This window comes from Callospermophilus lateralis, chromosome 4 (genome assembly GCF_048772815.1).
Source record: "Callospermophilus lateralis isolate mCalLat2 chromosome 4, mCalLat2.hap1, whole genome shotgun sequence".
NCBI classification, from domain to species: Eukaryota; Metazoa; Chordata; class Mammalia; order Rodentia; family Sciuridae; genus Callospermophilus; species Callospermophilus lateralis.
In genome coordinates, this window is record NC_135308.1 from 156,606,225 (window position 1) to 156,675,820 (window position 69,596).

The 69,596-nt window shown below is 50.4% G+C and overlaps 3 protein-coding genes across 7 annotated transcripts in view; all 3 read right to left on the reverse strand.

The window, feature by feature from the left end:
- Window positions 1–4,918, reverse strand: part of Txn2 (thioredoxin 2) — a 10,107-nt gene extending 5,189 nt beyond the window's left edge. Inside the window, exons 1-3 of one of the 3 annotated variants that reach the window (XM_076853272.2) lie at window positions 4,830–4,918; window positions 3,763–4,025; window positions 1,816–1,939 (exon numbers count right to left, since the gene is read on the reverse strand). In XM_076853272.2, the coding sequence (XP_076709387.1) occupies window positions 1,816–1,939; window positions 3,763–4,025 (387 nt within the window). In that variant the 5' untranslated portion in view covers window positions 4,830–4,918. Of the gene's footprint in view, window positions 1–1,815; window positions 1,940–3,762; window positions 4,026–4,309; window positions 4,620–4,778 lie in introns of those variants that run through there. The other 2 variants (XM_076853274.2, XM_076853273.2) reach the window with 2 other exon arrangements.
- A 17,789-nt stretch (window positions 4,919–22,707) lies between these two features.
- Window positions 22,708–42,604, reverse strand: Foxred2 (FAD dependent oxidoreductase domain containing 2). 3 transcript variants are annotated; one of them, XM_076855124.2, is made up of 8 exons: window positions 41,680–42,604; window positions 39,624–39,875; window positions 38,731–39,000; window positions 37,351–37,517; window positions 31,496–31,661; window positions 29,651–29,892; window positions 28,538–28,703; window positions 22,708–25,980 (listed from the first exon to the last, which is right to left on the reverse strand). In XM_076855124.2, exons 1-8 carry the CDS (start codon window positions 42,204–42,206, stop codon window positions 25,743–25,745), a joined length of 2,028 nt encoding a protein of 675 aa, XP_076711239.1. In that variant the 5' UTR covers window positions 42,207–42,604; the 3' UTR covers window positions 22,708–25,742. The 3 variants fall into 3 exon arrangements, with proteins under 3 accessions (XP_076711239.1, XP_076711238.1, XP_076711240.1); XM_076855123.2 differs by having other exon boundaries at window positions 28,538–28,708; XM_076855125.1 differs by lacking the exon at window positions 22,708–25,980 and having other exon boundaries at window positions 28,477–28,703.
- Window positions 42,605–44,992: 2,388 nt separating this feature from the next.
- Window positions 44,993–59,070, reverse strand: Eif3d (eukaryotic translation initiation factor 3 subunit D). Its single transcript, XM_077109326.1, has 15 exons — window positions 58,938–59,070; window positions 56,668–56,797; window positions 56,344–56,389; window positions 55,335–55,471; window positions 54,651–54,736; window positions 54,083–54,155; window positions 50,991–51,103; window positions 50,290–50,422; window positions 49,335–49,482; window positions 48,524–48,654; window positions 47,797–47,882; window positions 47,557–47,686; window positions 46,070–46,212; window positions 45,602–45,885; window positions 44,993–45,130 (listed from the first exon to the last, which is right to left on the reverse strand). Exons 2-15 carry the CDS (start codon window positions 56,788–56,790, stop codon window positions 45,117–45,119), a joined length of 1,647 nt encoding a protein of 548 aa, XP_076965441.1. The 5' UTR covers window positions 56,791–56,797; window positions 58,938–59,070; the 3' UTR covers window positions 44,993–45,116.
- Between the last annotated feature and the right edge of the window lie 10,526 nt (window positions 59,071–69,596).

The window sequence follows — 69,596 nt, forward strand, 5'->3', positions numbered from 1 at the left end:
TGGACAAGTAAGGAAAAGCCAGGGTGTTCAAAGGGTCAGACAAAGGTCCCATTTGGTTTAGCAATCAGGGAGAGCCTTTGAAAAAACAGCCTCTCCTCCCTCCCCTAGACCTCGTACGCAGCGCTGTTGCCAGGTCCCAAGGTCAGCCTTGCAAGTAGCCAGCTGTGGCTGCCATGAGGCTTCTGGCAGGGCCAGCCTCAACTCCTTTGGGTGGCTGCCCCTATTCCTGCCCAGCCAGGGACAGTGTCCCGGTTCTCACCCTGCCCCACCCCCACGTGTGTCCTCCCACAGGGCGTGGTGGAGGACGAGCACCTCTGCTTTGGCTGGTCCTATGGGAGCTGAGCCTGGGTTTCTGGACTCTGGGAAGAGGCCCCTCGTCCAGCCACCTGTTCCTCAGAGGAGGGAGGGCGGGGAGGCTCCTTCTGGCCAGATCATGTCTTTCAAGAAAACCAGGAATGGGGATATTCATGTGAACACCTCTGAATTTTAAATATCAGTCACCGGCTTCCTATTTCTTTAGAACACTTTAGGAGCCAGACCAAATGTGTCTGTGAGCCAGAGTTGGCCCTGAGGTTGCCAGGTGCCACCTTGCCTCTGTAACAGGCCATCATCAGCAGGCTGTCCAAAGACCACCCCCTCAATTTGGTTTGTCAATTGCCTGTCCTCCTGCTCCTTGCTTGACCCTTCACCGCGGCCACTCAGCCTCAGAGAACCTCGCCCCTTCTCTAGCCACAGAGGTCTCCAAGGCTCAGAGGATGCCCTACCTCCCTGGGTTCTCCCCGTGGCCTGTGAGCAACTCAGGGCCTTTGTGTTTGATGTCTTCTCCGCCTGGTGGCTCTTTAGAGGCTTTCCCCTTCACTCCTGGGCCCACTGGGTCTCTGCTCAGTCTCGGCTTCCCAGCCAGGCCTTCCCCAGCCTGCCCTTTTAAACAGGAAACCCCCTCTCCCCTTGCTCGGCACTTCCATCCCCTCTTCCTGATTTACTTCTCTCCACAGCCCTCAAAACAGACTGAGTATCCCTTATCCTTAGGAACTGAAATGTTTCAGATTTCAGATTTTTGGGGGGTATTAGAATATTTACACAGACTTTACTGGCTGAGTGCCCCTAATCCAAAAATCCCAGATCTGAAATGCCTCAAAATCAGAAACTTTCTAAGCACTAACATGACACTGCACCTATACCTAGAACAGGCCAGTGAGCTCTGCCCACAGGCCACTGCTGCCTGGCTGTGTAAACAGTCTCTGGGGACGCGGTCACACTCCTTCCCCTGACCACCATGACTACTGACTGTGGCTGCCGTAGAGACCACTGCCCTGCAAAGCCTCAAACGCCTCCCGCTGGTTCTTCAGAGAACGGGTCAAAGACTCCTGATTTAACACGCGGAAGGCAGGAGCCTAAGTGGGCTCACAACCATGTCCACGAGTGGGCTCATGACCACTTCCACGGCACCAAGCAGGGGAGCCCGGTGCCCGAGGCACTCCCCATAAACACTGTGTCAGCGAGCAGCTCCGACTCCGCGTCTTCCTGCTCACTGTTCCCCATGCCCTTCCTTCTCAGCTCAGAGGGTCTGATGTGGAGAGTTCCCTGCCTGCCCTCCCCAGGACAGAGTCCCTCCTCCTCCTCTCGGGCGACACTGGCGTGCTTTATTCAGTCTCTCCCAACAGACCAAGAGCTTCTGGGAACCAGGATCCTCTTATCTGCCAGAATCACCCTGCTCGGCACACAGCAGGGTGCACGAGGACTGTAGCCTGCGAACACGGAAGGACAGATGGATCCCCACACTGGCTGCCCAGTGGCAACCCCACCAACCCCTACCTCATACTCAATGGCGAGGTCCGTGTGGTCATCAATGTCCACCTTGGCCATCACCACCTTCCCGTGCTGCTTGGCCACCATCTTCTCTAACCGTGGCCCTAAGATCTTGCAGGGGCCACACCACCTTGGAAGGCAAGAAAGGAAATTCACAAAGTGGTCCATATTTTAAAAAAGGAAAAAGAAAGGACACACCCTTCAGTCACAAGAATGTTACCACTCCATTCTTGGGCTCCCTAGAACCTCCCCTTGGCCCACCTGGAGCCTACAGGCTTAAAACTAAGGGAAGGAACCAGTAACTGCACGGCTGTGCCAGCACCTTCTCAGCTTAGTCCCTAAGATAAACCAGTGTCCAAAGAAACTGAGGCCCATGACAGTGAAGGCTGTGCAGATGACAGAGCCAGTGAGAAGCACAGCCAGGATTATAACCCGAGGTTGTTTCCAAAGTGTTTCCTTTCATTCCCAAGTGACCTCTGGTCTCTGAGCATCCCCAAGTCAACTGCCATTACTACCCTGATCACAGCGTACAGGTGATCCCCTCTTGGTGGGGGTTAGGAAGGGCGTGAAGAAGCTCTTTCAGGACAAATGCTGTGCTATCATCTCTGTGTACGTGGACCAAGGACAGTGCCTGGCACTGATTACATACATTTGCACCCCTCTTCCTTGTTGAAGAAAAGATTATCATTGATCACTTCAGAAACCCTCTCACTAGACCAGGAGGTAAGAATAACTCCACATGCCCCCACTGACAACAACTAATTTATTCTTAGCCTTTAAAACCCTTCCATTCAGAGATTCTAATCAATGAAGCTGCAACACTGAAAAGACCCAGTCTGCAAGACCTTATCTCCGATTACAAGAAAAGGAGTACAAGGACAGCACGTGGTTGCCCAAGGAGACATGGTGAATCAGAACAAGAACCAGAGAAAACCAGACATGCCCAGAAAAACCTCACATCTTTAATTATTAATTTTTTTTGGTACTGGGGATTGAACTCAGGGGCACTTGACCACTGAGCCACATTCCAGGCCCTATGTTATATTTTATTTAGAGACAGGGTTTCACTGAGTTGCTTAGCGTTGCTCAGGCTTGCTTTGAACTCATGATCCTCCTGCCTCAGTCTCCAAAGCTGCTGGGATTACAGGTGTGTGCCACTGTGCCTGGCCTAAACCTCCCAACTTCTGATTCAGAGAGCATCCGTTCGTCTCAGGATTCATTTTTCTATTTTGATACCAGGGACTGAACCCGGGGCACTATATGACTGAGCCACATCCCCAGCCTTTTTTTTTTAATTTGAGATAGAGTCTTGCTAAGTTGCTTAGGGCCTTGCTAAATTGCTGAGGTTGGCTTTGAATCTGTGAGCCTCCTGCCTCAGTCTCCCAGGATACTGGAATTACATGTGTATACCACTGTGCTGGACCGCCTCCCAGGATTCTGAGAGGTCTAACTTTTTTTTTAAGCTAGGATCTAGCCAGGTCCCAATGATGTGGAAATGAAAGCCAGGCTAAAAATCAGGCCACAGGCATTTATATCTCTCTAAAACACACTCCTCCTACATGCCTGGGCACTGCTATGGTGGCACTGATAACTTTTGTCTGTCCTACCCACAGTTTTAGTGGTGAGATATCAAAGTGAAGTCAACTTATCTGTAGGGCCAAGCACTGGTATACACTGAAAGCCAGGTGATGCTATGTTCATATGTTTTTCTGACTCTGGTCCCAGCTGAAGATGAGCTTTTCAGGCAGTGGATACAGAATTTAAGTCTTTCCCAGCACTGTTTACCACTGTCTCCTACCAGATTGGACGCTCTGTAACAGCAAGGACTGTGTACCAGTATTTACAATGAGTCTAAGTGTAAGAAGCCTTGAACATGGACCTGGGACATAGCAAGCACTCAATAAATACTTGAACGGGTAAGACCCTGGTTGCACTGACCCCCCTTGTACTCACTGTGCATGAAAATCCACAACCACTGGTGTCTCACTGTTAACAACTCGGTCTTGAAAGTCAGGTCCATCCTGGACATTAAAGGTTGTCCAACAGACTCTGGTGGTATATATTGTCCGGGCTGGGCTGGGTGTTACTGTCAGGCCACCAGAACAGCATTTGGGGGTCTGCAAGGCCTTGGAGGTGAGGGGTGCCCACCGACCCTGGGGGAGCTTCCTGGAGATGACAGAGGCCAGGAACCTCCTCAGGAGAAGTCGCTGAGCCATCTGTAAGGGAAAAAGGCAGGATGATCTGGGGGCACACAACAGGAAGTCCACACACTAAGAAGATAAAGGGATCTGGGAATACTCGGGGGTGGGGGGTTAGAAAAATACAGAAGTGGATGCAGAAATGCAAGCAAATATTTAAGATTTCTGGGGTAGAAGTGAGGAATGAAAATCGAAAGATAGAAAGCAAACCAGAACAGGAAAACGAAGTTGACAACCAAAAAGAAATCAAGATTTAGGTGGAATCAGAAGGACGAGAGGGGGGAACTTCATTTGCAGAGCACCTGCTGAGGTCAAGTGCACCACTGGTCCTCCCGGATCAACTCTGAGGCAGCTGCCACTTGGTCCTGCCCGTTTTCCAGATACGGAATCCAACCCGGGTGGGTTACTTGACATACCCCAAACAACTCAACCGTTAAATGACAGTCCACGTCGGAACTCACGCCGACCGTAAAGTTCTTTATCCATTGCTTGCTCTTTTAAAAAAGCATTTGAATGGAAAATTAAGGGAAAAAGGCAAGGTCGAAGGACTGACAAGAAGCCCAACTATCCGGAGGAGGAACTAGGAAACACAGGTGCAGGAGTGCACCGGGAACCAAGACAGAAGGAACGGCGTGGAGGGAACCCGAAAGGAGGGACTGTGTGGAGGAAACTGGGAAAATCGGACGCCGCCAGGGAACTCCCTTTCCGGAGGACCAGGTCTCCCCGTCCGGGACCTCCACCCGCTCTCCACCATCCTGCGCAGGAGCGCACCTGAGGCGGTCTCTGCCGTGACACTACCTCGAGCCACCCCCGGGCACCTACCTCCCGGCAGCGCGAGCGGAGGGATGCACAGCCCTACCCCGCCTGTCAAGGGCACGCCTGTCGTCACTTCCTCAGGGGTGGGCCTTTCTAGCGTCACTTCCGGGAACCGCAACCAGGACGCTGTGTCTCTGCAACTTGAGGGATGGCTCGGATTTTCCGCCAATAGGGATGGCAGAAAAAGGGGCGGAGCCTCAATTAGGAACCGGAAGAGCCCGGCGGACCCGGGTTGGGGACCGGAAAAAGAGGCGGAAGGAGGCGGGGCTAGCGAGGGAGAAAAGGGCGGGAGAAAGGCGTGGTTGTGAAGTTACAAGCTCTTGGTTTCTACTGATTCAGCCGTCTTCCAGAGGCTCCTAGAAGGGCAAAAATATTCGTTTCTCTCCATTTTACAAAAGCCAAGCTTCTCAAAGTGTAGTGTCTTTAAAGAAAATAGACTCCCTACCCGGAGAGGCCACCCTGTGGCCCTCAGGTCATCCACAGCTGTATGACCTCGTGGTTGTGGGCAGGTCACTCTGCCTGTGAGGTTTTCAGTTTCCTGTTATGTGACATGAGGGCCAGGGCTTGACTACTTCCAGGTCCTTAAGCTTGTCTCTTTGGAGCTTTTGGGGGAAACAAGCCCTGGTTGGGCTCCAGGTAAAATACAGTGACCTGTGAATCTGCTTGGGCGAGGGGCCTTCCTTTTACACTCATTGCCACTGTCACTTGCAGTGGATGTCTAGGCACCTGTGTGTCCCAGCTGGTATCGTGGCTACTGCTTGTTTTCTCTGCAGTCTGTACCTTGTATTCCAGTCATTTACCGCCTCTTAAAAGAGTTACGTGAATATATTGATGCCTATTTCCTTTTCCGGTCTTTGCTTAATTTGAAATGCTTTTTTCTCTCTGCATTTAGTAGAACCCCCGCCCTCTTCATCTCTGGACAGCATTGCTTCCTTCTCTCTGCTGCTTTGTTGATAATTCTTTGTAACACATTGCAGCATCTGTCTCTTTCACCAGATTCTGTTCTTCCCGAGAGTAGAGATTTGTGACTGTTACTGACTTGCATATGGCCAGTGCCAATCTGGTCAAGTTACTACCCCTTGTTAGGTGCAGGACAGGCTGAATAAGTTGTCTGCAGGGCATGCCAAACAAAGTTAGCTGCAGGATGACCTGGCCACGCAAACCCTCGGTCTGGTTCTTTATCACCTGTTTGCTTCAAGCCCAAACCCCCAAGCCCCGTTCAAGGCTGAACACTCAACTCGCCGCTCAAGGCTGAACACTTAACCCTCCTTGTGCCAACAAGGCAGCTTGCAGACCCAGAGACCCCATTAGATTTGGGCTATAAAAACTCCCTCCTGCCAGGCCCCCTCTCTCTCTTGCTCTCTTGCTCTTGCTTTCTCTCTCTTGTGCTCTCTTTCTGTCTCTCTCTCTTGCTTTTGCTCTCTCCCTCTCCATCTCTCCTCTTTCTCCCCCCCTTTCTTTCTCTCTCTCTCTTTTTCTCCTCTTTTGCACTGCTGCAGTAAAGCTCTCTTGGTTGCTCTGAGTGTTGTGGTCACTTTCCTTTCACCCCTGAAGGCTTTGTTTTCCATTATGTGACAGGAGGGCGGGGCTTAACTCACAGAGGATGTTCAATAGATGCTTACTAAACTGAGTGTCTTTGGACATCTCAGGAGTGGTTTATAGTCAGAGAAGTTATGTGACTTGTCCAAGTTGAGAAGCAAGTCAGTTGGCAAGACCCATTGTCTACGTCCATTTCAACCTATACGTCAAGTGTCATCACCTAGTTCCAGAGTTTGCTGAAATGTCTCTCCTGCCCCTGCATTTGCAGTTGTTACTCACTGTGGCTGGAATGCTTTTTTTATTTTTAAAAAATTTGTCCTAATTAGTTATACATGACAGTAAAATGCATTTTGACGTATTTTTCTACTCTCCATTTGAGAGACTGCCACTAGATAACAGATGAGGTATCCTACCTGGCAGCACTTTCCTGGGCTGCCTTGAGGGCGGGGTAGGTATCCTCTGTTTCCTCAGTCACCACTGTCAACACTCTATACTGCCATTGTCTGCTTACTGCTCACCCTCACTCTGCTGTCAGCCCACAGGTCCGCCTCTCTCTCCATTGCTTACTTTGGGGATTATCACACTCTGGGAGGGCTCAGGGATTATTTGTTCCCATGAACAGAGATCAGTGACCCAAATCAAGCCTGACTCTGAAGCCCGTTTTCCCAGAACATTACATGGCTCCATTGTCTCCTTCCAATGTTCCCGTCATTGTTTTGTCATCTTCCAGCTCATCTTGGCTCCATCGTGCTATTACTTGTCCTCTGTCCAATTGGCAGGCTCAGGGCACTGTCAGGGCTCTTCTTCCGGGGTGGGAAGGGAATCCCTGGAACAGGTCCACTTGCCTTGGCCACCGGCTGCCATGTCAGCCTTCCACTTAAAAAAAGTCCTTGTCCACTGCAGGTAGAGACTAGGTCAGGTCTGGGCAGTCATGGCCTGTCCACCCTGTCTGACCTTAGCCTTGGCCCTCACCCAGACTGAGAGCCATGGTGGGGCTCCCAGCTCCCCTGCTCCTCCTGAGGTCAGCCTCCCTCGCTGCAGCTGTTCCTGATCATGCCGGATGCCATCTGGCAGGGGTGCTCCTACCCTGCCCATTTTCATATTTGCTTTTCTGTTTCTCCAGCACTTTCTGTTCCATAGCCACTTATCAAACCTATTCAGCACTTTCACAGCGATTTCTAGAGAGTCAAATTCCTTGCTTAACACTCTGAATTCCAAAGCAGTGAAGCCCCACGCTGTTTACCCATGTTCTGTACTCCTTTTCCTCAGTTGGCCTCAGGCTTCTCATCTGAGAAACAGGAAGGATAGTGCCTCCCTACAGAGGGGTGGTGAGTCTGTGGGGAGGGCAGAGTACAGGGGCAGGCATGTTGTCAGTGCCTGTTGGTAGAGTCTCCTCCCCTCCTCCAGGGAGACAGTGGAGAAGGCTGTGCCCTCAGAAGCCTTCCAGGGTTCCTCAGCTACATGGTAGCTTCTCTGTCAGGCCAGAGCTGACCTGGCCTGAGTGTGGTTGTCACAAGGCAGACTCAGGGCGCAGGTCTGAAGCATCCAGAGGGAGCTGGGGCTGGAGCCTGGACTAAGCTTATTGCTTGTCAGATTGTGAGTTGGGAACCATCAAGGGGTCTATGAGATCAATTTAGTGGGTTGTGATCAGCTGACCTTAGCCTCTGCCCTCACCCAGGCCGAGAGCTATGGTGGGAATGGAAATCTCTGAGTGTGCAGTGATTTAAGTCCTGCTTGGTGAAACACTGGTTGCTTTTTATGTCTGTGTGTCCGTATGACCCAGGTTGTGATGTAAAATGCTCTTACTGTGGGTAAGATTTGAAAGCTCCTGATACATTGAAGAGTCACCAAACCACCAAGCACCATTCTAGGCTCACTACAGGTGTGAACTCATTGAACCCTAACCTGGGTTAGAACAGCTTCGGGTGAGGAGCTGAGGCACATGGAGGTCCAGTAGCTTGTCCAGGTCACCCAGAGTAGATGGCATAATCTTAAAGGTGCCATACTGCTTCTAGAAGGATGGTCTTGGCTCTAGACTGCTGCCTGGCCTCCCAGCACCCCCAAACCAGCCAGCCACTGTAGCCACAGGAGGACAGTTTGAGGCTCAAACCCAGGAGAGCGCTGGCTGGCAGCGGCCATAAGCAGAGGCACCACATGATGGCGGTGTGGTCCCCAGCCTCCTGTGGGACAGTGACAGCTCAGTCAGCCTGGGTGGGGGAGGCAACCTGAGAGAAAACGCAGAGAATGTGACAGTCCATTCCTAAAGTGTCCCCAGAGGATCCCTGTTTTCAGTTTTTGATGGTAATTTTGTGATATTTTTGTGCTGCTGCAGAACAATTAGAATGTGTTTTAAGTTTCACAATCCAAGAAACTGGTTTCACATTCGGTTGTGATTCCTGTTCTATCACGTTTCCAGATATTGCACAACTTCCCCCCCCCCCGAATGCCATGGCTGTGATGGAGGGGGGCAGGCTGCTGCACTCCTTGCCCACCCCCAGTGGACCCCTGCAGGCTGGGGCTAATTTGGGGTCCTGCCCTCTGTGGCACAAGGCTCTCACGCGGTCCTGCCGGGTCAGGAAGGGTGGCTCAGGTTCACTGAACTCTAATCTGCATTTACTCGAGTGCGGGGTCCTCCAGGCTGCTTCTCAGGTACTGATTCAAGACCTAGGCTTGGAAGCAGGGCTTCAGGCATGTTGGAGCTCAGGTCGCTGAACACGTGATCTTTGGAGATGGCCCTGCGTGGAAATCCTGGCTCGGCCACTTACTAGCAGTTTGATGTAACCTGTCTAAGGCTGAGTTTCCTGGTGTGTGTGGGGGGCTGGCCCTGTGAGCCTCATGACCTGTTTACAGATGAGCGCACTGCAGAGAGGTCCAGTGGCCCACCCAGGGCACGTGGCCAGTTGGAGACAGATGAGGGCTCACATCCAGATCTTCTCACCACCCGGCCTGTGTTTTGCTGGCTGATCTGCAAGGATGCTGTGGGACTAGGTCTGGGGATATTTGCTGTTTATATTTGATATTTTTGCTCAAAGGCCACTGGCAGAAGCAGCAATGAAGTACAGGGAATAAAAGTGACTTTTAGCTTCCAGAGCTTTTACTCCCTTATTGTAAAATTGGACTGAGGCTAATGCCAATGTCCTGGGGCTACTGTGAAGGACTAAGGGGGATGATGCCCATAAAGAGCTTGGGTAGGGGCCCCAAGAGGCCAATGATATGGTTTATCGGGGTGCACTGTGCGTGGTCAGATGCTCTCTGTCGCACGGTGCTGGGTGGTGTGTTCCATGAGGATCAGCTAGGGCCAGGGAGTTGGTACAGGTGAGATCTGGCCTTCTGAGATCTGTACTGATTTTTCTGTCTGGTTGTCTATCAGTTGTTGAGAGAGGGATGCTAAAATCTGCTGTGATTGTGCGTTTATCTGTTTCTCCTTTAAGTCTGTCAACTTCTGCTTCCTCACTTAAGTCCTGTTTTTAGTTCCTACACATTTAATAATATTTTGTCTTCCTGATGTGTCAGTCCTTTCACCATCACAAAATATTGCTCTTTTATCTTATATGACATTTATTTATTTAGGTACTGGGGATTAAACCCAGGGGTACTTTACTGCTGAACTCCATCCCTAGTCCTTTTTAAAATATTTTATTTTGAGACAAGAGTATTGCAGAGTTGTTTAGAACCTCACTAAGTTGCTGAGGCTGGCCTTGAACTGGGATCTTCTGCCTTAGCCCCCAAGTCACCGGGACCGAGGCATGTGCCACAGGCCCAGCTGTACCTGATCTCTGTAGAGCCTCTCCAGCTCCTGTGACTGCTGCCTGGCTGGTGTGTCTTCCTCAGTCCTGTGCCATGAGCCTGTCTGTGTCTTTCTGTATAACGTTCTTCTCTTCACATACATCTACTTCGCTCTTGCCTTTTCACACATTGGGACAATCTGATTTATTTATTTATGATTTTATTTATGATTTTATTTTACTTTTTGCCATTGCAGGGGATCAACCCAGGGCCTGGTGGGTGCTCGGCCAGTGCCCCGCCCCCAGCCCTGCCCCCAGCTCACTCTGTTCCTTTCACTTGCAGTGTGTCATTCACGCATGACACATCTGGATCTAGTCTACTATGGTATTATTTGTTTTCTGTTTGTCTCCTGTGCTTTTTGTTCTTTCTTTCCAAATTTATTTTTTCTTAACTTTTTATAGTTATGCATGGACACAATATCTTCATTTTACTTATTTATTTTTATGTGGTGCTGAGGATCGAACCCAGTGCCTCACGCAGGAGAGGCAAATGCTCTGCCACTGAGCCACAACCCCAGCCCTCTCCAAATTTCTTTTGGGTTAATTGAATATTTTTTAGAATTTATATTTATCTATTGGAATTTTTTTTTAAAAGAGAGAGTGAGAGAGGAGAGAGAGAGAGAGAGAGAGAATTTTAATATTTATTTTTTAGTTATCGGCGGACACAACATCTTTGTTTGTACGTGGTGCTGAGAATCGAACCCGGGCCGCATGCATGCCAGGCGAGCGCGCTACCACTTGAGCCACATCCCCAGCCCTTCTATTGGAATTTTTAGCTGTACCTTTTTGCTTTTTTTTAAAAAAATTTTTTAGTTGTAGGTGGACATAATACCTTGATTTGTTTTTATGTGGTGCCGAGGATTGAACCCAGTGCCTCATGCACTCTACGCAAGTGCCCTACCACTGAGCCACAACCCCAGCCCCTGCCCCCCCTTTTGCTTTTTTTTTTTTTTAGTGGTTACTCTAGGGACTGCAATGTATATCCTTAAACCAGGTATGGTGGTGCAAACCTGAAATCCCAGTGATTTAGGAGGCTGAGGCAGGAGCCTGGGCAACTTGAGAGACCCTATCTCCAAATTAAAAAAAAAAAAAAAAAGGCTGTATCAGAAAAAATCCTGAACTTTCCGTCGTCCATTTAGAGTTAACGTGGTACACATGGACTTGTCTGGGTCTCGGGTCTCTGCGGGAGGAGGGAGGGAGACGGTTGGGGAGAGGTCTTCCTTGGTCTGTGGCCTCCCCTCAGGTTTCCTTGTGTGCGTTTTGCTTGAGCTCACTGAGATTCTTGAATCTAAGTTTGTTTTTTAATCAAACGTGGGAAGCCTTAAGACATTATTTCCTTGAGAAATAGTTTTCTGTTGTGTCACGTTCCACAACTAAAACGCTCAGGGTCCTCTGGTGAACTGGGCTGCACGAAATAACCACACAAGACAGAAACACCTTTTTCTTTGGGTTCTGTGACGGCTCCTCTGACCTTAGGGTCCGTGGAAAGAGAGAGCGCCCACACACGCTGAGCCCTTTTATTGGGAAGAAGCCATTCAAATGAGGCAAGGGGTTAGGTTTTGCGGGGGGGTGTTGAGTCTAGCTTTGTGATGTCTGCTGTCAGCAGGTGACTGACATCTAGGAAGGCCACACCCAAAGGCAGAACAAGAGAAGGGGACACACAAAGGGTGTTTCCATGGAACATTCTATCCCAAACAGGGCAAAAGGTTAGGATGACAAAAGAATAGGTGAGTGTAGCTCAACCCCAGGGTGTGCCTGCTCAGAAGACTGGCCTTGCTGTCCGAGGGGTCGGGGACCAAGTCATGAGTCATGGCACTACAGGAACCAGACTACAGTGATCTTTCAGATCCTCGTGGTGCATCAGGACTGGAGGATGTGGTAACTCAATGTGGCTCCCCACACTGTTTCATTACCTCTGTTCTCTCTTTCTGGTCCTCCAGTGAGACACATATTAGATTTCTTAATATTGTCCTGCTGAGCTGGGCACAACCATGCACACCAGCAATCCCAGTGATTTGGAGGCTGAGGCAGGAGGATCACAAGTTCAAAGCCAGCCTCAACAATTTAGCCTTTAGCAACTTAGCAAGACCCTGCCTCTAAATAAAAATCAATAGAAATATAAAAAGGACTGGGGATGTGGTTCAGTGGTTAACTCCCACTGGGTTCGATCCCTGGTAACAAAACAAAACAACCCAATTAATATTGTCTCACAGATCACCGGGGCTTTTTGATCTCCCTCTTCTTTTATCCTGGGTTCTTTAGATTGGATAATTCTTATTAATTTATCTTCCAATCCATTGACACTTTCTTCTGTCATCTCTAAGGTGCTGCTAAACCTCTCTAGTGAATTTTTAATTTCAGATATTGCATTTTTTTTCAGTTTTAGAATTTCCATTTGGTTCTTTTTTAAAATATTTTTTTAGTTGTAGTTGGACATAATACCTTTATTTTATTTATTTTTATGTGGTGCTGAGGATCGAACGAACCCAGCATTTCCCACATGCTAGGTGAGCATTCTACCCCTGAGCCCCCAGCCCCTCCATTTGGTTCTTTTTACTTTTTTTTTTTTAATTTGTTTTTAGTTGTTGATGAACCTTTATTTTATTTTATATCTGGTGCTGAGAATCAAACTCAGTGCCTCACACATGCCAGGCAAGTGCTCTACCACTGAGCCACAACCCCAGCCCGAAATAACTGTTTTTAAACCCTTGTTTGCTATACCTAGTGTCGGGGTCAATTCCATGTCAGTCTTTATCAGTCACCTTTCCTCTTGAGTGTGTGTTGAGTATGAGTTGGAATTTGCTGGTATTTTTTTTTTTCTGTGTCTAATAATTTTGGAGTGTGTCTTGGACATTGTCATTGCAGATACCCCAAAGAGTATTGATTTTTTGTTTGTTTGTTTAGTGGACAGTGATCTTGGATGAATGGTTCAATTCAAATGTCTTTCTTCTTTGTGATACAGAGGGCTGAACCCTGTCTGTCTCTTCAGCCCTCACTGACTTGCTTGTGGTCTTCTCCACCATCCATAGTCCAGGTGTCTGTCAGAGATTTGCATCATGTGTATAAGAACAAGTTGCAGTTCCTTTCATGTGGCTTCTTTTAGAAGAAAGAACTCTCCCCTAGGTTCTGCCAACTATTGCTACTCTCCATTTGCCTTTAGGTAATTTTATCATTTGTCTGTCTGTCTATATATCCACCTACCTACCTACCTACCTACCTCTGTCTTATGCAGAATTGTTATTTGTGGAGAAGGTTTGGGTTTTTTTTTTTTTTTAATATTTTGTTTGTTAGTTGTAGTTGGACATAATTCCTTTATTTTATTTTTATGTGGTGCTGAGGATGGAACCCAGGGCCTCGCCTGTGCTAGGCGAGTGCTCTACCACTGAGCCTCAGCCCCAGAACAGAAGGTTTGATGTGATAGAGGAGACTCCACATTATCAAAAGCAAAAGCAGCCAGGAGCTGTGACTCACATCTGTAATCCCAGCCGCTTGGGAGGCTAATGCAGGAGGGTTGTAAGTTCAAGGCCAGTCTCAGCAATTTAGTGAGGCCCTAAGCAACTTAATGAGATCCTGTCTCAAAATAAAAAATCCAAAAAACAGGCTGGGGATGTGGGTCAGTGGTTGAGTGCCTCTGGGTTTAATTCCTGGTACCAAATAAATAAATAAATAGAAGCAGAAACAGAAGTACTTATAAATATCTGCCATTATTATGAGTGTATTTTAAGTATTTTCTGAGTAGTCTGGGAATCCAGCACATGGAGGGTACACTCATTTTTTTTCTGTGAGATGGTAACTCCCTGTTTCAGTGCTATAAGAAGCAGAAGTTGGGAACAAGTTTCTGGTCCTTTATTTACTTTCTGTTCCTGTACATGGGCATGATCTCTGCTTCTTTACCTAGTTTCCTGAAACTCACAACAGTCTTAAAGCTCAAAGTTGTTTCTTTCTTGGAAATTAGTGAACTGTTTTTTTGGTACTGTGGATTGGACTCAGGGCACTCGACCACGTTCCCAGCCCCTTTTGTATTTTATTTAGAGACAGGGTCTCACTGAGTCGCTTAGTGCCTTGCTTTTGCTGAGGCTGGCTTTGATCCTCTTGCCTCAGCCTCCCAAGCCACTGGGATTACAGGCATGCGTCACCGTGCCCGCTTGGTGAACTGCCTTGGTGTCTGGATAAATAGTGATTTGTCTTTGTGATGAGCTGTCCTCAGGTTTCCCAACAGGATCCAGGCTGAAGCCAGCCTCTCCATTGGGTGCTTGGAATGCTGGCCCCTTTTTTATTTTTATTTTTTATTTTTTGTACCAGGGTTTGAACCCAGGAACACTTAACCACTGAGCCACATCCCCAGTTTTTGAACAGGCTAAGTTGCTGAGGCTGGCTTTGAACTTGTGATCCTCCTGCCTTAGCCTCTGGAGCCGTAGGGATCACAAGCATGTCACCATGCCCGGCTACTGTAAACTTCTTCATCTGTAAGATGACAAAGCCCTCAGATTTAAGCCACTCTCAGTCAGGTGTTCTGTTACCGAGAGTCAGGGCATCCTCTGGGGACTTCCTTCAGTAAGTACCCACCATGTGCCACAGATTTGTGCATATTTAATGTTCACAACTGTGTAACCAGGAAAAACGAGTCGCTAAGTGACGCAGTGAGACCCTGTCTCTAAATAAAATACAAAATAGGGCTGGGAATGGGGCTCAGTGGTCTAGCACCCCTGAATTCAAACCCTGGTAATCCCACCCACCCCCACAAAAAAAAATGTCTGAAGCAGTTGGTTCCAGGGCAGCCAGTCCAGCGTTCAGTGATGCTGAGACTCCAGGTCACCCCGTCTGTGACGTGTTGTTGCTCCCCCTCACCCCATGTCTCAAGATGGCTTTCGCAGGCACAAGCATCAGATTCTCCCGTGAGTTCCCCATACATGGGAGTGGATTCCCCGCCTATATTCTCCTGTCTTCTCAAAATCAAGCAGGACAATTTTTCCTGAGACTTCTCTTCCTTTCCACGGATGGACCGAGTGTTTCAGCCACTTCTAAACCAACATCTGGCCAAGTGGCTCAGTTAGACTGATCAGGGTTGGCCCTCAGGCGGTGGCCCCTCTGCCTTGGGCTCCTCTGGCCACACACACTCTGAACACAATCAGGATGCAGCTAACAAGGAAGGAATGGGCGTGGCTACCGGGTGGGGGCCGCTCTTAGCTTAGCTAGAAACGCTGGGCATTTGAGGAGGCGAGACACAAACCACAGCTCTGCACAGCCAGGGAGTGGTTCAGGACACGGGAGGTCAGAGAGGAGCAGCAGGGCAGACCTTCAGGGGGAGATTTTGCAGTGGAGACCCTTGTCTCCCAGAGTGCAGGCCATTCCAGAAAGCCTCTCCGGCCGCCTTTGCCATTTCAGCCCGCTGTGGGATGGATGTCCACTTGTCAACTTCCAAGCTTTTCCTTTAAAGGACGGGTCAGGGCAGGTGTGGTGGCGCATGCCTTTAATCCCAGTGACTCAGGAGGCTGAGGCAGGAGGATTACAAGTTTGAGGTCATGATCAGCATCTTGGCAAGACCCTGTCTCAAAATAAAAGTGCCGACCAGCTCAGTGGTAGAGTGTCCCTGGGCTCAATCCCCAGTACTGAGGAAAAAAAAATAGTGTCAACAAACCTTTTCTAGAAAGACCAGGTGGTAAATGTGTTGGGCTCACAGGCTATACAGTCTCTGTTGTTGCTGCTCAGCCTGCTCTTATAATGCAAAAGCAAACAATGTGTGAATGACCAGCTGTGACTCCGTTCCACTGAAACTCCTGGCACAGGCAGAGGACGGATTTGGCAGTAGTTGGCCAGCCTCCGATTTAAAAGAATGAAGCACAACATCCCCTTTCTCCTGGCTGGAATGTGGATGTGTTGGCTGGAACTGGGGCAACTACTTTGGACCACAAGGTTGTGGTAGAACAATAACCGAGGAATTTGAGTGTGTGACACTATGAGTCCACCCTGCCCTCTCCAGACTGCTCATGCCCAGATGTGCGGAAGACTCTGCTTAGATCTTGTATGAGCCGCTGTTAGTTAGCTCGGCTCTGGCAATAGTAGCCGTATTAATATGTCACTATCTTATTTCACAAGACCAAAGTATCTTCAAGTACAAATTGTACCAGGTTGACAGTGGCAAACATCTGTAGTTCCAGCTACTCAGGAGGCTAAGGCAAGAGCATCACATGAACCCAGGAGTTGGAGGCCAGCCTGGGTGACATCGTGGGAACCTGCCTCTTAAAACAGAAAGGAAAGAAGGAGGAAGGAGGTAAAGAGTGAGGAGGGGAGGAAGGAAGGAAGGAAGTGAGAAAGTGTAAATTGCCCCATTATTTCATATATTATTAATAATATAATACAAAATAATATAAAACCCTGCTGCTGTTCCTCACCTCCAGGTCACTGTTCCGTATTCTGTGTTGTGCTGACAGGGACAGGATCTATGAGCCACCGGCCTTGCCTGCCCGTTCTCTGCGAGGAGCTGCTAACGGTGGCCTTTTACAGGAGCCTGGAGGGTGGGCGGCGAAGGGACCTTGTCTCCGCTGTGCTTCCTGCTCTCATCCCTGTCAGGAGCCGTGGGCCCTCGCAGGCAGTGAGCCCAAAGAGCAGGTTCGTCCCAGCCCTTGGGAGGTGCCAGCCCAGCCCAGCCATGGCCCCGACCCAGGTCTGGCTCCTACCCACTCAGGACCCTCTCCAAACACTGAGGTTCTCAATAGCCCCAGTGTCGTCCCTTGGGTCCCCGGGCCCTTGGCGTCTGTCGCTATGAGTCGCCTCGGCTCCCCTTTGCCTTCTCGTTCTGTAATACTTGAATAGCAAGTTTCCCTGTATTAAGTTCACTAATTTGAAATGTATTTTCTTACTGAACCCTGAATAATAAAATAATAAGAAATAATTATTACATTAGGAGACAACTTATTTATAATTTTAATTTTATGCTTTTTGAACAAGTTCTTTTTTGGCTTATTTAGATAAACACTCTATATGCCTTATGCATATACAGGAAATGAAATCAAAGTTAAGTTTTTTTGTTTGTTTTTGTTTCAGTACTAGGGGAGCTTACACACTGAGCCACATCCCCAGTCCTTTTTTTATATTTAGAGACAGGGTCTTACTGAGTTGCTTAGGGCCTTGCTAAGTTGCTAAGATCCCCCTGCCTCAGCCTCCTAAGCCACTGGGATTACAGGTGTGTGCCACTGCGCTCTGCTCAAAGTTAAGCTTGATAACTCATTGAGAATCCAACTGTCCAGAATCATTTTTTGATTCATGGATACCAGCATCCATGTTTTTCTCCCAACAAAATAATATCCATCATGCTGTCCTTCAAGAGTGCCAGTGATGTAATATTCTTTATTTTTTCAGTTGTAGATGGACACCTTTATTTATTAATTTTTATGTGGGACTCAGGTTCGAACCCAGTTCCTCATACATATGGGGCAAGTGTTCTGCCACTGAGCCACAATCCCGCCCCTGTAATATTCTTTTAAAGGATGTTCCATTACTGGTCCCAAATGTTTTTAGGTTACTGACACCTCTTTCGAAAGTTTTGACGTTGGAGTTTTCTTCATCTTACCCAAAGTGCCAGCAGACAGTTCTTAGCAGTGACCAGGAGTCCTGTTCATTCCCACAGGACCCTTGATGGTTTGTTGATGGGGACATCACGGCTTCAGTTGACCCTGGGCCTCTAGGAGCAGAACTCCATCATCATGGCCGCTCGGATGATTGTGCTGCTAAGAGGCGTCTTTTCAGAGATGGAAAAAGTACAGTAAAAGACACATTCTAAAACCCAGGGACTGTGGCATGTAGGGGAACCAGGGCATGGCAACTCTGCCATCCCTCAGCATCCTGCGCCTCCTCCTTCTTCCTGCGGACTTACTGCTTCTTGTTTGTTTGTTTTTTTTTGTACAGGGATTGAACCCAGGGATCCCAACCACTGAGCCGTATCCCCAGCCTTTTTTATATTTTTATTTAGAGACAGGGTCTTGCTAAGTTGCTGAGGCTGACCTTGAATTTGTGATCCTCTTGCCTCAGCCTGCAGAGCCACTGGGATTACAAGAGTTTGCCATTGCACCTGGCTTACCACTTGTTTAATGTTGTCTCATTTACTGGACTAGAAGCTCCATGAGGGAAAGGATTCTGATTCTTTTTTTTTTAGTTTTCAGTGGACATAATATCTTTATTTTATTTTTATGTGGTGCTGAGGATCGAACCCGTGCCTTGCAGGTGCTAGGCAAGTGCTCTACCACTTGAGCCACAACCCCAGCCCATGATTCTTCTCTTCTCTCCGACAGCCTCCGGGGTGCCGGCATGACAATTCACTGTCACTTTCAGCCTCTTGTGAGTGGGAGCTCTGTTGCCCACTAATGTGGGCCTAGCCCTGTGCCTGAACATAGTTGGCAATCAGCAAATGTTGTTGAATGGGTGCGTGCATACGTGTATGTGTGCGCGAGACAGAGAGAGAGAGAGAGAGAGAGAGAGAGAGAGAGAGAGAGAGAGAGACAGAGAGAAGTGAGAGGCAGCTTGAGTTCACGCTGTGCAGGAGGAAAGCACCTTGTTACGTGTCAGGACAAACTCAGCCCAGCCCAGGAGAAGGGGCTTCCTAGCTCACACAACTGGCTTTTGTTGGCATAGCCTTGCCAGGTTACTGGCTCCAATCCTGTGGCAGAGCTCGGAGGGACTTTCTGTGCCTTGCTTTATTTCCTTGGCATGTTGGCATCATCCTATGCAGTGGGCAAGATGACTCCTGCCAGCCACAAGGAGACAAGATTTGAGTTTACAATAAAAAAAGAGGAGTGTCCTCTCTCGCCTGGTTTCCTCTGATCCACGAACGTGTGCTGAGCAGCTCAGTTTCACCTGCGTGGAATCCCTCTTAGGTGCAGGGTGCTGATCTCCGTGAGGTCCCTGTTCCTCTTGCTGCTCACGTGTGTGTGTAGCTGGCAGGCCACCTGGGATTTACTCTTAATTTCAGGTGACCACGGCATGAGCTGAGTCCAGCCCGCTCCTCCTTTTACCTGCACACGCGTCTTTTCCTCTCCCTTTTCTTTTGTTTTTCTCCGTGTAGGTACATTAACGATGCGACACTATCTGTGGCCTTCAGTGTACCTTCACAGGTGTGCTCTGCCATTTTCTTTGGAATGCATGTCATTATTAACAGTTGCTAACACGGATGTTATATCTGCTTTTACAAACTTCCCTTCCCTGCAGCCACCTTTGTGTTCTGCCCCATGTCCTTGTTAGCTCTAATCTGTTCTGAGGTCTATGGGGGTGTGATCAAGCCCCCTAACAAGGTGGCTTGGAACAGCAGCAATCACTTATGTAGCCCATGCGTCTGGAGTTGGGCAGGGCTGGGTCATTACAGCCCATCTCTGCTCCGTGTGAGGTTGATGAGGGGGGTTGGGGGCTGGGGGTCCTCTTTCCAAGATGGCTCACTTTCTGGCTGGTGCAGGCAGCTCTGCCAGGGGCTTCAGTTCTGCTCTCCAGAGCCTCTCCACAGGCCTTCCTCCCAGCACGGTGGCTGGGTTCCATGACAGGTGGCAGGATCTGCCAATCTCTTCCAGCCTGCACCCAGAAAATGCCACAGCCACACTTTGCCTTTTTCTTTTGGTCCAAACAATCCCAGAGCCAGCCCTGGTTCCAGGGAAGGAGATGGAGACCGCACATCTTGAGAGCTGATTTTGGGGCTGACTTTAATCTACCAGAGTGCCTCATAGCGGGCACTTCTGGGCATCTCTTCTTTTCCCAACAGATTTGTTTGATCTTAAACCCTTCGGTGTAAGGAGGTCATCACGTACATTTCTTTTTCTTTTGGGGATCAAACCCAGGGTCTCACATACTCTAGGCAAGAACTAGCAACTGAGCTACACCCCCAGCATTTTTGAAGTTTTATTTTGAGATAAATCTTGCTGAGTTGCCCAGGCTGGCCTCTAACTTGTGATCTTCCTGTCTTGGCCTCCTGAGTGGCCAGGATTATGGATATGTACCACTGCACCTGGTTATCACTCCCAGCTGCAAGAAGACAAGATTTGAGTTTACAGTAAGAGAAGAGGAGTGTCCTCTCCTGCCTAATGTCCTTTGATCCATAATGTAGTCATTTTTTTTTTTTTTTTTTTGGTACTGGGTATTAAACCCAGGGGTGCTTTATCACTGAGTTACATTCCCAGCCCTTTTTATTTTTTTATGTTGAGAACTGGGTCTTGCTAAATTTCTGAGGATCTCGAAAAGTTGCTGAGGCTGGTGGCCTCAAACTTGAAGTCCTCCTGCCTTAGCTTCCCCAGTTGCTGGGATTACAAGCATGCTTCACTGCACCTGGCTGCCATTGTTTTATTTCTATACAACACTGAGAGATTACAACACACTGAATGTTTTGTTTTCCCCCCCCTATGGTGCTGGAATTGAACCCAGGGCCTTGTGCATGTGAGGCAAGCACTCTACCAACTGGGCTGTATCCCCAGCCCCACACTGAATGTTTAGATATGTCTTTGTCGACTTTTTCTTATAGTGGGGCTTTCCTGCACCCAGTTATTTTTTTGGTGATTTGGACAACTTGAGAGACTGGGTCTGAGATGGTAACATCTTCAATAGGATGAGAAAACCCATGATACTTGGAAGATTGTGCAGTGAGCACCAAGCTTGGGGCTTCTCCAGAAGAGCTGGCTTCTCAGGCTTGTTGATGCAGAGTGGAGAAAGGAGCGAGACGGGAGAGCCTGCTGTCCCTTTCTTCTCTGCTTAGGTACATCTGTTCGTGCTATTTTTTATTTCGGGCTCCGTGGATTGGTTGTGTGATGCATTTGGATAAAATACTTGGGCTGGAGCATCTCACATTTGCCCATCAACTTCACTTTGTAGCAGATTTATATTCCGTCTGGGATGCCAGATTGAATTAAATGCTTTTTTAAAGTCTGCAGTCTGACAAAAATCTTTATCCAGTCAGCACTTTCACCATATTTAAAAAATAAGCATCTGTGGTGAAATGATGCTGTCATGGCTTATTTTTGAGGGAAGGATCCAATTTGGGGCTGATGGAGCTGGCTGCAGAGCGGACAGTGTTGAGGCCGACACCCAGACTCCAGGGCTCCCCTCCCACCCCAGGTCATCCCTCCCTGCTTCTGTCGGGATCTCTGGGTGGACAGAGTAGATGAATTCTCTCTCCTTGCTGTGGTTTTGGTGCTGGGGAGGGAACCCAGGGCCTCATGCATGCTAAGCTGCACCCCACCTCTAATTCTCCTTCTGAGGGAGGCGCCTGTTGTATGATCAGCATTTCATTTTGATAACTTCTCTGTGCTCTTGTGGAAACCACATATGTTCCTGGGTTTGAGAATTGATCTCTTAACTTTTTGTCACCCAGTGTCCACAGGAAGGACCCATCAGAGGGTGACGAGGAGTAGGCTGCTGTCAGTAAGTGGATGGCCCCTGACTGGAAGATGGTGCAGTTTCTGTGGACCCACACTGTCCTCTGTGCAGCCATTCTGGCCTGGTTTCCTCATCTGTAGGATGAGAGAGTTCTGTCTTCCTCATGTGGTTGTGGCAAGTCTAATTATTCAGTGCACGGAATAGTTATTGCTGAGTAAGTAACACATGACCCCATTTAACACGTGAATAGCAAACATTGATTTCTCAAAGTCCCTGTAGCTCTGTATCTGGGAGTGGCTTGGCTGAGTGGTCCTGGCTCAGGGCTGCAGGTCCCTTTTTATCATTTTCTTTATTTTGGGTGCTGGAAACTGGATCCGGGGGTGCTCTACCACTAAGCTGCACCCCCAGCCCTTTAAAAAAATTTTTAAGACTTAAAAAAAAATTTTTTTTTAGTTATTCATGGGCACAATATCTTTATTTTGTTTATTTATTTTTATGTGGTGCTAAGGATCGAACGCAGTGCCTCATGTTTGTGAGGCAAGTGCTCTGCCACTGAGCCACAACCCCAGCCCCAAGACTTTTATTTTTTAGTTGTAGGAGAACACATACCTTTATTTTTATGTGGTGTTGAGGATCAAACCCAGTGCCTCACGCATGCTAGGCGAGCACTCAACCTCTGAGCCCCAGCCCCCCAGCCCTATTTATTACTACTGTTTTTTATTTTGAGACAGGGTCTTGCTAATTTGCTGAGGCTGGCCTCTTGCCTTAGCCTCCCCAGTTGCTGGGATTACAGGTATGCACCACCACATCCTAGAGGCAAAAGGAATTCGGGGTTCTACAATACACTGGAGACTAAACCAGGACATCCCCAGAGAGGGAAGACTTTTATGTTTCATTCTCTGTCTTGTAGGACCTCGGTTGTGCCGAGTCAGCCCAGTGTCCCCCGCCCGCCCTTACAGTTCGCTTCTTTGCGGAGCATGTTTCACCCTGGCACCTGCTGCGTCTCTTCCCCACCAGGAGGAAGTAGCAGCTCCTGCTAGAGGACACTGCCCCTGCACCACCCGGGCCAAGAAGGGAACGTGTCCTCTGGGAAGGGTTCCGGGTCTGCTCATCCCTGGCAATTCTAAATTTCAAAAAGCCAGAGATTATTTTTCAAAAATTAATTTATTTCACTGTGATCATAATCACAAATTTGAACAAAGCAGAGAAAGGAAACAAGCCCGAACCCCACCTACTTCTTCAAACCCAGAGGTAACATGGCTGCCCTTGGGGACGCCCTGTCCCCAGGCCCCTGGGTGGAGCCGTCCTGATGTACTCGGTTATAGGCGGGTGGTTACAGGCAGGTGGCCGAAGTGACTTCACCTCCTGCTTCTTTTCACTTAACCGTGTGACGCGTGCTCTGGGCTCTGCGATCTTTTCACATTTCAGGAGCCAGTAAGAGTCCACCTGGCTTCACATTTCTTCCGGCCGTCCACCATTCTAGTGTAATAAATACCTTGATTTTAATGTGTTTATTCCAGTGTGATTATCTTTGCCCGTACTCTTTTGCCTTTTTACCATTTTCTTTAATCACATTAACCAGCAGGGGCTGGGGGCGGGGGTCCTGGGAGTGTTAAACCTCTTTCTCTGGAAATTCATTTCTCCTACTTCTGAACTGAAAAAGTCCTCAACCTGAGTTTTTATATGGCTTCAAAGGTTCATCTGGAATTAATTTGTAGTTCAGTGTGACAGAGGGGTCTAAAACAAACCTCCCCAGAAACTACACACCAGTTGGGCTAAAATCATTCATGACATGGTCCTGCAGGATCCTTTTCATTGATTTGTGATTTTTTTTTCCTTGAGGGGGATGGTACCAGGGCCTTGGGCCTGCTGGGAAAACCCTCCACATCTCCAGCACGGATTCCCTTTCTTTAATCAGTAGGTACTGAATCCAGATGCACCTGACCACTGAGCTACATCCCCAGCCCTTTCTGTTTTTAAATTTATTTATGGCACCAGGGATTGAATCCAGGGATGCTCAACCACTAAGCCACATCCTCAGTCCTTGAGACAGGTCCTCACTACGTGCTGAGGCTGGCCTCAAACTTGAGGTCCTTCTGTCTCAACCTCCCGAGCATCTGGGATTACAGGTGTGCCCTGCGTACGGCAGGATTCCTTTTAAAATCACCTCTTATCGAAAACATTTAAGTATGGTCGATTGTTTCACTGGCTCATCTGTTTTGCACCAATAACTTTATATTCAAAAAAGGAGGAATTATTGAAGTCAGGCCTCAGCTAAAAGAGGAACTTGGTCCAGCTGCAGAAGCTCTACTCCTGTGCTGCTCAGACTTGACAAAAAAATGAACCAAGGTACAAAAGTGGAAATGTGAATCCATTTCATCCACACCCGGGGAGCTGGCCGTGCTGGAGGGTGACAGCACTCACTGTCCTTACACTCAAGTTCATAGAGGACGTACGTTCGCAGAGCCAGGGCAGTGTTAGAAACCCACCTGGGCCCGGGGTGGGGAACTGGGTGGTGGGGTGTGTGCTCACCTACTCCAGGCCGGGGTTCACCCCCCGGTACCAGAAACAAGACAGAAATAGAAGAAAAAAGAAAATGCTTCTCTAACACCACAGGAAGGCAGCAGCCACCTGCACACGGCACCCCGAGGCCACAGGCACCTGAGGCAGGCCAAGGGAAGGGGCAGGGACCGCTGTGACCGTCAGCTGGGGGACTTGGCAAATGCCACAGTGATCTTCATTAAAATCAAGAAAACCAGAGAAAATCAAGAAATTAAAACCAGAAATAGAAATAAAAAACCAGATTAAAATCAAGAAAACCAAAGACATCGCCAATCAACTGAGCAAGAATGGAATCCTGCCTTCTTAAAAGCAAATAAGGCTGGCTGATATTTTGGTGGGATGATTGACTTGGCAGATGAAGGCAGCAGCAGATGTCACATGTCGAGGCGTCGCCAACCACTTGTTACGGCACCTCAAACTGTTATTGAACAAGTGGCTCAGCTAGCCCCAGGGCTTCGGGAACAGGATCAGACACTGGGCACAGCCCCAATTAAAAGACTCATTTAAAGCATGACTTGGAAAAGGCAGGGGGACCACAGGGTCCTACATGGGCTCGCCTCGGATCTGTGTGAAATTCAGTGAACACCACACCCGGGATTCAGGAAAAACCCTTAATTCACGAGCTTCAGCGCTGTGCAGACTGTCCCAGGTAGGATCACGGGGGTGACAGTCACCCTGCTGTGGGCGAAGTGTGGGACTTGCAGTGTTGGAACTCTGCCAGGGACAGGAGGTGACTAAGCATACAGCTAGGCCAGTGGCTAAGGGACTTTGGAACTAGCCAGGAGGGGAAGAGGGGGAGCCCAGGAAGGGGCTTTGGAATTTTCAATGGCCGCATGAAGAACTCGTGAGCAGCCCTGAGAAAGTGACCACCAGGCTCAGGTGCGGGCCTTGGCTCAGGAAGGAGAGGAAACCCCGAGGGGCACCCAGTGACAAGGGACAAGAGCAGCTGAAGAGTTAAGGGAACCAGGAATGACTCACCATTGCTGTCACCCGGGGGCATCTGCACATGTCCCCTGGTGCATGTGACAGGTGCAAAACAGCTTCACTATACTGGGCAGGGGTGGGTCCAAGCAAGGTGTGCTTCCGGACACCAGAGGCCAGGGGAGGGGTGGGGATCAGGACACAGGATGCAGAGCGGCTGGGGCATGACCCTGACCCTGGGAGAGCCACAGCTCAGCACCAGGTGGCCTTGCAGGGACTTCTCTCCGCCATGCAAACCCTCGGGGCCCCTGAAGATAAGTGCCTCCAGAAACCCTGATGACAACGAGGGTGGGTTTCACTATGAAGGGTCCCAGGTGGGCTCTGGGCCTGTCACAAGAGTGGAGTGAAGGAAAAGGAGCAGGTGGGCCCTTGAAGGGGACAGAGTAGGCCAGCCTGGCACTCAGCGATGGTCCAGCTGAAGAGCTCGGCATTAGAAGGCAGCTCACACAGGCAGAGGATGCCCTTCTCCTCACCCCGCTTCCTGGGCACCAAGGACCAGGCCAGGGGGACCGTGGTGCTACAGCAGCCCCACTGCTGCTGGCTCTGCGGGTGGCTCTGGTGTCAACCTGGCAAGGCCTGAGTGGCCTTGGGCCGTCATGCATCAGTGGAGGGGGCTGCGGGGAGAGAGGGCTGACGTGGCCTGTGGGGAGGCCTGGTCGCGGTGCCCACAGCCCAGAAGGACCGTCAGAGCTCCTCCTTGTTGCTGTCAAGGGACTGGTGTGGAGGCCCCCAAGACAGGTGGTGACCTTCTGGCCCGTGTTCCCCAGGCTGCTGGCTGCTGTCCTCCAGGGGCTCGTCCATGGTGGCATAGTCCTGCAGGAGCCCGCTCTCCACGCCATGCCGCCGAAGGCTCTCGGTGCCCATGAGCCCCTGCATTCTCAGGTACCCCTGCTGGCAAAACGGGGGCAGCTTCTGGCGCGTCAGGGTGAACAGGAAACAGGACTCTGCATGAAAGCAGAAGGAGGAGGAGGAGTCGGACTGGGACTCAGGCTGGAGGGTGAGGAGAGGTGCAGGAAGGGAAAGCTGGGGGGCCGGGGCACCGCAGTGGACCTCGCCCAGGACCTTGCATCCCTTGAAACTGCCGTCTGACCTTTCTGGGTGCCTCACGCACGACCTGGGTAGTCATGGATCATGACTTTCCATGAGGATACGAAAACAGGAGGCTGCCTTGACCTTTTGGGAGAACAAGGCTCCAAGGTCAAAGCCAACCACAGAAATGACTGGGGGGCTGGGGATGTGGCTCAGTAGTAGAGCACTTGCCTAGCTTGTGTGAGGCACTGGGTTTGATTCTCAGCACCACATATCAATGAAAAAAAAAAAAATAAAGGCCCATCAACAACTAAAAAAAGAAAAAAAAGAAAGAAATGACTGGGGCAGGAGCTCATTCCCCTTGAGCACACCCTCAGCCTTCTCTTCTGGAGACTTGCTTGGATGAGGTGGGAATTCAGTGGAATTGTGAGCTGAAGCCTCCTGCAACAGTATTTGAGTTGCAAATACTGCATGCGAAGTTCTGTGTAAACACTGTGGGGACAAAAAAATAAAATATTCTGTCCTGTCTAGGATGGAAATCATGCCTTTGACCAGTGTACACATGGTATATACTACCTGCCTGTTAGTTACTTAGTTATCGTGATTATCAGATGACAGTGGCAGTATCTCAGTGCTGGTGTTTAGGTAACCCTTACTTGATAATGCCTCCTAAACATGAGAATAATCATGGTAGCAATTTGGATGTGCTGAAAAGAAGCCGTAAAATACTTCTTTTCACTGAAAAGATGACTGTTCTAGACTAAATAAGACAAAAAAAAATCACATGCTGTGGTTGCTAAAATCTATGATAAGAACACATTTTCTATCTGTGAAATTGTGATGGGAAAGAAATTCATGCTGGTTATTCTGTTGACTACAAGCTTCAAAAGTCAAGCCACAGTGCCTCGTGCGTGCTAGAATGGAAGGGCATGACACCAGCGGGTGGGTGACATGAGCAGGAAACTTGTTCCAACTGACATCAACATTTTGCACCCAAAGTCATCGAGCCTATGTGAAGACTTCAGCAAGGCCCCGGACATGACTGAGCCCACACCATGCACTGCAGGTCAAGGGTTTGGTTCTATCCATGGTCTCAGGCATCCACGGGGGTTTGGAACGTGTGTCCTGAAGAGAAGCGGGGCTGGCTCTGAATGAAAGCTCAGCAGAGACAAGGTGGGTGTCGGCTGGGTCTTCTGGGGAGTTGGCGACAGGCTGGGACGTGGAGGGTCGAGACCTCCTGCAGCTGCGGAGAAGCCTTCCGCCTCCCAGGCCCCCTCATCTCACGTAACAGGGGACACTGTGGGGCTCCTGGGGCAAACAGGCTGACAGGGGGCCCATGGTGTCCCTCTGACTCTCTGAATTCTACCAGGGGACCCCGGCAGGACAGCAGATAGTCCTCTCTGAACAGGGAAGAGAGCAGGTGCCAGGGAGGACAGAGGACAGTGAGGTGGCTATCTCTCCAGCACAACCTTCTGCTGATGTCACCCCCTCTGCAAGGCGTCGTGGGCCCGGATGCCCAGCAGCTGGAGGCCAGAGCTAGCAGCTGCCGGACAGCTGGGGGCGCGGGGCAGAGAGGAGCCGCATCTGCCCGCTGGCCGTCTCCAGGAGGAGTCCTCCCAGTTCAGGGCAGTGGCTCAGTGGCTCGCCCTGTCCAGAACTTTCTAGAAAGGGAGGTGGGAGCCCGAAGGCCTGGAATGGCCTATTGGAGGGGCCCACAGTCAAGGTGGGAACGTGCCCCTAACAGACGGCATTTTTGTGGAGTCTGGAAATCTCAGGAGACCGACAGGTATTTGGAGCCAAGGACTCGAAGCTCTGATGTAATTTCAGGAATCAGAGTCTGATCAATGCTGGGAACTCCAAGACCGCCAGTTCTTCAAGGGTGTTTGACTCTGGCTCTGTGAATTAACTTGTGCATCTACATATGTGCAGATTATCAGTTAAAAATACATATTTATACATAAGTATGTATTTTATAATATATAAATATATAATATATAAATTCTGTAATATATAAATATATAAAATAAATATACACATGTAAAATATATAACACATAAATTACATAACATATAAATTATATATATATCTATATATATATTTTTTGGTACGGGGATTGAACCCAGAGGTACTTAACTCCTGAGCCACAATCCCCTCTTTCCCTCCGTGGACTGTTGCCTGTTCGCCCCGAGATCCAAGCTTTGGCTGAGGGCCTCTACACAGGGCCCTCCCACCCAACTGTGTGCGGTGACGCTCGGGGACCCAGCCCCGCTCGGTTGGTGTGTTTTGTAGAGTCTGGGCTCTGGGCAGCTGCCTTCTTTCCCTGCCAGTTTAGCTGTATTTTGGGGGGCACTGTCCTGGGAGGGGGCTGCAGGGAACGCCTTGTCCACCCCCTTATGGGCATGGGCTCTGGAGTTCTGGGCCCCTGGTCTCCCTGGCCGTCCCTGCACCTCCACCTTGGTCCCTTTGCGTCACCTGCGTAGAAGCTCCGCAGGTCGGTGTCCAGACAGTTCTCCAGGAAGCGCCGCAAGGGCAGGATGTGTCCCACGGGCGCCGTCCAGTCGGTCAGGAAGTCTTCCACGACGTGGTGGATGGCCGTGGGCCGCGGCAGGGGCCACTGTGCGGGGCGGAACCTCACCTCCTGCTCTGTGGAGGAGGCGGGGGTCAGGGCCAGGCTGGCCACGCAGTGTCCCCACGCCTCCTGAGCTCCCTCCAGCCCGCACTCCCATCCACGCCTGCGAGGGCTGTGGGCTGGCTCCAGGAGGAGGGCTGACAGAGGGAGAGGAACTGGATCGTCACTGTGGCCCCCGAGGGCAGCGCCAGGACCCGAGGTTGGTGTCCACCCCCACCCTGGACTGAGGCCCCTTCCCAGCCGTCATTCCCCGAGAGGCTCGGAGCCCGCTGAGCCCAGACCCGGCCAGCCCGGTGCGGGCACCTGCTCCAGAGGCCAGCCCAGCCTCGGGCAGCTTTAACTCTCAATGCTCCTCCCCCTCTGGTACCACCTGCCCTGGGAACAGGCCTAGCTGGCCACCCTCTTTCTCTGGAGCCCTTTGAGCTCCGAAGGACAAGCCACGTTCCCTAGGTTGCCTGTTTACTGGAGCTAAGCTGCGCCAGAGCTGCTGCCCTTCCGGGTGAGTCGTCAGATGTGTCCTCATGCAATCCTACCAGGAGGGGACTACTGTCATCCCCATTTTACAGACAAGGAAGCCAGGCTCAGAGAGGTTCAGTAGCAGTCCAACGTCACACAGCAATGAAAGGACAGACTTGGCCCAGCTCTTTCTGTCCTATGCTAGTCAGTTCCAGTTCCTTGCCCTGTTCCTTCTAACATGCCACCTACAGCCCCTCACCCACTGTGGTCATTGTCCTTTGGAGACACTGGTATGACAGTGCCCCTCTTCCTGTGTGGGGTTTGGTGGATCATGACACTCCAGCGTGGCCTATGCAGGTCACAGTATGTGCCAGAATCTGGAAATGGCAATTTTCTCGGACCTTCTGCCTCGGCCAGGTCTCTGGGCAGAATCCCTGAGGGTCCCCTCTGTCAGCTGAAGGAGCGCTGGGAGGAATGAACTGTGGTGAGTGCCCGCTCACCAGTGGGCAGGCGTCTGTAGAAGTAGATGACAGGGTGGAGGAAGTTGGACAGCCAGGCGTCCTCGGTGTGCCCCACTGACCGGTCATAAAAGAAGACATCCTTGTCGGGCCCAGAGAAGTTCTTGCCGTACTCCATGTTGACGACGAAGAGCCCGTGCCTGGCTGGCCTCCCGGTGAGCGTCTCCAGCTGGGCCAGCATCTGCATGGGGAACTCCTCCAGGTACTCGAAGGCCGAGGCGTTCCTGGGGGGCAGCACGGGCCTCAGAGCCGTGGCCGGGGACAGGTGTGGGCACGGCTGCCGGCCACGTGGCCCTTCCCCACAGTGCCCCCACGTGCCAGGCGGGTGCCCTACCACGGAGCACCAGCCGGCACACACCCGTGTGGGCCTGCTGTGACCACCACTCTCTCACAGACCTCGGAGAGGTTCCAGAACACTCCACACCCTGAAGTGCACACTGGAGGGAAGAGCCCTGCAGGCCGGAAGGCAGTGGCCACCCTGAGCTAGTTGGGAGCTCGGGGACTGGGCCGCAGAGCAGGAGGGGTCGGGCGGCAGGGAGCCGAGCGCTCGGTGATGGGCCCTCGGTCTCCCTGGGCCAACCGTGCAGCCGAGAGGCATCAGCCACCTCCTCTCAGGGGCCCCTCTGGCCACTGCGTGGAGAACAGCCCAGGCTACCGGTGGCGGGACCTCAGCAGAGGGGGGCAGCCAGCCAGAGCCATCGGGTTCTGGACACTGCTGAAGGCGGGCGGGGCTCAGGGATCTGCCCACAGGCTGGGTGTCCAGGTGAAAGAGGGCGGTCGAGGGCAACGTGAGCTGTGCTGAGTGCGCGTCCCTGGACTTGGCTGCGCTCCGATCCAGGGGCCAGAAGTTCTTCCCCTGCTCCCCTCCCTGCTCTCCTCCCTGGTCCCCTCCCCTGCTCCCCTCCCTGGTCCCCTCCCTGCTCCCCTCCCCAGCTGCCCCTCCAGGCGGCTCCCTGGGAGCTCTGCGAGGTGTCCTCTGAGGCGTGGTCCTCAGTGCTCTGCTCCCTGTTCTTGATGGATAAGCACCTGGACCCAGTGGGTCCTGGCGGAGTGGGAACTCTTACCCCCAAGCTGGGGACTGACCTCCCAGGGTGCCCTGTTTCTGCACCTTGGTGCCGAAGGGTTTTCACCAGTGACTTTGACCTCCTCCTTCACCCCTGTAAGATGATCATCCCCATTTTGCAAAAAAGGTTCAGTTAGGTTAACTAACTTGCCTGAAGTCACAGGTGGGGATCCATAGCAACCCTCTGGCAGCCACCAATCAGCATGAGACAGGGAAATACCTGGGATGCCAGATGACCCTCCCAGTAGTTTATGGTGGTAATTCAGCATGAACACCCCACTTGGCTTAAACCAATCAGTTCAAATGAATCCCCCTCTTGTAGTAACCTATCACCCCTACCCAACTTGTTCCAGCCAGTTAATGTGCTAATCATGTTTTAGAGTTGTTATTTGATTTTCCCGCTGTGTGTGATGATTTGCTAAGAGATGCTATGATGTATGTGGAGGTCCCTGCCTTCTCCAAAGAATGTATAAAACTGCTGCAAACCCTGGGCTCTTGGGCCTCTCAGCGTCACCAGTTGCTGTGTGTTCGCTCGGAGGATGGAGCTAGCTCACAATAAACACCTCTTTGCTGCTTACATCAAAAAAAAAAAAAAGGACAAACCCAGAGTTCACGCCCAGGACCAACTGTCTGACTCCACTCCCCCGCCCCACCCCGACTCATTTTAAGAGGGAAGAGCTGGGCTCCCCCACAGACAGAGTGGGCAGCGGTGTGCTGCAGGGTGCGTGGGTGAAGCCTTGGGCCGGGGCAGGTGAGCTACTCACTCCTTGAGCAGGATGACATCGGCCAGCACACTGAACATCTGGTAGAGCCCCGAGGCCTCGTTCACGCGCCGGATGATGGCGTTGGTGAGCTGTGTGATGGGCAGCTCGGTGGAGGGCCAGGCCACGCCGTGGTGCCGATGCTCCAGCAGCCGGTGGACGGCTCGCACTGAAAGGCCAGAGGGAGGAAGGGCCTGTGGCACTTCAGATCGTATCTGTGCTCACCGTGGGAGGTGCAGGCCTTCGGGCGGAGTGGGGGCAGCAAAGGTTTGGGTCAAGTTCCAAACGGTAATTGTTCTCTGCTTGTGGCCAAGCACACATGCCCCTGAGTGGCATCCCCTGGGATGAGGCCAGGTGGGGGCCACAAGCCTGGGTCTGTCCACCTCTGCCTGAGGCCCTCTGCAGTGGAAGTCCCTGCACTGTCACCTCACTTGAGGAGCCCAACCCAGACCCAGAGCCTCACTGCCCTCCAGCCCGTTCCCACCAGAGCCGCCCACCTGGAAAGCCTGGATGGCGCCCCTTCCGCACCCCTGCCTCTAGCGCTATTTTGAGACGCTCTTATCTCTACACGGGGTGCAGGAGCAGCTGGGAGGTAAGTGACAGGGAGGGGCTTCCTTTCCCTGGGGCTGCTGGCCTCACGTCCTGGGAGGAGCACTGCACACGGACACCTGCTCCCCCACAGCGACCAGCAAATGCCCCAGACAGTGAAGGCCAGGCGCCAACAGGGCTCACATGGAGGAGTCCGGCGCCAGAGCCTGGCTCCTGGCTGAGCTGAGGGTGGAGAGGGGAGCAGCCAGAGCTCGGGAGGGTGGAGGCTGCGGCCCGAGGCCCGGGGAGGCGAAGCCCGTAGTGCCAGGTGCAGTGCCAGCAGTGGCCGTGTGGGAAGGGGCGGGGGGCACCACGACCCGTGGGCAGCAGCCCTGCAGAGGCTCCGGAAGTGTCCAGAGGGAAGGGAGCCCAGGAACTGTGAGCCCAGGAGGCGGAGGTCTGTGCTTAGCGAAAGGCAGTTCCCGTGGGCACCATGGCCCTGGAGGGCGGGCCAGCGGGGGGATGGCCTGGACAGCGCTCAGGAGGGAGCGGATGGCTGTGGGGTCCCATCCAGCATCCATCTGGCGTCTCTGTCGTCCATCACGTCCTGCTGCCTCGCTGTCTTTCGCTTCCCTTGGGACAGTTTCTCAGCGGAATGATGGCAAGGTCCGGGCCGGCCCCACAGGGTTACTACTGTCCCACCCCTGGGAGGACTGTCAGCTGCTTGGGGGCAGCGGTCAGTTGCCTGTGCACCCAGGACTGCTTCCCACCTGCCTGAAGCTTACTGCCTAGGTGTGGCTTTAGAGTCAGCGGGTGTGGATGTGAATCCCACTCTGCCATCCCTGGCTGGGTGGCTAAGGGCAGGTTACTTGACTTCTCTGTGTGCCAGTTTTCTCATCTGGAAAATGGAGTTGAACTAACAGGATCTGTTTCATGGGGCTGAGGATGAAGTGTATGGAAAGATGGGGACAGAGGAAGCAAGAGGGCTGGGCAGTGGTGGCCAGGACGGCGGGAATGGGTGATAGCGCGTGTGGGATGGTGAGGCCTGGCAGCCGGGATGGTGTTCAGACAGCCGGAGCCCTCCAGCTCCTTCCTGACCACACATCATCTGGGAATGGACTGCAAGGCACGATGACCTCTCCCTGCCAGGTGGGAAGGGCAGCAGGATGCCAGACCACCGTCAAGGTCAAGTGGGGCAACAATGAGACCCTTAGGGATTTTAATGGCAAGTTAACTGGTTTAGGCAGCAGCTGCAGGCGGCAGAGCACCCGTCCAGCAGCCCGAGGAGCTGCCAGTGCCACTGTCTGTGGGGCGCGAGGCTGTGGTGGGGCCTTCCCTGGACCCTCCAGTTCCAGAGGCAGCCATGGATTCAGGGGTTGATGGCCCCAAGGAGCAGGGACTCATTCTCAAGCCACAGCTGGTGACGACAGCTGAGCCCACCCACTCTAACCTGGAGGAAGAGGCATGAAGTCCCCCCTCCTCGGTTGATTTTTCAGAAAATGCTGACTTATGTCATATTGACAACTATGGTATTCATAACATAACTCTTATCAGAGGTACCATAACATTATCGTTATCATACCATGAAACGGAGTACCACTGTAATTCCTAGAGTTCTGACCCCTTATTATCCCTAAGAGATTTATCTTCCCTCATAGGATTTTTAACTAAATGAATCATTATTCAAGAACTAACAGCCCAGTGAGGTGGTGCACACCTGTAATCCCAGAAGCTTGGGAGGCTGAGACAGGAGGATTGCAAGTTCAAAGCCAGCCTCAGCAGCAGCGAGGTTGTTTTGAGGTGCTGAGCAGCTGTCTCTAAATATAAAAAGGACTGGGATGTGGCTCGGTGGTTAAGCACCGCTGGTTCAATCCCCAGGGCTGGGGAAAAAAAAAACCAAGAAATTACAGCATTATTATGCCAACATCCACAGCCAGCCTGGCACGGTGGTGCTTGCCTGTGATCTTGGCTACTGGGGAGGTTGAGGCAGGAGGATTCCATGTTTGAGGTCAGCCTGGGCAGCTTACCAGCTTCTCAAAATACAAAGGACTGGGGTGTAGCTCAGGGGTAGAGCTCCCTGGGTTCAATCCCCAGTACTGGTGGAAAGCAAAAACAAAACAAAACAAAACATTCACAGCTGTGCAGGCGTTACTAAATTTCTATTTTTGCATATGATTAACTTATTGCACATCCCTAATAATATTTTCAAAAATCAATGATATAAAAACAAAATTTCAACTGGAAAATATGAAACAATTCCCCCCCCCCCACACTTTTTTTTTTTTTTGCGGTGCTAGGAATTGAACCCAGGGCCTAGTTGTGGAGGACAGACTGCCCGGGCCGAGTTTGTCGGTGTGGTGCAGAACAGCAGAGTTACTCCATCCTGCAAAGCAGCGGCCTGCCCTGAGCTACTCAGTTCAGGGCTAAGGCAGGGGGACTCCGTAGCTCGTCTGGGCAAATGGATAGATAACCACCAGATGCTGGATATGCTGAACTTACCAAACGGCTGCCCAGCACAATCAGAAGGCACAAACCGGTAAGTGAATCAACTGTGCTAATGAGTGACGCCTGTGGGCTAGGGATATGGCTCAGTTGGTAGAGTGCTTGCCACGTATGCCCAAGGCCCAGGGTTCAATCCCCAGCACCAAAAAAACCCCAAAAAACAAAAAAACAAAAAACATAAAACCAGAGTGACGCCTGTGAACTCACTGGATTAAATCAGAGACACATGGGCACATGAGGTATTAAGCTCACTGTGAAACCAGGCCCTGGAGCTTATCAAACAGACCTCTGAATGGTGTCACCCTCACCTGGAGGGTAACAGGAGAGGCACCAGAGACATCCTCTTAGCAGACCTCTGGTGAAGCCCCAGCCCCGTCTGTCTGATGAGCTGCTTAGACACCGCCCTGCCCTGCTGCCACCCAGCCCTCACCCTGCACCCAGCCCTCACCCTCCCCAGCTCTGTGCCTGAGCAAGGCTCTGGCTGTGATCTAATCTTCACTTGTATCTGCTCTCTGCTCTTGAATCCCTGTGGCCACCTTAACCTTTTTCAGCCATTCTGGAACCTATTACTCTCTTGTTAAGTGTGACTTCATATTAGTAATCAAGAGTGGAAGAAAAGACCCCGACTACCAAAGGGACATGAGGATTTGGTAAATTAAAGCCAACAAAGTGATTCGACTTGTGAATTTATTTATTTTGGTTTCAGGGATTACTGAACTCAGGGGTGCTTAACCACTGAGCAACATCCTCAGCCCTTTTTTTATATTTTATTTTGATACAGGGCCTCACTAACTTGCCGAGGCTGGCTTTGAACTCACAATCCTCCTGCCTCAGCCTCCCCACCTGCTGGGATTATAGGCCTGCGCCACCACACCTGGCCTTGTGGATTAATTTTATTCAATAAATTCTGCAGTTGTGGAAAGGCTCCCAAGTGCCTGGCCTATGTCAGTGGCCTGGCCCCCACCAGACACTCCCACACACTAAGCAGGGGCCCTGAGCCACACCCCGCTGGAAACATTTTCCTTCCATTACCTAGATATACATATCTATTTTGTTGATAGACTTTTATTCATAAGCAGTGCTAAGGATGGAGCCTAGTGCCTTGCCGGTGCGGGCAGGAGCCCTACCACTGAGACACCCCAGCCCCAAGAGGCTTGATCTTCCCTGGGCCCAGCACGCTGCTTCTGCCTTGAACTCTGGACTGAATCTTACATAAATGCAAATCAAACACTTTAAGCTAAAAATTTACTAAATTGGTGGGATCAAACCCCAGGAAAACTTAGTTAGCAGTTAAATATCCTAGTCAACTGGCTTTGATGTTAAGGGGTAAAGAAGGCGGGAGAAGCCCCAGCAGAACTGAAACTGCTCTCTTGAAATTGCAATTCAACATGAATATTTGACTTGGGATCTGCTAAAAAGAGGATCCAACCTTTGGATTCACATTTATCCAATGTCAGTTATTCTCAAGAAACCACAGCAATCCCGCACATTATACCTACTCTTTGGTGCTTCATTAGAGGAGCAAGGAGCACCCTATATCTTTTAATTCAAGCCAAGCTATGAAAATCCAGGGCCTCTAATTATAACATAAGTTATAATATCATCATTACTTATTGGGTCTTCGTGATAATCTTTTTCATAGTAATACCTATCTTAATCGGGGGATGCAGCAACTGGCGTTCCATTAACAACAGGCCCCAGATGCAGTGAGAAAGTCATCAAAACTCTGACCCTCAGATCTTTCTTGAGAAAAATGAGGATTTGGCTAGTGGCTCATCCCTGTAACCCCAGTGACTACAGGAGGCTGAGGCAGGAGGATTTCAAGTTCAAGGCCAGCCTCAGCAACTTAGGGAGGCGCTGTCTTAAAATAAAAAGGACTGGGGTGTAGTCCCAGGTAGAGCCAAGGGCCCTGGGGTTTAATCCCCAGCACAGGGGAAAAAAAAAAAAGAGGGAAAGGGAGGGCAGGGGGAGGGGAAGTCCCCCCCCCCCCCTCTCTCTCTCTCTCTCTCACACTGTATAGTTCCCATTTATCCTTAAAATCACAAGGCATCAATTTTGGGCTGGGCATTATTCTTGTACGATAAGTCAAATTATTTTTCAAAATTACGTTTTAGTATTTGATGTGCACTCTCAAGTTAGCAGAAAATTTATACCTTCAGTACTGAGAGTTGTGAATCACAAGTATTTAATCTGATTGCAACTTTTCTTTCAATCTATCAGCAGGCAGCCTGTGCCTGAGAGAGGTACCCAGCTGGCTGATGGGTGCCCAGGAATCACCTTATTCAGCCTCAGGACAGCCCTGAGCGGGCAGAAGTCACCTCCTTTTCACCTCTGATGATAGGGATTTGCTCAGCCAGGGTAAGGTCACCTCTAAGACCACCCATCCAGGTTAGGACGCTTTGTGGCCCTGGAGATTGGACTCTACCACTGAACTACCTCCCTGCCCATTTTTACTTTACTTTCAGACAGGGTCTTTCTTGAGTTGACAGGTTGGCCTTGAACTTATGATTCTCCTGCCTCAGCCTCCTGAGTCACTGGGATTACAGGAGTGTCCACCGTCCTGACTTAAGTTAGACTCTGTTAACCCTCAGGCTTTAAGCACAACACAGGCCACCCCAGAGCCACCCACCTTTATGCTGTATCTGTTGCTACTTTTCTAGGCAGACTCTCAGGCCATGAAAACCTGGGGTCAGTTGCCTAACAGGAAGTCATGACCACTGACTGCTGGTGAACAGTTCCTTAACGCTTCTGCAGGTCTGGAGTATTCATAAGCCCCAGGGATAATGACGGGTCCTGCCTGGGGACAGTGGCCCTCTCACCGGACTCACCTGTGTACCGGAATCCGTGGATGAAGCCCCCAGCTGATTTGCGGTAGTCCACCGAGTGGCTGGCGGTGCCCAGGATGAAGAGGCCGCGACTGCCTTTGGACTCATAGCTGGCTCTGATCAGCGGGTACTTCTTGCTGAACTCGCTCCCGGAGCTGAGTCTGAGGGACCTGGGAGTGGAAAGGGGTCAGTCACAGTCCTCGTGTGGAGGAAGCCCTTTCCAGACGGTGGGTTTTCCACCCATCCCACTGGAGGTGGGCCAAAGATGAAGCACCTTGGCTTAGATCAAGGATACCACGCAGGTCAGGGACAGAGCCTGAATCCAAGCTTGGCCCAAGGCTAGGTTCTGGGCCAAACCTGAGGCCTGCTGTCACCTGAGGGGAAAGGAGGGTCTGGGCAGGCCCTTGTCCTCCTGTGCCCTGGCCGGAAGGCAAGAGAGAGTGAGCGGATGCTCTGGCCCAACCCTCACACGTGTCCGAGTAGCAACCTCTATAGGCCAGGCTCCACTGAGCAGTCCTTCGAAATCCATTATGAATAACTTTAGGAACTTTTTATTTTTTTGTACCAAGGATTCAACTCAGGGACACTGAACCACTAAGCTACATCCCCAGCCCTTTTTCATATTTTGAGACAGGGTCTCACTGAGTTGCTTAGGGCCTAGAACTTGTGATCCTGCTGCCTCAGCCTCCCGAGCCACTGGGATTACAGGTGTGCACCACTGTGCCCAGCTCAGAGATTAACTTTTTTTTGGTACCAGGGATTGAACCCAGGGGTGTTTAACCGCTGAACCACATCCATAGTCTTTTTTATGTTTTATTCTGGGACGGGGTCTCACTAAATTGCTAAGGCTGGCTTTGAAATTGAGATCCTCCTGCCTCAGCCTCCTGAGCCATCAGGATTACGGGCGTGTGCCATCATGCCAGACAGGAGCTGACATTTTACTGAGCATACAGTATATGCCAAGCACTGTCTTATATTAATCCTCACATGACTATATGAGAAGGAAACGAGTATCCCCAGGGCAGAGATAAGAACTGGGGCAAACTGTGATCAAGGGACCTTCTGAGGGCGCCCAGATTTGACCAGCAGAGATGCCAGGTTGACCTGGCCTGTGCTCATGGCCCTGGAGAAGCTCACCCCTGTCTGGGCCTGACTGCCCACCTGACCACTCAGGGGAGGACCCCTGATGGAGGGTCTCAGGACCGTCTGGGAGCTGCAGTGGACAGGGAACCACTGTCCTGAAAGGGAAACCAGGGGAACCTACCTCAGACCTTTCAGGGACATTCTGAAAACTCTCTCCATGGCCCACTGTGTGGCCTCCTGTCCCCAGGAGGTCAGAAGGTGCTTCCTAGGAGACCTCGCCTCTTTCCCCGTGGGACTCACTGGTTGAAGATGGAGAAGTCGAATCTCCAGCCCAGGCAGCGGATGACCCGGTCGTAGGCCACGCGCATGGCGAAGTTGTCGTTGTCGTCCTGGGGGAGGGGGATGGCATCAGCACTCTGGTTGGCGCTGGTTTCCTCCAGGAAGAACTTCAGGGTGATGTGGAACCTGCCCTCGTTGTCCTTCACGATGGCCAGATCCGTCAGGTCCGACTCGAGAAGCCCGTCCAGGGACTTCAGCTGATAGGTGTCCAGCAGGCCATTGTTGATAGCTCTGGGGCCCCAAGAGAATGCAAGGAGATGGGAGGGGACTCAGGACGGCTGGTGAGTCCGGCAGGGCCAGGAGGGGTGTGAGAGGCGGTTCTTCCCACATTTGGGGCTTGCAAGGGTTGGGCAGTGGCGTGTCCCCAAGGACTAGTGTTGGGAGCTTGGTCCACAGCGTGGTGATGTTGGGAGGGTGGGGGACCTTCAGAGGTGGAGCCTAGAGAAGGCCACTGTCTAGCGAGACAGTTTTAGCAAACCTGACCCTTTCCCTCATCTGTCTCACCACGTGACTGCTCCCTCCTGTGTTCCTGATGACATCTGCCGTGAGGTGACACAGGCAGGGGAGACCTTGACAGAGCCAATACCAGGCCATTTGGACTTCCCACTTTGAAAGTATGAACTAAATAAAACTCTTTTCTTTTTTTTTTTTTAATATTTTATTTTTTAGGTTTTAGGTGGACACAATATCTTTATTTTTATGTGGTGCTGAGAATCGAACCCAGGGCCTCATGCACGCCAGGCGAGCGCGCTACCACTTGAGCCACATCCCCAGCCCTAAAACTCTTTTCTTTGTAAGTGGCCCAAACTGGGAGTGGTCTCTCCCCAGGCTTTCAGTACAGGGATGCAGCATACCTGAGGTCTCCAACGTAGTGGGTGGCCCAGGAGAGCCGCACCCGGGAGCGGCTCAGCATGTGGATGAAGTTTGTGACACCCAAGATGTTCTCTGCCGTCTCAAAGGCCGAGTTCCCGCGGCCCAGGATCAGCACATTCTGACCCACAAAGTCCCCAGGATCCACGGACACAGACTCATAACCCTCCGCGTATTCAGAGCCAGGGAAGTCAACCTGGTTGGGGACTGACACACCAGTGGCCACAAGGAGGACACTGCAGGTAAGGACACAGGAAAGATAGTGCAGTCTCTCAGCGATAAGATTACTTGGTTAAAACCACCTGCTTCACCCCGACTGCAGGCTCCTAACAGGTGACAGACGTTCATTCACTCACTCCTCACTCGTCCACTTGCTGACCCAGCCCATCCTGCAAGACCTTTCTCTCGAAGACCTCACAGCCCAGGGGGTACACATGCTTGCACAGTGTGCTCCATCCATCACACTGATTCTGGGGATTAATTACGCTTTCTTTCTTTTTTGGGACCAGGGATTGAACCCAGGGGCATTTAACCACTGAGCCACATCCCCAGCCCTTTTTTATATATTTTTTAGAGACAGGGTCTCTCTGAGTTGCTTAGGGCCTTGCTAAGTTGCTGAGGCAGGCTTTGAACTCACAATCCTCCTGCCTCAGCCTCCCGAGCGGCTGGGATTACAGGTGTGGGCCATCTCGCCAGGCTTAATTATGCTTTCTGATTGAGGAGAAAGTGATACTGTGAGAAAACAGAAAAATCAACCTAACATTGAACACAGCCATCAGGTGAAGCACCTCCCCTGGTGATGCAAATGGAGTCTGAATTCTGTTTCCCCTCCTGACCTGCCTCCTAGGTATGAATGTCTGCTAAGCAATACTTGGGTGGTGGGCCCTATACTGGTGCGTGTGTTTACTCCTCAAAGCAGCCTGGAGTGAGCTGAGTGGTCTCTCTCCAGCCGAGGAGATGCAGCTCCTGTGAGTTCCTAAGAGCAGCAGAGCCACGTTGTGCTCAGATGGGTGTGATTCCGAAGTCCTGCTCTTTGGAGAGGAGAAGGGTGTAGGATCCAGCAGTGGTCAGTTTGGGAGTCGGATCCTGCTGGCCTGCAGAATGCTTTGACCACAGGATGGTTTCAAAATAGAACTGGATGGACTGTAGAAGGAGCACACAGAGCCCTATTGGTCCTTTTTTCTGATCCTTGTCCACTCTGCTCGTAACTGACTCCCTTCTGCTGCAGCACAGCTGCCTGAAGAGTGAGAGTCCAGATCAGCACAGTCTTCTGCCCCTGGGCTGTGAGAGGCAAGGAGCAATGCTGGGCCTACGTAACAGAGTAGGTAAACATTGCTGAGCACCTGCCTGGGGCCAAGTTCAAGGCTAATGGCCAGGAAAGGAGAAGCAGTCTGATGCAGCGGATGGAAAACAGGATTTGGAGTCAGAAAAATATGAGCTCAAATCGCAGTTCTACCACATACAAGCAGTGTGACACAGCATTAATTACCCAACTTCTCTGAGCCCCATGTGTTCACCTGTCAAATGGGATCAGTGAACTTCCCCCCTCAGTTCCTTGTGAAGATTAAACAAATTTTGGGGGCCCAGGCAATATTAAGTTGACTTTCAAGCCAAAGCAAGCTAAAAATGGTCACTGGAAGCACTTCCTGTTGGGCCTCGCACTTCTGTTTGGTTCTGAAATCCCACTGGGTCGACCCTGGCTGGACACCTGACCCAGTATTTCCCATCATGCATTCTGGGGACACTAGTTCTAGGAAATGTTCTTTAAGATAGGTTTTGGGGACACATAAACTGTTTCTGCTCGATACCAGCATCACAGTGAATATGAAAGTAGCAAAGACTGGCAAATCCAGAGGAAAGGAATTTGCCACAACTTTTAAAGGACACACTTGAGAAACAGTGCCTAAGCAGAACCTGGTCGGATCCAGGAGTGGGAGAAATGCCCTGCTTCTCCCATTTCTCCCACATCTCCAGGTAACCAAAGTGTCCCTCTGGGAAAGACCTCAGCTGCAGCTGGCCAGCTCCGGCGCAGTCCCTTACCTGCATTGGTACGTATGGCCCTTCTGGTCAGTCAGGATGAAGTAGTGGCCGTTCCAGGCCCGCTGGTCCTTGTCTAGAGTGACGTGGGTGATGGTGGTGTTGTACAGCACGTGGAGCCCCAGCCTGTCTGCGAAGTCGCCCAGGTAGCGCACCATGTCGCCGGCGTCAGGGAAGTAGGCGCGGGAGTAGTGTCTGAAGAGCAGCCGGGGATCGTGGCTGAGTAGGGAGTTCCAGTCGTGGCGGAGGTTGAACTCGGCGTTGGCCTTTCCTGTGTAGCGCTTGTTGATGCTGATGAGCTTGCGGTGCCGCGGGTAGCGCGTGAAGAAGCTGCCCGGGGCCGACGCGCGTTCGAAGACCACATAGTCTCTGCCGGCCCGCTGCAGGAAGGAGGCCATCTGCAGGCCCGCGGGCCCCGCGCCCAGCACGCAGTAGTCCCGGTGGGAGCTCACGCACAGAGTCGGGTGCAGGACGAGCGTCAGGAGCAGCCCCGGGGGTCCCCAGAGCCGGGCCGCGGCGGAGAGGTGCATCCTGCGGCAGACCAGAGGGGAGACCTCGCACCTCGCGGGTGGGGCAGGTGCTAGCCTTGTCTTTCCGAGGAATGGGGATCAGATGCCCAGGGAGTAGCAAGGGCTTCCGTGCGCCCTCACCGCAACGTGAGGCGCAGCCGGGACCGGAATCCCAGGACCTTGGAGCTCACTTGCCCCCACGCGGTCTGTTCCCTGAGGGCTCTGGGGCTTGCAGGAGTCCCGGACCCTTCCGTCTCATCTCCCATCTCCTTTCCCGCAGATGCCATCCACCTTCGTATTGGACACCCTGGGGAAGCAGAGGGTGTCCCCCGATTTCCCGCTCATTCGAGGGGCGCCCCAGGCCCGCGGTACCCTCCGCCGGCACAATCTCTCAGCCACGTCCCTGCCCCCGGGCTGGAGACTGAAGGAGGTGTGGCGTGCAGGCCCCGCCCCGGCCCTCCTGGGCAGAGACAAGGATGTCCCGCGCACCTCGCCCGCCGCGCGCGCCCGGGTGGCTGCTGCCTGCGCGTGCGCGTGGACAGGCTGCGTCCGGCCGCCGGACGAACCTCGCGGCCGCCTGGACCGCAGGCCGCAGTCGAGTGAGGCGGGTAGCCTCGCGCGCGCCGCGGCCCCGCCCCCCTCCCTCCCGGCCAATGGCAGGGGGCGGGGTCACGTGCTCGGCGCGCAGCACGCCGGGGCCCGCTGGCCTGCAGCAGCCCCAGGCTGGGGCGCGGGAGCGGTGCACGTGCTGCCGGTGCTAGCAGAGGGGGTCTGGAGCTGGCGACATTTGGGGATTGGACTGGAGAGCGGTTCTGGGATAGTCTCGTTTTTAAACTATGCCTCTTCACATGTGAGTGAAGAGAGAAGAGTTTTGGAGAAAACCCGTGTTTTTAAATTCCCAGTGAAGCCCAAGGCTAAATACAACACAACCTATGTGGCCTCCTCAGTTTTGTGGGACAGATAGAACAATTAGTGTTTGCTGCAGTGATTCAGTAGTGTCTATCGAGCAACACGCCACCCGACTGACTTGATCTTCAATCAGGAAGGGGCAGTTTCCAAATGTAGGTTTAGTGGTTGGTTTGCTTAAGATCACAGTTTGGAAGTACATCCTGGAATTGAAGCCCGGAGGGGAAACATCAATGACAGGAGAGGTGCGAACATGCTCAATGTCAGCTTCTCCTGTGACAGGTGGCTTCCAGGATGTGGGCAGAATATGGTGCACCTGAGGGAAGGATGAGAACCTTCTAAGGGTATTGTGTACTCCAGTGAAATGAAACTGAGGGTTCTTCGGGAAAGACAGTGTGGAAAGAACTTTCTGGTCTTGAGCTCTGCATGATTGGAGCTGCTTTCCATTAAAAATCACAGCTGGGCCTCTAGGAACACTTCCCTGGTCTCTCCAGCCAAAGTACCCACTAAAGAATGCCATGTGTCTATTTTCTTCACACCATGTACCACCAGGGAAAAGCTCCATGAGAACATAAGCTTTTTTGTAGTCATTTAGTGACCCCATGATAAGCACTTGAAAACGCACTGGAGTGGGTGCTAGGAGAATAGTGAAAAATCTAAGGGTCTTATTTGCTAAGTAGTGGGAGGTAAGGATGATGTATTTAGGGCCCTAAAGCTGGGTGGAGGAGCCTGCATTGCAGACAGGATCTACTAGGTTTTGAGTGCAGGACCACTTTTAGCACTGGACTTGGCAGCCGGTGCAGGACACAGACGTAATGGAATCTGATGCAAAGTACTTGGAGAATGAGCCTTGGGCACTGCCTGCCCCAGTTAATCCTGACACTGGGATATATATATATATATATATACTTTTTTATACCTTTGTTTATTTTTATGTGGTGCTGGGATCCAACCCAGTGCCTCATTTGTGCTAGGGAAGTGCTCTACCACTGAGCCACAACCCCAGCCCAACCACCTTATGTATTTTAAAACTACCATGAACTCTACACAAACTTTTTGCTTTCTCTCTCCAGTATCCCTAATGACAAAGTAAATTTTGCCCCAGTAAATTTTTGCTTGCAAGGGCTAGGGCCATGGCTCAGTGTAGAGCAACTGACATGCTTGAAACTCTGGGTTCAACTCTCAGAAAAGCACACACAAAAATATATACATATATTTGTGCTTCCTGAGACACAATTATTTTGAGTAAAATTCTAACTTTGGGAATTTTACTACAAAGCTGAATCTATTTCACTTGTAAGATGCTGTTATTTCCATTTCCATTTCTGAAAGCAGTGGTGGCCGGGTACTTATAGAATGCTTGGTTATCCAGCAGGGTAATCACTTCAGTGTCCAGAACAGAACAGCATCCACCCAGAAAAGTTGACTTAGCCTAAACAACCAGAGCTTTCTTATGACACATAGCTTTTGTGGGTTTTGGCTTCAGATTTTGTCACCTGCCCAAGCCAAGCTTGAAAACAATTTACGAAACCAACACAATCACCACTCCATGGAACATCCATCAACATCTTCCAAGGTGGCCTTCTCGAGAGCAGTGATCCTGCCTTGGTGTTGACCCAGAGACATCTGGCCTTCTAAGGCAACAGCCTGGTCTTGCACACGCCAGCAGGCCCGAGGGCTGTGCTGGTGGACTCCTTGCGGGAACCCCCATCACTTATCTCACAATTAACACTGCCTATGAAAGGATTATTTCGAGGGATTCCAAAAGGACACTCTGGGAAATTCATCTGTACCAGGAGTGACTCTAGCAATGCTCAAGAATGAAGGCCAGACAGAAGCAGCTGGGCCTCATTCCCTAACCCAAGGGCTGCTGGGAGGAGGAAGAGGCAAACGATGAGGGAAAGAGACCAAGAAGACTTTTACTTTATTCCATCTGCTGCAGGGCAGAGGGCAGGAGTCAGACCAGGCACCAAAGGCCCTCCTAGGCTCAGCAGAATCAAACTCCAGTGCCACACCACCATCTGGTTAAGTTTCTTCCTCTGAAAGACACAAAATGTTAAAAAAGAAATGAGCCACGCTCTGTGATGTGATGTGCACTCTCCTCTGTGAACTGTTGGTGAGCTGCTTCTGAGGTCCAGGGCCTCTACTCCCAAGTTGGTTTTTGGGAACCTCGTGGGGCTGGGCTATTCTTTAGTCACTGGCCAGTGAGGCCTGAGAGGGCTTCCATCCTATGTGGCCAGAGCCCACCTTTCCTGTCCAGAGCACCAGCTATAGTCAGGGACCTCCACAGCCTAGCTCCCCCGACCCTAGCAGCTCCTCCAAGGACCTGGCTCCCCTCAGTGCCTTATGTTTCTGAAGGCTCTGGAGGAAGCTCTGGGAGCCGGAGCGGGTGCTAACGTCCCAGGGACTCTCAAAAGGTTTTTATCAAGGATGACTGTGCCAGTGGCTCCAGGGTTCGCTCCCTTGCCAGCCCCCAGATCCCTGAGACTTCAGAGAGGCTTGCCACACACCTTCTTCTTCCTCTTCCTCCTCTTCCTCGTCCTCGTCGTCCTCATCGGAGCTGAAGGTGCCATCAGGCAGGCTGTAGACTCGGATGACCTGCTTGTTGGGGTCCTTGAGGATGAGGTACTTGCCCTCCTCCAGCTTCATGCAGATGTCGATGACGCAGCGCAGGATGCCCCAGGCGTTCTCCACGCTCAGGTTGATCTGGCTGGCGAACTCGTTGGGCTTGAACTGCTGGGTGCCCAGGATGACATGGCGGGAGGAGTCCTTCACGTGGTAGCGAGACACATAACTGTGGGGAAAGGGATGTTAGTGGCAGGAGCGGGTGGGACAGAGCCGGCAGTGCTGGGGGGGTCAAATGTCAGTTAAATGGTGACACCTTGTTTGCTGCTCTCCTCAAGGGAGGAAGGAAAAGATAAGCCTCAGTCTCTAGCCTCTCAGAAGGCCAGTCCTTGGCTCCCTGCTGGGAATCTCACCCAAGCTTGAGGTACTCGGATCCGGCCAGCAGAGCGCAGCAGGTCCATCGGGCCAGTTTGTAGCTGTTATTCTTTAGCTCAGTGGCAATGACAGCCCCACGCTGAGAGTCCAGCTTCTGACGCCAGTCAACGCCATTGCAGTGCTGCAAGAGGAAGGCCCAGTTAGAGGTGCAAGGCAGGGCCTCCGCTCCCAGGGCCCAGGAGCGCCTCTGGCAGAGGGACTCCCCTGTCTGCTAACTAGGGAACAGGGAAGGACGCGGCTGATCAGGATTAATACTGTCAGCACATGGAGACAGAGACATGGTCCCCCTTGCATAGTCTGCTACACAGCAGCTACTCAATGGGACAATCCTTTCCTCTAGGCGCCATCCAGATGGGATGGACACACAGAAGTAAAGACATGGAGATGGCATCAAGTGCCATATAAACCACAGAAGCACCTGTGCTATGTGGGTGCGATGGTCAACCAAGCGAAGGCATTGGCAGAGGCTGCAGGGGAGGTGGTGGACACTGATCTGAGGCATGGTGGGAAGGACACCTAGGGCAGCCTCGGGCAGGGTGAGGAGCTAAGTCTAAGGCTCCACAAAAGCAGGCACACGTGGACAGCAGAAAAGGACCTTAGTGGGGTCTCGGGGCACCTTAATTATAGATGTGGGCAGTTGAGTTGGTCCAGGGTGAAGTAACTGGTCAGAGGCCACATGGTGGAGGTTTCCAATCCTTCTTGGTTCATTGCAAGAAAATAAACATACAAGTTCATTTTATTAGCCAGTTAGTTCCAAACTGACTAGGAGTGTGGGTTTGGTGAGGCACCAAAGAGCCCTTCCCTGATCTGTGCTGGGCGAGGGGAGCAGGACACTGGTAGGCACAGGAGGAGCTGTGGTTACAGAGGGAGGTCTGGAGGCAGACAGATGTAAAACATGAGTGAACAGGGCCCTGTGCCTGGCAATGCCAGCGAACCAATGAGCTGAGTGAGAAAACAGAACAGAGAAGGCCACTGGCCCGCAGCCAAGGCCACAGCAAACCTTCCTTGGTGCTTTTCTGCAGGTGAGGGGCCAAAGGTGCAGAACAGATGGCCCCAGTGTTCTCCTGCTGAATCAAGTGTCCTGGAGAGTGGCAAGGAAAGCCCATGCAACACAAGCCTGGGCAGTCTGAGAACTACCAATGGCCCAGCCACCAGGGACACAGCGTGGGGGAGGATGGGGAACACATCTCTTTCTAAGTATGTCTGTGAGTTGGTTCTGAGCTGGGTCTTAGGGTTTTAGAGTTCACATGAAGGAATTGGATAAAGGGATCAAAGCTAGAGATGGCAACGGCTGGAGTAAGGGGGTGACAAGGGGTGCGGGTGTGCAAAGCAAGCAGAAGTGTTTCCAATGCTGTCAGCTGAACCCTGCCCCCCATGAGGAACTTGGCGGGGAAAACTCCGCTGGCTATGACAATGTACACGGTAGGGAACAGACATGGAGGTGTGCGGGGGGGTGGCGCCTCACCCTGGAGTCCCACTCGTTGAGGGTCTTGATGTTGATGAAGGACACCTCCCCATTGGCTCCGGTCATGACGCCGTCATGCTCACATCGGACAATAAGGTCAATATCGTCTCCGAGCTTCCACCTTCGGTAACTGCAGTGAAGGAGGAACTCATTTGGTCACTGACACCCTCCATTTCAGGTGTATCCCCCCAAACAGGCTCTTGTCTCTGCTCCCAGTGGCCCTCCAGGGAGCTGACGTACCGGTAAGCGACAGAGGCGATTTCATTCTTATCCATGTCGTCCTCCACAAACGGATTTGGGTTGGGGAAGTTGTATCTTTCCTTCCCCTGCAAAAATGACAAAGCTGTCACAAGACAGTGTTAACTCTGTTCCTAACCCAAACAGCCAGACCCAGCATTTCTATCCCTGGCCAGGTGCCTGGGACCCATAAGGAGACTCTGAGCTCCTGTGCTTTAGGTCTGCTTTACCCCCAACCCCCAGGTTGTCAGCGCCCAGCGGATTAGAACAATGACCCAGCAGCCCTGCTCTCCCCTCACCATGGCACAGAGGCTACCAAGTCACACCAACATGGTGTCCATTATCTTTTGTCTTCCGCTACAACAAAGCTCCCTAAGGGCAGAAGCTCTGCTTTGTTCCCTGCTCTGTCCACAGGACCTAAAAGGATGCATGTGTACAATAAATTTTTTAAAGAACTGAAGGAATCTTCACAACATGTCTGTGCGAGACAAGCATTATGGGTACTGTAACTTAACAGAGGAAACATGCCTGAGGCTCTGGCGCTAGCAGGTGGTAGACCTACAGTTCAAAATTGGGGAGTCTGACTTCAAGGCCTGAGTTGCAGCCTCTGCTACAGGCAGGAAACACACCGGTCCCGCTCGATCAGCCCCACAGTCCCAGGGCCTTGTGGGAAGCAGAGGCTCAATACACGGGAGTCAACTAAACGGTCAGCACCCACGTCTTGCCTCACCATTCTCAGGCACTGCTGGGAGAAGTTGTGGTTGATGTAGGTCGCCTCCATGGCCAGGTTGCGGGGCGAGTTAAAGGAATTGCCTTCATCCTGAGGGGGTTCATTGGCTGTCTCACTCACAGTCAGGAGGTCTGCAGAGGGGACATGGTCACACAGGATGTAACCAAGAATCTCTGACAACATGTACAGCACCCTAGGGGATGTGCAGACCCAAACCAGAGGCCCTCCCCCCTGCAAAACCGCCTTCTACAAGCCTGGTCCCCTAAGTGCAGGACACACAGCAGAAGGGGGCAGCCTAGAGACCACCTGACAGTGAACTCAGTCACGACCAAAGTCAAATACGCTCTTGAGGAATCCCAAAGTGTCAGAAGCACATTTGACTTTGATAGCTTTTTAACAAGGGAGCAGCCTCAGACTTCAGGCTTGGAACGACTTTGCTTTGCTTTCATATTGCCATTTTTCTGAGGGACTGATACTCAATATGAGTATCACACAAGGGCAGCAGCAAAAAGCATCAGTCTAGAAAAACATTAATACGAGGAGGGTCTGAGAAACAGGAGAGGCCAGAACACCTGCGACAAGTGGCAGCTGAGGCCTGGTGGGGTGCTCTGAGAAGGGACCAGCAAACTCACATTCCCGAGCCTGCAGCACCAGCTCTTTCCCCATTCTCAAGGAGCTGGGAGGGATGCCGATGAGCCATCGGCACCCCAGGGGACAGACCACCTCCTACCCCTCTTTAGTACCAGGGAACTGTTCTGAACCAACAAAATCACCCAAGGCCTCTGAGCTGCTTCCCAGACAGGGTCCTCACCAAAGTCGGAGTTGTCCCTCTTGTCAAAGAAGAGCTTGGACCCAACTCTCTGGACGACAATGTCCCAGGAATACACAGAGCGGGTGCAGCTCATCAGTGTGGCCAGAATGGCATCGGTGGCAAACACATTCCCCTGGGTCTTTGCCAGCTGAAAGGAGGACAAAAGGGAGGTCTGAGGAGACTCTTTCTTAGGCCCGACTGCCCAATAGCATGGCCGAGAAGACTCCTTTGCTCATTGCCCCAATCTCTAAGAACAAGGACACCTTTCACACCCACATGTCCCCCATTGCTTGAGAGGCTGCAGCAAATCAGTGGAGACTCTGCCTGTGGTCACCATGCTGGGCTAAGGTGGAACCACAGGCCATGGCCACTTGTTAGTGCTTCTTGATGCTTCCGCCCTGCCACAGTGTCATGTGTAAGAACATTTGCCCACTGTTGTGGATGAGAAAACAGCCATGAAGCCAGCTCGCAGGGCAGAGTGGGGGCTCAACACCAGCACGACTCAAGGTCTACCCTCTGTGTGCCTGTCTTCATCTAACTCTAAGTCTATTTAGAGGAATTTGCTCAGGCCAGACACACAATTAGCCCTCTCTTTCTGTGGGCTCCACACCTACAGACAAATATCAAAACAGCACTGTGTCTGTACTGGACACATGTAGACTGCCAATATAGTGGAACAATCATTTACGTGGCATTCACGTTGTCTTGGGCACTGAAAGTACCCTGGAGATGATTAAAGTGTATAAAAGATCTGCCCAGGTTATGTGGAAATCATATGGCACTTTCCATTAAGGGACTTGAGCGCTCAGCTCTCGGCACTGTGGAGGGGTCCTGAACTGATCCCCGTGTGAAATGCGGGTGTCTGTAGTCCCAAGGACTTTGCTTTTCTGAGGTCTCAGCTGTAGAAGCTTAAAGCATCCTAATGGGCGGGAGAGGGCCAGCAGGGCATGCGCACCTTCCGGATGACAGGGTCATCTGTGGTGGTGACAGTGTGGAAGATGCGCTTGATGCTCCGCAGAGGCTTCTCGCTCCTGGTGGTGATGCGGTCAAAGGCTTTGTCGTAGTATTCTAGGGCTCCACAGCACTCACTGAGGAAGAGCAGGCAAGACAGCAAGGAAAGAGGTGAGCCCACTTTTCTTCTTTTAACCATAGAATCCTAAGTCTTGCACAGAAGTCTAATAAGAGGAAGGGATGGAGAACAGACATCTGGTCTGGTGCTCTCAAGTCCCATAGGCTCAGCTCCATCCACCTGCCCTTTGTAGCGAGGAGCTCTCTGAAATGTCAGGAGAAGCAGCCGCCCCAAGAACTGCTGTCTCCCTCTCTCTCTGCCAAAACTGAAAGAAATCTGGGGTTTACTATGAGTATATTTCTCCTTGCTTTTTTCTTTTTTCTCTTTCTGCCGCAAGAGCTGTATAATATATTTCTCCTTTGCTCAGGATGCCAGGAAGTTGCAAGAAACCTGAAGTGTAGATTAATAAACTTTTTTCTGCTTTTTGGGTTAGTCTTGATTTTTAAAAATGCACCCATTAATCTTAACACAATCTTTTTGAGTAAGTGGCTTCAGATCCTTTCTATAATTACCAGGGCTTAAGGGAACATCCGCGAAGAGAGTCCACCCGCAGGATCAGGGTGGATAGCAGGAAAAGTGCCACTCACATGTCCTGTGGCTCCGAGACTTCCAAGTAGCGCATCTTCATCAATTGAGGGAAATCCATTTCCTCCTTCACCTCCCAGTCACTACGGACCTCAACTGAAGAGTCTCGGGGTTTCTGCCGTGGGAAACCATTGGAAAATATAAGCAAAAGACAGTTTAACACTAGGAAGGACACTTATTCAACAAATATGGTACTGGCTGTTTTGAGACAGAATTCCTGACTCCTGGGAGCTTATAACCTAAAAGGACTGAAGAGATCATGATTTTAAAAACATATAATTCTACGTTTGGGCAATGATTCCACCAGGAACACCCAGAGCTCCTCTTGGGGGCAAATGCATTCCTGTACAGCAAGCATAGGATCTGGCAGGTTGGATTCCACCACTGCACCTTCATGTCCTGACTTACACGTGCTTACTGTCCTCAGTGTCCACACCAGCAGTGCAATGTGGACTTCCACACCAAGGGATGTTACTTAGAATAAAAAGAAAATGAAGTACAGTGGGGCCGCCACAGAGGCAGTTCCACACCTAAGGGTTCTGCATCTGAGGATCGAACAGACCATGGACTAAAAATATTTGAGGGCAGTGGGGATCCTATGTTCTCAGCTACTCAGGAGGCTGAGGTAGGAGAGTCGCATGAGACCAGCCTGGGCAATGGAGTGAATGTACAGATTTTTTTTTTTTGTATTGGGAATTAAACCCAGCAGTGCTTAACCATTAAGCTTCATATCCAGCCCTATTTATTTATTTATTTGGTGGTGCTGGGGATTGAACCCAGGGCATGCTAGGCAAGCACTCTACCAATTTTTTTGGGCTTTATCCCAGCCCCTATTTTTTATTTTGAGACAGGGTCTGCCCAAGTTACTTAGGACCTCTCTGAGTGGCTGAGGCTGAACTCATGATCCTCCTGCCTCAGCCTCCCAAGTCACTGGGATCACAGGTGTGTGCTACTGCACCTGGCTCACTTTCTTCTTGTCAATTACTCCCTCAATGGTAGAGAACAAAGTAACATTTACATTGTATTAAGCATTACTGGTTAAGCATTCCTAATCCAAACATCTGACATGCTCCAAACTTGAATACGAGCGCTGACAAGACACTCAATTAGTTTCTGATTTTGGATTAGGGATGCTTGATGATGCAATTCTAAAAGAACCCTCCCCCCCCCCAAAAAAAAACCCAACACCCAAACTGGAAGTACTTCTGGTCTTAAGCATTTCAGATAAAGAATAATCTATGCAGTTACCTAGAAATGATTTAAAGTACCCAAGGGCTGGGAGTGTAGCTCAGTGGTAGAATGCTTACCTAACATGTAAGATACTGGGTTCAATTTTCAGCATTGCAAACAAATAAACAAAAACAAAACAGAAGTAGTGGAGAACATGTGCACAGGTCACATGCAAATACTGTCACATTTTATACACAAGAAGTTGAACACCTGCAATTTTGGTATTCCTCAAGGGATTTGGGAATCAATCCTCTGTAGCCACTGCGCCAAACATGCTATAAAATGGATGAAGCTTGAAAACACTATGCTAAATTAAGTTAGCCCTGTCACAAAATATCACACAGAATTTCATTTATGTGAAATGTTCAAAACAGGAAAATTCAGGAGGCACCACAATAACAGAACTTAACCCACATAAATACAGTTATCTCATGCTAGACAAAGGTGCCAAAAACATACATTGGAGAAAAGATAGCCTTTTCAACAAATAGTGGGGGGAAAATTAAAAATCCATATGTAGCAAAATGAAATTAAACTCCTTTCTCTCACCCTGCACAAAAACAGAATCAACTCCAAATGGATCAAAGACTTGGGCACTAGAACAGAGACCCTGCACCTAAGTGAAGAAAAACTAGGCCCAAATATCCACCATGTCAGCTTACTGACTTCCTTAACAAAGACCTGTAAAGCATAAGAAATAAAATCAAGAATCAATAAATGGGATGGAATCAAACTAAAAAGCTTCTTCACAGCAAAAGAAACAATCAGTAATGTGAAGATAGAACCTATAGAATGGGAGAGAAAATCTTTCCCACATGCACCTCAGATATAACACTTCACAAAATTCATCAATAAACATATGAAAAAATGTTCAACATCTCTAGCAATTAGAGAAATGCAAATCAAAACTACTCCGGAGTCCATCTCACTCCAGTCAGAATGGCAATCATCAAGAATACAAGCAATAATGAATGTTGGTGAGGATGTAGGGAAAAAGGCACACTCTTACATTGCTGGTGGGACTGCAAATTGGTGCAGCCACTATGGAAAGCAGTATGGAGATTCCTAGGGAAATGTGGAATGGAACCATAATTTGACCTAGTCATTTCATTCCTTGTTTTATACTCAAAGGGCTTAAAATCAGCATACTATAGTGACACAGCTACATCAATGTTCATAGCAGCTCAATTCACGATAGCTAAACTATGAAACTAGGTGCCCTTCAACAGATGAATGGATAAAGAAAATGTGGTGTATTTATACAATGGAATATTACTCAGCCTTAAAGAATGAAATTATGGCATCTGCTGGTAAACAGATGGAGCTGGAAAATATTATGCTAAGCAAAATAAGCCAATCTCAAAAGAACCAAAGCCCGAATGTTTTCTCTGATATGAGGATGCTAACTCACAATTAAGGGTTGGGGGTGGGGGAGAATAGAAGTAATTGGGACTAGACAGAGGGAAGGGAAGGGAGGGGGTATGGGGCTAGAAGTGATAGTAGAATGAATTGGACATTATTACCCTATGTGCATATATGATTACATGATTTGTGTAACTCTACATCACATAGAACAAGAATGGGAAGTTAAACTCCATTTATATATGATGTGTCAAAATGCATCCTATTGTCATGTGTAACTAATTAGAACAAATAAAAAATATATGTACATTAAAAATAGATTAGTGGTTGTCTAGGGCTGGGAGGAATGGGGTTACTGCTAAAGAGCACAGGGCTTTTTTTTAGGGTGAAGAAAATGGTCTGAAATTGACTGCAGTAACGGTTGCACAACTCTGCAAATACACTAAACCCACTCACTTTTATGGCATGTGATTATATCTCAAAGCTGCTGTGGATACACTACCTGTGACTTTTGGTCCCACTTCTGTCTCACTCCAAATTGTTTCTGGAATTTTTTCTGCAGTCGGATGCGTTCTCTGAAAAGATAGAACATTGTGATCTCAGTGCTGGTTTTTAAGTCAGCGGCCCTTTTTTCAGCTGAACTTCACTATCATCACCGACTTCTCTGAGATGGAAAACGGCCTCCCAGAAAGAGACTAAATGGGCACAAAATGGAGATGCTAGCAGAAGCATGTTATCCCCAAATACCGACCAGGTGTACTAGCTCAACCTCACAGCTCTGTGAGTACAACAGGGGTCTGTAGGATGCAGCATAAACGGGGCTTCTTAGAGTTGTACCTGGTGGGACTGAGAGTGGGCAACCCCAGTCACCTCCTGTCTGCCTGTTTCCCTCCCCAGTGGCCATGTCCACTGCAGGCAGTCTCCTCCCTGTGCTACCTGCTATGACTGGCTTTAGGACAGCCCCCTGGCCCCCATGGTGGGAAAGTGAGCCCCCTCCTGTCTGGCCTGGTGTCTTCTGGGAGCAGCCTGCCTGGGAAGGACACCTTGTGCGGGCAGGGTGGGAGCATCACCTCTCTTTCTGCTTGGCACTCTTGGGCAGCGTCTGCAGGTTGAACTGCAACATGTTGCGCCGATCTTTGTCTCTGCGGAGGTTCCGCTGCGAATTAGGAAAAAGCAACCCTGTCAAGACCCTAGGGATTTGGTGGGACTAATGGGAGGTCTTTAGAGTAAGGGTGGGGGGCAAGGCCCAAGCTTCACATTTCACTCTGTGCTTTTACTCCACAGCATGAACAGTTTGGGAGTTTTAGTGGAAGAAGTATTGAAATTAGTTTAGACTTAAATTCCCATGACAGATTTTTCTATTGAAGTAAGTTTACTGGTTGTAGTCGGGCTGCTGAGTTGGTATCTTTATGTAATAAGATGCAGCCCAACTGGACCATCGACTTCATAAAGTCCTCATGTAGCAATTAAGTGAGGTGACGAATACATGGCACCTTTTTATCTATGACCAACACCCATTCTTAGTGGGGGACTATGATGCTGGGGCTGTTGGTGAACAGGTCTCTTATTAAACGCGTCCCTGGACTTAGTACAAGTTTACTGCAATACAATCTGTCACTGAATAGCCATTTGGGATTCACTAGAAGACCATGATATACTTTCCTCTCTCATGAATATTTACAAGGTAACATTTAGCAGCAGGTGATGACCAAAGCACAAGGCTCAGATGGACAGGTTCTCAGCTCAGGCTCTACCTGTGCAAATCTCATGCGGTTCCGCTGGTAGGCTGTCTTTTGGGTGCGTGCTGTATCCACCAGCTGGAAGCTGGTCTCATCCTCCTCATGAAAATAAGCATACTGACTTCCACCACCAAACTGAGAGGAGTACTTATCTGGAGGCAAAGGTGACAACGTAATAACCATCACCCACAGGGTGTATACATATACATACGTGCTATTCCAGTCTTGATCTTTCAAGTGTGGTCTGGGGACCTGGTGTTGACTGGTGTGCAGCCTCCCACCGGACCCCAGATCTACTAAACTAGAACCACAGCTTTAGTAAGATCCCCAGTTGATTCATATGTACGTGGAAACATGAAAAGCCCCAGGCTAAAGAACTTTTCAAGAGTTTGGGGAACTCGAGCTGTCCCATTTCATTCTCCACCTCATCGTGCAAGAATCCGAGTTGAGAGCTTGTGTTTGTGTGTGAGAATGTGGGGCACGCACACCACCACATCACTGTCTGCAGCCCAAGGCAGACATGTCTAGTGGACGAGTGAATCTCTTGTGGCCTCAGCCATCTTAACTTGGCACTCCAGGCAGTCACTGTGTTTCAATTGACACAAAACCCTTTTACCTTACTAGGATTTTAAACCATGGGATTTAAACCTGGAGTCCACTGATTTGGCTTCAGAGGCTTAGTAAATTCCAAGCAAAGAACGTAAACTGGCAATGTGTTTGATAGATTTTTTTGGTGGGGTTCTTTTTTTTTGTCTTTTTTGGAACTGGGGGTCGAACCAAGGCAGACGCTTTGCCACTGAGCTACATCCCAGCCCGGTCTACATGCTTTAATGAATAAAGTTTTGGAGCTATTTTTTTTTTTTAAATGTCGTTTGGGTCCACAGTCAAGACTATCCCCTTAGAAACTATCAATCAACGTTAGCATCTTTCCTTTCCTAGAAGAAAGCTTTCAGACAGAGCTTATTAGAAAAAAGGAACAATTCTCCCAAGGCCCTGGTTTGGGCAGCCAGTTGAAAAGACTTACTTGTGTACCTCTTATCTTGGTATGTGGCCCCTGTCCAGTCTGCAACCTATTAAGAACAATGAAGAAAGAGAATGCTCAGGTCAACCAGGCAAGTCCCACTGGTGACCCAGAAAGCCCTGAAAGCAAGGGGACGCCATGTGGTAAAGTATCAGAACTGGCTCGGATGCCTTTGGAATCCCCAGCACTCCCTCCAGAGGTTATACCCTCTCTCAGCTGCTAGCTCTGTAGGGAGCACAGGACCTTGCTTTTGAGAGAATAACTGAAACTCCTGGAGAGGAGCAGTCACAACTCAAAAGATCCAGACTCCCGCTGGCAGGCAAGTACCTTTCCCAGCCGATCTCCTTTGCTGAATGGCTGGTAGGGCATATCCCGAAACTGCTCAGGAACAGCACAGGGACCCCAGCCTGAGGGGTTGTCCTGGATCACGGGTGTCATGAACTTCGCCATGTTAAACCTTAGAAACAAATAACATGAGTCACTGCATGAAGGAAAGTCTCAAAGTATATTACACCCTCATATGGAGTAAAGACAAAAATGCTAAAATTCAAAAGAGCAGTACACAAACAACCCTCAGCTGTCTAGCTACTTTTTCTCATCTTTCTTTGAATACTTAAAACTCAGAAACCTGCCAACAAAATTGATTTGCCATATTTCGTTAATTCTAGGACACTTTGTTTTTCACTGCAAAGGATCTGAAACGAGGCTCCCATTACACTTGATGGGGTGTCAAACCTCAACCGGTAGCTTTTATTTCTTATTGTCTCATAAGTTAAGGGTGTTTCTTGAGTGGTGTCTTGAAGATTTGATGAAACAGTAACATTTTCTGATAGGTAATAACCACCTTCTGGTTTTCAGAAATATTTTCATTTAGGCATAAAATATTTAATTGTGTATATCACAGCATCATTGTGAAAGTTCTTCTAGTTAACACATGAAAAAACACCTTCTTTGTAAAATGCCATACAATGACTATTGAGACTTGTAAAAATACATTTAGGCATACTGCTAAAAGAAAAAAAAAATCCTGAAGTATACCCCAAAGTTTGATTTTCCTTTCTTGTTCTTCCAATTTTCTGATATCAAAAGAAATTCTGTGTTTAGCAGGTGGACAGAGAGCCAGGCACAGGCTGCCAGAAGGCCAAGGAGGTCACCATAAGTTTTTGACCAAGTGGTGGCATGCCAAAATTTTCACAAACATCATGCTCTCAGTGCCCACCACACACCAATTCATTCAATCCTCTCAATAATCTTGTGACCAGTATTATCCACACTTTCTGCATAAGGAAACTAAGGCAAAGCGAAATTAAGACACTGCCCAAATTTACAATGCCAGTTGATGGACAAGGTCCCAGAGGTCACTCTGCATAATGGTGGAACTCATCTTAGGAGAGTAAAAAACCAGAGGCTCTCTAACAGATACTTAACTGTCACTGCCTATCAAAAACCTATGAATTCAGCATCCAAGGTGACACTCTGAAAATGCTCAGGGGACTTCCCAGTCCATTTCCCCAACATTTCCTGGAGGCTGGAAAGCAATCAAAGAGCACCAGCATAGTGTACTTAGTAACTCTGATGCCCACTGCTTCTCTGAGGCTGAGAGATGACATTTGGGTTGCAGAAACAGTGACTTTATCTGGGAACTTCAGCCTCCAAATCTGAACGTAAACTAAGCTACATGAATAGAACAGATGGGTAGGGGTGGTGGTCTTGAGCAATTCACATTAAATAAATCTTTAGTGGGCTTCAACCCTGTTCCAGGCATTGCATGCCACATCCTTTAATGTCACTAATTTCTGGCGCCCCATTTTAGAAATAAAAATTTGAAGCTCAGACAAATCAAGCAGTTAATCTGCTCATCATTTGAAAATAGTTTTTGACTTCCAGGGTTATCTGCATAACTCCAGCTTTCTTTCATTATATCATAGTCAGGAAGGAATCTGAAAAAAATTGGGTTTTAGGTGATACCTAACATCACAACGATGTCTTAGACATTAACATCCAGTTGTCAACAGCACTGTAAAATAATGCGAGCAGAAAAGAAATTGGGCCATTCAACTAAAACGATGTGACAGCTGCACTGGCCACAAGGGAGGCACCAACAGGGCAGTCGGGGGGTCTGGTGGCCATACAGATCCCCGGGCTCGGGTTGGGGTAGGTGTCAGATCATTGGAATCTGGTCTTCTACCTTTGCCGTCTAAATCACAAAACAACGGAAGGAAACCTCCGCAAGGTATGCTCAAGGCAGAGGTCGAACCGCTCGGCTGGGCACCCAAACACCCCACTAAGAAACTCAGGGAGACTTGGACCCTTTAGAAAGGTCTTGTGGCCCCAGTGGCTTAAGTCAGACGATGGAGTTCACCCAGCCCTCGGCCGCCAAGCGGAGTCTAGAGTAAGGGACCTGCCACACGTACGTGTCCCGCATCCCACAGTGTGGCCGGCCTGGGACCACTGAAGGAAGATTCCTGCCCCGCCCAACGGAGGGAGAGCGACGGCAGGAGGGGACGTAAGGGGCCTCTTCCGGAAGGTCCCGAAGGCCAGGCTTTACCCGAGCTGACTCTGGAGGTCCGTAGGACCATACAAAACACGCCGCTCACCTGCAACGGCCTCGGACCGCCCGGATGGCGACAGATGGCCCGGGCCAAAGACTTCGCCAGCACTGCACTCCAAGGAGCCGGGAAAATAGAGAACATGCGCACTCAAAGGCCGGCGCCGTAAACACGACCGGCACTGTCGTAAACGTCTGCCTGCTTCTTCCGGATTCGGCGGAAGAGCGCGCGAGCCGTAAAGCGAAGGCGCACCCGGAAATTCATCGCTGGTCTTTGCCAGGCGTCCTCTTTAGCCTCTGAGGCGCCAAGACGCGAGAGACGTGATTACGTCAGGCTGCATCCGGGAACGTCCGGAGAGGGCGTTCCCCAGTGGAAATGTGGATGAACTCGGTGCGAGAGAAACTGGAGGTGGGGCGAGGCTGACAGCCCCGCTGTGTCCCACAATGCTCCGCGGCCTCGGCCCCGCTGCCTCCCACAGTGCCCTGCGGCACCCGCGCGCCATAACCCGTAGTCCGCGGTGTGGCTCTCGTGCCGGGGGAGGCCGAGCTCCTCCGCTCCTGCTAGTTCACAGTGGCGGGAGTCGAGGCCCAGCAGGTAGTGACCTGCGAAGTTCAGGCAGCTAGTTTCAGGGCGGCCTCCAGGAGACAAGCCATTGTTCCTCAGCTCTCCAACTTACTTTTCTGAAAAACTTAAGGATCGTTGATTTTAAAAAAAATTCAGATTGCAGACCCAGGGATCTGCTTCTTAATCAGCCATGGAGATTCCGAGGACCTTGCTTCAGGGGATAACAGTGCTGCCCTCTCTGCGACCTGAGTTTGGGGAGTCTGCGGGCTAGGTTTTCATTAAGCCCGGGGTCCTTTCTGCATGGCCCCGGGTTCCCTTGTGTTTCTCAGTCTCCTTTATGGGACCCTGTATCAGTTACGAGGTCTGATGTCCAGACCTTGCCACTGTGTGGCCTTCACGGCCCTGGGCCTCAGTTTCCTTCTCTTTAAATTGGAGGTGATGATAAGGGGTTGCTGTGAAGGTCAAAATCAAAGTATGAAAGTACTTGTAGTTTCGGGTAATTCCTGTTTACCACCAGGGTGAACTTAGATTATTTGACCTCTCTAAACGTGTCTGTTTATCAGTAAAATGCGAATGTTGATAGCAGCACCCCCCTGCCCCCAATAAAATGTCTCCCAATCTGCCCATCTTCCAGTTTTGCTCACTTTTGTTAGTGGTGCCTGGTGCATCATACTCATGCACCAGGTACTTCAGGTACCTTGTCAGGAATCCTGGTTGGTAATGGCTTATCATTTTCTTCTCATATTCAATTCTTCAGTAAGTCTCCTATATCTACTATCAAAATACATCTCGAATGCTTTACCACTCTCTGTTGGTGGTACTGGCGATGAAACCCCAGGCTGCTTTACTACTGAACTACATACATCCCCAACTCCCACCCATACTTTTTTTGAGAGTGGAGCTAAGTTGCCCAGGCTGGCCTTGAACTTGAGATCCTTCTGCTGTCTACAGAGTAGCTGGAATAACTGGCCACCACCATGCCTGGTGAATGCTGTCATTTTTTACCACCATCTGTCTTCATGCTTGGATCCACTACTCTTGCTCCTTTGGGGTTCCTTTTCACATGGTGGTCAAAACATTCTTTTCACAATCTCCTAGCAGCTTCCCATTATGTACTTAGAGTGAAATAGGATTATCTTCCTGTGGCCTGTCTGGTTCCTGTTTACCTTTCGATTTCGCATCCTGCCATCCTGTATTCTTCCCTGCTTTTCTTTTTGCACCTCAAATATGTGGTCCTTATTTCCCTCTCAGCAGGATTCTGCATTTGTCCTTCTGCCTGGTACTCTTTCCCCAGGCTTGGTCTTGTTAACCTGTGTCTCTGTTCAAGAGTTGACTCCTGCACTGGGCATGTAGCTCAGTGGTGAAGTGCTTGCCTACCATGTGCAAGGCCCTGAGTTTGATTCTCAGCATGACCAAAAAAAAAAGTTGGCTGCTCACGGAGGCCACCCTCCCGGCCACCATTCCTAATAGCTGCTCCTCTCAATTCCTCCTTGCCCTTTCACTCTGCTTTGTTTTCTTCATAATTCTCATTCCTCTCGGAAATATTGTTTCTTTCTTTAGGCTCTAGGTCCCCCTTTAGAGTGGAAGCTCATAGGTAGGGGTCTTGCCTCTCTTACCTAGAACAGTGCCTAATGCAACATATTCGTGGAATGAATAGAAATGTGTTTTGTGAGAAGTAAATGAGAAAATGAATTTATCACATTTTCCTGGGTGCATAAATAAGCACTCCATGAATGTTTGTATAGTTAGGACCAATAATAATAAATTGTGATGTGTTTTAAAATATAATGGGTATTTGCTTAGACTATGTCTTTTCTTTTTGCTTTTTTTTTTTTTTTTTCCTGCTGTGGGCCCACAGGCCATCTGCTGCAGCCTCTGTCTCATGTCAGAGTTTAATTATCTTTTCCATATTTTGGCCCAGATGTCCCTGCCCACCCCAGATGGAGAAGGATTTGGAGTGTTCTGTCTCATTCTCACTTAAGGGTCCCTGAGCTTGGTTGGGAGAACTTGCCTTCCCCTGGTTGGCCCCCAAGCCTGTCTTTCTGCCTGCTCCTCTGTATGTTCTTTGCAGGGCAGCCAAATGGCCTTTCTGGGCCTCATTGTAAGATCCTCCAGTAGCTTCCCTTTGTCGGAGGGTGGAATCTCATTTACCACGACCTCCAGGGCCCTAAGGGGAAGCTTCCTGCTGGCAGCGTCCCCATTCTGGGTGACACCCAAACTCCAGATTCCTTCTTGGAGACCCTCAATCGAGGTTTTTCTGCTGTTTGGATTGCTGGTCCCTGAGTTTTGATGAGCCATGCTCCCATCAAACAGGCATTTCCCGACCACCCCTCTGAGTAGCCTCACCCGCCCTCATTCTCTCTCTCACCTACTTATGCAGAGCTTGCCACGTGCCTGGTACTATTCCAAGAACTTAAATTCCCTCATCTAATTTTCTCTCTATTTTTGGTGGTGCTGGGGATTGAGCCCACGGGCTAGTGCCTGCTAGGCAAGCGCTTTACCACTGAGCCATGTCCCCGCCTTCCCCTCATCCTGTTCTCACCACAGCCCCATGAAGAGGGCCTGCTGCACCCCTTTCTTGCTGTGCCTTCTTCCTGCTTTGTTCTTTTAACATGGTGTCCCCACCTCCCACCCCAGACCCTGGGATGCTCTGTAGTGGAGAAGCAGTGCCGTGGGCCAGGGTTCTTCCAGAAGGAGTTTTGCAATGTCTGGCAGACGGACTTTGCCCAAGAAATGCTTAATGAATCCAGGGCCTTGAGGTTCTGCTTTAGAGATATGCCATCAGAACCTCAGCCTTCTTGGTGGGGAAGTGTAGCCTTGGGAATGAAGCCCTCCTCTCTAAGGGAGCTTTCACAGTGGCTTCCTAGTCTGGAGAATCACAAATTCTCTTTGGGCATTTGAACGACTGACTTCTCAATATTGCTCAGATTGGCTGATGTTAGCACAGCAATTTGTGTGGCAAAATTCTGCTTTTCACTTGAGCCTCGTGACTACAGCATTTTGATACTGATTTTACAGATGGCCAAAGTGCCCAGAAAAGCAAGTTAAGGAACCCAAGTCACACAGCTAGTGAGAGACAGAGCTGGGATTTCATTTACATATTTAACACACACGTGTGGAACCCCATGTAGGGGCCAGTGTGGGGGACAAGGTGTGCAGGAAGCAGGGTGTTGAGCTGGGTGGCACCGTGCGCTGCTGGCGGTGAGGGGGAGGCACAAAGAGGCCAGAGAAGTGGTGAGGGATGACAGGGCGTGTGTTCCAGAACATTTCAGGGCAGCACTTTAAGAGTGGGGGTGCACAGGGGCCTCAGTGAAGAGGTGTCACTTGAGACCAGGAGGATAGGAAGGAGCGGGCCTGGGATCTGGGGAGGAACTGCGGCAGAGGGTCAGGCCCTTTCTGCTCTCACAGGTGGCTTCCACTGGGATTGGGGGATCCTCCTGATCATCTGTTTGGTCCACCCCTCACTCCAGGAAGGTGCCCCTTTGTCACTGGGCTACCTGGTTGCTGCCACCTCTGCTTGGATGAGCTTGGTGCTGGGGAGCTCACTGCCTTGCTGAGGCTATTGTGCCCTGTGGGTTTCATTTTGGTGAACATTTCCAGTTCCTTTGTCTGGTCCCCAATCTCACTTGGTCACCTAAGTCCCACTTGGACCTCATTTTCCCATGACTTCTACTTTCTTAGATTCTAGCAAAATCACTACTGTTGGAATTGTTCTTACCCCCTTCTTTGGGGGCCCTGGGATGGTGAATAGTCCCCAGGTCCTCACTGTCCCTTCTGGGTTCCTATCTTTCCCTCTGGGACTACTTAACTTCTGCCTCCCTTTCATGGCAGCAGGTTCTCTGCCCTCTGCCCTCTGCCCCTGCTGGGCACTTCCATCCTTCTAGGGCTGTTTTCTGCACAGACAGATGAGCTACTTTGGAGCTCCTGGCTTGGGCATCAGCTTGGCACTAGCCTGCCCACAATCTTTTCTATGCCTGGATCTTGCCTTTCTTCTTCCCCACGATTCCCAGGAGTTGTTGTCTCTGCTGGGAATGCACCTTTGTTCTTTGCCTAATTTTCAGCTCTTAGTCAAATGTCACTCCCTAGGGGACACCTGTCCTCCTAGCCCTGCACTGGCCTCGCAGAGCTTCATCTTCCTGACACTTGTAGCAACGGTCATTAAATGATTACGTGTGCACGTATCTGACTTTAGTATGTGTGCCATAGTCCAGCAGTTTCCTCAGAGGCCTGGGGGTGAAGGCTTGATCCCCAGCTTGCGGCACTATCAGGAGATGGTGGGAGCTTTATTGTGACTCACAGTTCGCGGATTCTCTGTGTGGTTTCTTGGTCTTGTTGCTTTGGGCCTATGGCTGCACGGCACGTCGTGGCAGGAGTGCGCGGTGGAGTAGGCTGCTCCCCTCAGCAGGCCAGGAAGGAAAAAGAAAGGAGCAGGGAGGAGCCGGGGGGTCCCAGGATCTCTTTTAAGGGCACACCCCAGTGTCACCTCCTGGAGCTTCCTGAGGAGCTGCAGGGGTTCCCCAAGGTCTCCAGGGGACTGATGGCATGGCTTGGCTCTGCTTCCAGGGTGGCTACCTATGGTTCCTCATGTGCTGCTGAGGAGGTGGTCCTCAGGCTGATCACCCACTGCATAGATGAGAAGACAGGCCCAAGAAGAGGGGTCTTGCTGAGAGCCACTGATGGAGGTGCCATAGGAGTGAAAGCCAGCGTGTCCGCGCAGGAAGCTGGTGCCCCTCGTTCACTGCCCATGTCCCCAGAGCTCTGAAAAGCAAAAGCACTCGGTGGCTAACCTGATATGGACTGGATGTGAGGTGAGTCGAGCCTTTATTGTATCCTCTTTTGTGTGATTATTTATACATTTGCTACAGAAAATTTCAAGGGTTTAGGGAACACAGCTCCAGAGTTTGTTGGGCATCTTGCCTAATGTGTGGTAGGCTCCCCGTCACTCAAATCCAGATTTTATTTTTTGAAGTTGGGATTGAACCCAGGGGTGCTGTAACCTGAGGAACACCCCGAGTTTTATTTTCTTATTTTGAGTTAGAGTCTCTCTAAGTTGCCAAGGCTGGCTTTGAACTTGTAATCTTCCTGCCTCAGCCTCCCTAGTTGCTGGGATTACAGCCACACATCACCAGGCCTGGCCAAAATCCAAACAATTTAAAGTTGTAAATCACATTAAGTCATGAGGATTTCAGAAGAGGAATTGTGGACCTGAATCAAATTTTCCTGTCTCAGCGAGGTAGAGGTCATGTCCCTGGTTTACAGGTGAGGAGGGGCGGGTAGAGTTATGCTGCCCCAGGCAGACTCTCTGTGGAGCTGCAGCACAATCATCCGCTGGAGGATGCACCTGTGCAAAGGGAAGCTTCCAAGTCATCAGCCCATCCCGGCCTCCCAGGAGTCTTGTTGCCCCAGCAAAATTTTAGAAATCAAAACCCTGGAAGGATTAAAGCCCCAGAGAATGCTCCAAGTCGGTCCCCCACCCCCCGCTGGTCCCCAGGAAGGAAGAGGGGTTTGCTGTATGTTCCAATGGTTGGCGTTCAAAGTTATTTTTTATTTCAGCTGGCTGTACACTCAGCCATCACAGGACCGGCTCTCAGAATAGAGGGGGACCTGTTGAGCCATCCACCCCATTTCCTGCCGCACGCAGGCATCTCTCCAAGTGCTGAGCCATCCGCCTCTCTGCTGTGCCTGAGATATATCAGGATTTGCAGCCCTGGCGACAGGAGACAAAATAGATTCCCATTTCCTTTGGAACCATTTAGCTAGTTTACAGAGTGTTTGACTGTTTCAACAGGATGAGCAATAGCCAGGCCTCCCCTTGGCTCCTTCTCTGGGCCCCACGATTTCTTCTGCTGGAAGCTGGGGTTTGGTGTCCTAGGGACAAAGAGAAATGGGAATTTTGGCTTGATCTCTCTATGCAGTCATGGGCTGGGAGGCGCTGCTCTCTGAACCTGTGGCCTGCCTCCTGCAGCACAGCCTATCTCTTCTGTTCGTGCTGCATGCCCTTGTTCCCACTGTCTGGAGTTAGACTGCCTGAGTTTGAATCCCAGGTTTACTACTAGCTGTGTGACCTTGGCCAAGTTGCCTGACTCTCTGAGTCTCAGTTTCGTCATCTGTAAAATGGATGAAATCCTATGCACCATCGAGGGAGAGAATGAGAATCAGGTCTGTGAATGCAACTACTGGGTCTAAGACAGCACGTGGCAAGCAGTGGATACTTAATACATGTCAGTGGATAAATACAGTCTCTGGAAACCTGGGAGAGTGGCTTTGACCAGGGTAAGATCTTGAGACATTTCAAAAATCAAATTACTGGTCACCTGTAAGGATGGCCTAGGGTTGGTCACTCAGTGTTCAGAGACCCAGTCAGACTCTAGTGAGGAAATTAGATGTGATTAATCCAGGGGCTGCAATAGTTCTGGGGTACTTAATTAAATGTATTTTGAACCTACGTTTAAATGTTATATTTCACATAAAAATCCAGATTTTTCACTTCTTCTAAGATATGACCATGCTGGGCTGGCCTTCTTTCTTTCCTGCATGATAAGAACCTGCAGCTGAACAGAGCCATCCCCTTGACTGTGGCTCTGTACTTTGCTGCAGTCCCCACTGTGCCCTATTGCCCATACCCACCCTTCTTCATGTCCATGTGTGCTCGCTGCCTGGCTCTCTGGGATTTGCACACAAATCGTGCTGCAGTGCTGTGGGTGCCGCGAGAGCATTGAGGTAATAACAGCCTTGGGAAACCGGGAAAAGCTCCCGAGGGAGGCGAAGTCACAGCTGCTTCTCTATAAAACCTGCAGATGCTGCTGAACACCCTCATCTTTATGGCTCAAGGACAGGCATAAAGGACAACAAGTCAGAGCTGGCAGGGATCTCTGCACAAAGCCAGGGAGGCTCTGTGGCGAGCCTGGGGTCCTATGGTCCATGGACAGCAGCAGTGTTGGAACCACCACTGTGGACAGAAGTGGTTGTGGGCCTCCCTATCTCTGGGTTCCTTGGAGGTCAGAGGGTTTGTGCTTTGGAGTCTTGGACTCAAGTCCTGTCTGTGCCATTGATCTGCAGTGTGACCTGGGATAAATCACTTCATCTCCTTGGGCTTGTTTCCTTATCTGTAAAGTAGGGCTAAGGATTCTAACCTCAAAGGAGAGTTCTAAGGGCCAAACATTGAGAAAACAGCACAAGAGGATGCTAGACATGTGAGGGTCACTATGATTGTTGGAAAATTGCCACCTTCTCCAACAGATTTTGGTACCATCTGTTTGACAGAGACCTTGAAGGGGATCCGTCCCCACATCTGCCTTTGCCAGTCCCATGGGAGCATGGGTGACCTTTTGCTAAGCTTGGAGCCCAGGAGGGAATGTTTGAGATTCTCTGACCTAGGCTGTGAGTGAGGCCCTGGGTGCTAGACCCAAGGGCCCCCCCTTTTCCAGGAGGCTCCAAGGTCAAAGGCAACACTAGGGTAAGATGGGAGGGAAGCAGAATTTAATGGGCAAAAGAAGAGAAATGGTAATAATTCTTTTGTTTTCTTTAGGGTGCCTACCTACCACTGTGTGTTAGGGCTTCATTCATATGCCCACCCAGTAGTTAGAACTGCTTTTTAAACATTTATTTATTTATTATTTTTGGATGAAACTATCAAGACAATATAGCCCTGTGGTTGACAACCCCACTTTGAAAGTCCCATTGCCCTGAGTTTAAATGCTGGCTTTCCTTCTAAAAACATTGGGCAAAATTTCAAATTTCTGTAAACCTCAATGTCCACATCTACAAAATGGGTTTCTTCAAAATACCTGTTTTATAGGGTTTGGTGAGCATTGAATGATATTGTGTGCAAAAAAGAGTTAGCATGGTGAGAGGCTCTACAGAGGTCAGTTACCACTATCATTGGAAGTTATAACAGTCAGCATCCATCATGTTTGTGCAGCACTTTATAATTTATAAACTAGTTGGGTTTTTTAAAAAAAAAATTAAAAAAACCTCATTTGATCTTCACAATAACTCTTTGAAGTGGGCCACCAGTGCAGGTTAGGGACCCCATTGAATAGATGAGAAAGGAGCTGGGAGGGTCAACAGTCCACTCAAGGTCACAGTATGTGAGTGGCAGAGCTACATTCAAGTCTTCTTAGGTGAGGGATGTGCAACCCTCCCGCAGGGTCTGACTGGAGCACCAAGCATGAGGTTGGACTGCTCCTTGGGTGATCGATTCGCCTCAAATTCCTATGCAGAGAAATGATCTGAATGTTGCTTCAAATTCTATTGCACCTGCCTATACTTTGAGCCTGTACCACATCTAGGAAGAAGTCTCTCCATGTTCTGTGGGGTCACACTGACTTTTCCTTGCATCTGTCCTGAAAGGACAGGGCACCCACCTCCCTGAGCTGTTGACCTGAGGCTCCAGGTGTTCTGCCTTCTGGACACTAGATGGCGCTGCTCCCTAAGTCGTGAAAAGACATGTCCCGTGTCAGGACTGCATTTCAATGCATCAAATACCAGTTAAACGCCTACTATGTGCAAGTCAGTGTGGCTGCAGAAGCGGCCTTTGGTTACCCATCAGTGCTGTGTTAAGATAAATGACAACAATAGTAACATTGGATATAGGGCTTCATGGATAGCAAGAAGTTTACTTAGATCCCCGGTTCCATCTACCAAACCATCCTCGTATATTAAGTGGGATGGGTCTTTCTGCCCCCCCGCCCTTTGAGGAGGAAACCAAGGCACACAGAGGTGGTGGCACTAGCACAGAGTAGCGTGTGCATGGTAGACTTTCACTGACCACAGGTGGTGGACTGTCTCTTCCTGCCAATATTTCTTTGTGAGGGCTCTGTCCCCACTCCTAGGCCAGCTCCTGGCCAAGGGGTTCAGCAGACCTCTGCAACATGGAGAGGAGGTGGGGAGCCCCCTGCAGGCCACTCAGCCCCTCTGAAGCTGCAGTGTGGGAGGGTGCGAGCTGCAGCCGGAAGGCTCTCAGGGTGCGGCAGGCTGAGAGGTGCAGCTTCTGGGTTGGAGCTGGTGAGAGAGATGCAAAGAGAGGAGGTCACTGCTTTTGCTGCATGGTATTTGCAGGGTATGAGTGACTCACCATATCTGATCCTTGAAGGCTGACGGTGGCTGTGTGGTCAGGAGTGGTCTGTACATCCATTCATTTCTTCATCCAGGGAATGTTCTCAGAGTGCCTGCTCCATGCTAGGCACTCGGCCTGCAGAGACGCAGAGCAGCCTGGTGCCCTGGAGCTTCTGGAGCAGGGTGTGTGTGTGTGTCTGTGTGTGTGTGTGTGTGTGTAGCAAGTAGCTGACAATACAGCCTGGGATGAGATGCTCAGAAGTCTGTACTAGGTGGCCTGAGCAGGGGGAGGCCTATGCCCAGAAGCAGTCTTGAAGGAAGAGACGAGTTTGCAGATAACAGGAAGGTGCCAGGGATGGAGAGCAGAAAAGCGTGTGTGTGTCCAGTGGTGTGTGTCCAGGCCAGAGCTGTCAGAGGGTGTCATCACCTTCGAGGATGAGATGGGGTTAGGGCTAGGAAGACAGCGGTGCTGGCCGCCTTGGGGCCTGTGCCTGGCACCCCATAGACGTCAGGGAGCTATCATGCTGGGAGCTGGCCCCGGGCCTGGAACTGCCCTGGGCTCCTTCTTACTGTCCAGAGGCTCAGAGTTCCATGGAGAAGGTGGACAAAGAGATGACTGTCACTCATGTTTACCAAGCCCTGGCTGGTGGCCGCTGTGGCTGCCCATGCTTTCTGAGCATTGGCTATTAACTCTCTTTCTAGGCAGGTGCTGTGATGCACCTCCCTACTTTGAAGATGAGTGAGATGAGGCTTAAAATGTGCAAGCAAGTGGTCCATGGTAGGAAGATTAGTGCCAGTGGAGTCAGGAGGGGTCTTTCTTTGTAGTGCTGGGGTGGTCCTGGGGCCTCCTCCCCCATGCTAGGCAAGCGATCTACCCCTGAGCTGCATTCCTGGGCCCTTTTATTTCAGATTTTAATAGTCTCCTCTACTGAAGTGAAGTCATTAACATTGCATAGATTTTCATGTTCATGGTACAAAATCCAGAAGGCTTTAAGGTGTCCCACCTCCCCCACCTCCTGGCTCCCAAGCCCCCTCCCCCTCCCCAGAGGTGACCACTCTTACCATTTCTTGTGTTTTCTCATAGAG

Bases quoted from the DNA above. Each gene is read 5' to 3' on its own strand.
- Foxred2 (XM_076855123.2), bottom strand. From the start codon at position 42,206: ATGCACCTCTCCGCCGCGGCCCGGCTCTGGGGACCCCCGGGGCTGCTC. The intron at 31,662-37,350 runs GTGAGTCCGGTG...CTGGCCTTTCAG, and splicing joins CCACGGATTCCGGTACACAG to TGCGAGCCGTCCACCGGCTG. The intron at 25,981-28,537 runs GTGACGCAAAGG...GCTTTCATGCAG, and splicing joins CCTGCGGAGCTTCTACGCAG to AGTCCTGTTTCCTGTTCACC.
- Eif3d (XM_077109326.1), bottom strand. From the start codon at position 56,790: ATGGCGAAGTTCATGACACCCGTGATCCAGGACAACCCCTCAGGCTGG. The intron at 55,472-56,343 runs GTAAGTCTTTTC...CTTTGCCTCCAG, and splicing joins CCAAGATAAGAGGTACACAA to ATAAGTACTCCTCTCAGTTT. The intron at 48,655-49,334 runs GTGAGGACCCTG...TCCCCTCTGCAG, and splicing joins GAGGGACAACTCCGACTTTG to ACCTCCTGACTGTGAGTGAG.